The sequence below is a fragment of the Capsicum annuum genome, chromosome 6 (genome assembly GCF_002878395.1).
Source record: "Capsicum annuum cultivar UCD-10X-F1 chromosome 6, UCD10Xv1.1, whole genome shotgun sequence".
Classification (NCBI taxonomy): Eukaryota; Viridiplantae; Streptophyta; class Magnoliopsida; order Solanales; family Solanaceae; genus Capsicum; species Capsicum annuum.
Genome location: NC_061116.1, coordinates 125,658,425 through 125,730,513, shown reverse-complemented (window position 1 = coordinate 125,730,513; position 72,089 = coordinate 125,658,425). Strand labels below are relative to the sequence as shown.

General features: G+C 37.3%; 1 protein-coding gene across 1 annotated transcript; it reads left to right on the top strand.

Annotated features, from left to right (window-relative positions):
• Nucleotides 1–45,174: 45,174 nt before the first annotated feature.
• Nucleotides 45,175–45,668, top strand: LOC124899522 (uncharacterized mitochondrial protein AtMg00860-like). The gene is made up of 2 exons (XM_047414424.1): nucleotides 45,175–45,444; nucleotides 45,552–45,668. The coding sequence occupies exons 1-2, from the start codon at nucleotides 45,175–45,177 to the stop codon at nucleotides 45,666–45,668; spliced, it is 387 nt and encodes a 128-aa protein (XP_047270380.1).
• The last annotated feature ends 26,421 nt before the right edge of the window (nucleotides 45,669–72,089 follow it).

Sequence of the window (72,089 nt, the reverse complement as noted above, 5' to 3'; positions counted from 1 at the left end):
TAGTACACTCCTACTAGGTTGTCAATTAGTCCTTTTTAATTCCCTTGTTCGTGTCCACGTTTAGTTGGGTGCTTTTATTCATTTGAATACGTTGTAACTTCTTAACTCCAGTTTTTCGAGAATTCTTTGAGTTTCAAATAAGAATCCACTCCGGACAAGAGCTTTACTCATATCTTAAGGATTCACGGTTACTAGACAATCTACAACATTTGTGGAGCTCAAGTGTGAGTGAACCGAGAGAGTGTGAGTGAGGGGAGGTTTAACGCTAACTTGTTTGCTGATTGTATAGGTAACACCTTGACATGGAAGGAAGCACATCCCAAAGTGGGGGTACTACTGAACAAGACACTATAAAGGCCACACTTGAGGCCATTACCAGAAGTTTAGAGAGGTTGAACACGAAAGTTGGGGCAATGAGGGGAGATTTGACTATGATAAGTAGGAGATTGGAGCAAGTGGAGAGTCAAAGGAACTCTTGTCCATCCACTCCTCATCATATTCCTTCAAGTGGGCATGAAAGAACTTCATCCACAACTATCTCACCAGAAACATTGCACCAAATAATGAATCCACCTCTAGCCCCACTAAATGCCACAAATCATGCCACTACTTTCCCTCCAAACCAAGAAGTGAATAGACCACGCCATTCCCAAACTCCTCCAATTCCACAAGAAGTATTTAGCCGTCCACCTCCAAAAAATCTGAACGTACCTTACCAACATCCACCAAATCAAAGACCACCACCTCTACAAATCCCAATGCCTCCAAATCAGATTCCAAATTACCAAAACCGTCCAGCTCACTTTGAGGAACATGGTAGCGAGGAGTATGATGGATATAGAGCCTTTGATGATGCTTACATGAGAGAGGATGAGCTAAGAAAGGGACGTATTGATCCAAGGAGGTACCGAGGGTATGGAGAAAGGGGAAATCAACACCAAGAAAGAGACGTAGGCATCAATACCATCAAATTGAGCTTACCTATCTTTAAGGGTGAAAGTGACCCCGAGGCCGACTTAGCTTGGGAATCAGCTTGTGATAAAGTTTTACAAGTTAATGATATCTTGGAAGAAAAGAAAAGTTGTTATGACATAGCTTATTTTGAGGGTTATGCGACCACTTAGTGGGAGTACGTCAAGCGTTTTGGTGATGAATTAGTTGATGGGCAGCCACCACCTTGGTTTCGGTTAAGGTACTTGATAAGGCAACGGTACCTTCCCGAGAGTTATCGCCATGAATTGCTTGCTAGATTGTACAACTTGAGTTAAGGCAATAAAAGTGTGATGGCCTATTATGATGAGTTTCAACAACTCATGTTGAAGCTTGATCATCGTGGGGAACAAATCAGTCATGACATCATCCGGTTCAAGTGTGGGTTGAACAAAGAGATCTTCACTCATTTTACACTTCACAAATTTGATACCGTTGAAAGTATTTTCCAAGCGGCTCTTGAGATTGAAAGGGAGCTTAAAGAGAGGTCGTCGCTCAAGGCAAGGGGACAATCCATCTCGGGTTGGCCTAGAAGTAAGGAAGTGGTTCAATCCTCTTCGGGTTGGCCCAAAAACAAGGACCAACCAGCTACTACAAGGCTGACCGAGCCCAAAACAGTCCATAAAATTCCTCTAAAATAAGAAGTTCACAAGTATCCAAACCTAAAAGGATTCCAATGTTTCAAGTGCCAAGGTTGGGGACATAAATCCAATGAATGTCCAAATCGACGTAACATGATACTGCAGGAAGGGAGATTTTAGTTACACTTGTGTTGTTTCTTGGCTAGAAACTTGAGATCTTAAGGTTCATGAGTTCCTCTTGGTTTAAGTAAGAACTTGGTACTGAAATCTTTTGGTCTTAGGGTCCTTTCTTCAACTTAGGGTTCATAGATCTTTGTGTCAAGTTACTATCTTTCATTTTGTACTCTTGAAACTTTGCAGTAACTTAGTGAAGCCGTGTGGGGCTGATTTTCGATTCACTATAGTTACTGCCATTTGTTGTTCTTGTTGTTGACATTGTACTCTTTGTAATCTATCATCTTGTTGTAATGCTTCGTACATCCCAAACATAGACCAACTTAGAATAGATGAAAGTATTTAAACAAAAGATAGGTATGTGTTAAGTTAAGTAGAGGGATCAATATTTTGGAAAAATTATGAGAAAATAAGTGAGGTGCTTGCTTGACTTAATTAAGCCAATATCTATTCTATTTAAGGCCCAAATTCCAGCCCAATACCTATTCTATTTAAGGCTCAATATGGTGTGATCCAATTAGAAATAAACAAAGTAGGTGCATCACCTACTTAGACTTTTTGAGCAGCTTAAATATCCAAGTAGGTGCATCACCTACTTGGACTAATTTCGACCAATATGTGGCTGGAAATGAGCAAAAAAGATGCGGTCAAGTGGAAGGATTTATAAGGTCCATTTAGTTCATTTTCTCTTCATTCTTACAAAAAAAATCAGATTATAATTTGCTCCCTCTCTCTTTTCTCTCAAGCCTAAAACAGCCGCCTCTTTTCTCTCCTCGGGTTCTTGAAGAAACCTTCCTTTTTTCCAGCCAAGGTAAGTGAAAATAACTATGGTTTATATTTAATCATATCATGGGAAGTTATGGAAATCAAGTAATTGTTTTGTTTGAAGTATAGGGCAGACCTTTATTTCCAAGCTTGGCAGTCCACTTCTCTTTAATCTCCAAAATATTTCCCAATAGTATTTGGTTCAACTTGAAGGGAAACTTAGCGTCTTGATGGAGTGCACTTTAAGAAAGCACATTACAGAAATAAAGGTAAGGTTACTGCCCCGATTTACCCCTCCTTTTTTATAGGCCTTGATGGAGGATTTTATATATGCTATTGTTAAGAACTCACGGGACAGTGATCGGAAGCCGTGAGTTCAATATCTTATATTGTGTTGAAGGATTTTGGGACTGTTTAGGTGATGTCTATAGGTGTTGTTGTTGGAGGTAGTGGATAACCTTATGGAATGGTGAAGTGGAGTTATATTAAAGTATAGAAGGAGGGTGTGGTGATACACCAAGTGTTTGAGGGGCTGAATAGTCTAACTGCCCGTCAAGTATTTAGCTACTGTTTACAAGGGTTACATTGTGATTAGTTGCTAATATTAGCTCCTTTATGTGCTTATATTGTAGATTAACACCTTAAAGGAAAGAAGTCTAATTCATTGTAATAATCAGGTTACACAACGAGGTATGTAAGGTTATTTTAGTTTATATTCTTTGGCATGGTGTCATATACTCGTGTACCAATAAGGTGAGCTTTGTAGATGATCTTTCATGTTAAAAGATACATTGTGATGGTGTACCAACCCCACTATAGTTAATCGACCTTTTATTTACTGCCCATGGTCTAGAAGTGTGTCAAAGTGTTACATGTTTCTCTTATATGAGTCAATAAGATCCAAGATTATACAAGTTAAAGAGTGTCACATGTTGGATTACAATCTGTCCAAAATTGCTTTAATTGATTGTATACTTCTTTTGGCTACACATGTTCTTTTTTTTTAATATCATTCCCATCGTGTTTGGGCATAAGGTGACCTTATAGAGTCTTTACCTGTTTAGTGTATAGTTTATATGTCCTTATGTGGGATATACATTTGTTCCTAATTAGAATATGCCCACATGCTTCAATAGTACCCATTCTCACGTACCCTTCTATTTGTTATTACCTAATAAGTATTTATTGTACAGTCCAAACCTCTTTAGTCGAGGAGTTACGTATCTCAACTTGCTATGCACGTATTCCCCCATTTGAAACCTCTAAATTTCTACACTTGAATCTGCCCCAATTGCTATATGCTAGGTAAGATCACAAGAATCTGTCACAACCCGTATATGCTATGTAATGTCACTTGCTTACTAGTTATATACCTTACTAGCTTATTTGTTACGGGTCATCATCTCCTCGCTTGTCACATACCTTCTTGGCTTATTTATTAGTGGATATGTTTTATGCCCAGTGAGGCTCATGGTGTCATATAAGTTCCAAAGTATTACCCTTATTTCCTATATCATTGTTCTTGTCTCGATCGCATGTTTTCTTCTATTGGTTCATAGCTCTAAATCTCAATAATATTATGACCACCAAAATAACAATCTAAGAGATTAAAGAAGTGATGTAAAGTAAATATACTTGTGTGTGAGTGGTAGCTCAGGGACGAGAGCCTAGCATGGGTTGATCTCAATTTATTGATTTATGGGTGGTATCCCAGGGATGGAAGAAACACCTAGCATGAGCGTATCCCAGGGGTATAATACCTAGCATGGGTCATCCTCTTTTACCACTGATCAATTGGTCATATGTATCACATGGCTTACAAATATTATAAAGCAAAGAAGAGTAAAGTAAAGAAAAGCATGTAATATACAGTCTTCCACAAGTGTAAGTAAATGTGGTTCGTTCATCCTTATCTATATGTTTATATATATTGACCTCGAGTTTCATTAATTTCTTATTTCACTTATGGTTATCTCATGCCTTACATATTCAGTATATTACTTCGTACTGATGTCCCTCACGGGGACCAGCGTTCTATGTTGCAGGCACAGGTCTTTAGCGAGTAGATTTCCCTAATAGAACACAGGATACTCAGTGGCTTTTGGTGAGCTCCAAGTTGATTCGGGGCCTTACCGAGTCTTTTTCATATATGTTTTGATGGTTTTATAGTCATGGATTCCATTAGAGGCTTTGTAGACATTGTAAAGTAGTCATATGTATTCATAGGTTCACATGTCATCTGTATCGATTTGGCTAATTAGTTGGTATTATATCTATAGCTTTTTATCAGTGATTCCATTTGTTTAGTGATTCATTTTCTCATCTAGTTTGTTTTTATAGTATGTGTTCCTATAGTTGTTGTCCACCTCATCTAGTATGAGGTGTGACAAAAGTGGTATTAGAGCAGTTCATCCTAGGAGTCTACAAAGCCGTGTCTAGTAGAGCCTTACTTATAAATGTGTTGCGCGCTATATTTATAATTAGGGGGCTACTTGGACATTCAGGAAATGTCACTTTGTTTCATAATCCAGATGGTGCGATAGAGCAATGTTAAGAAGTCCATTCCTGCTCGTATTATAATTTCTTATATTCATACTATACCTACTATAGCTAAGGTCGATGGTGCCAAAAAACTCCAGCACCACTAATGTCCAAGAGGCAACGTACAATGAAGGGTCTTAAGATATCAAAATTCAGATTAAGGTGAACCAATTTAGTTCGACCCTCACAGCCCATAATAGAGAACATCATAAAGGTTTTTGTGTTACTTGCACATAAGGCTGTATTTTTACTATTTGTATTACCTTGGTTTACTTGAGCAAGATATAATAAGGCTATTAATATTTTTGTATGATAAATGGTTAACTAGTCATAAAGATGGGTTGAAAATATTTCTTAGTGCACTTCTTAAGAGGACGTGAATGGTTCTTAGGTTTGAGATTTCCTTTATATGACTCCTTCAATATATGGGAATTAATACCGCGGAGGACATTTAGTACTTCGTTAGTAAGTATATAGGGTTTTAGAGTTACACATATTTCTAAAATAGAATCTGCTAAACTAGTTTTGTATTAGTTGAAAGAGGCTAGTAGCATGGTCTGAAGGGTGAACCTTTCAATATAATAGCACATATACCCTAGTTAGAAGATAAGGACCAAACACCTACTAGATATCATTCTCTATTTTATTAATTAGAAAACTCTAGGATGAGTATTTCCAATTGTTCTATATAAGAGTATATGTAAACTTGATTCCTATGGTGAACGATGTTTTGGCTATAGAAGTAGTAGATATACCTGTGTGCCTTCGCCTCTGGTACCGCTTAGTACACCTTTTGAGGAAGAAATAGGTGTATGTGCTCACGATATGGATTATGTAGAAGCTCAGGAAAATTACGGTATAGAAGAAAAAAATGAAGTAGATGCGGTTAATTTAGAGAAGATAATGAAAATATTGCTGAGACACCCACAGTAGGAGATGCTAACGTTATATCTGAATCAGTTAATCTCCCTTCACATCCTCCCAGTGCCCCAAAACCTCGTAAAATAACTAGTATTGCATGGCAATTTTTTGAACGTATATCAGATATTGAGGTGCAATGCAATATTTGTCAACAAATATATAAGAATAGAAGTGGAGGCAAGCAAGGGGGTATGGGTACGTTAATGAGACATGTAGCTGAAGATCACAAAAGCGAGTTAAATATTGCAAAAGGTGGTGGGGATGTTGGTGGGTCAACGCAAACTAGAATGGACCCAGCAACCGGTCACGTAGCGAAGAAGTATAATAAATTGAGGGACAGGGAAGAAATAGCTAAAATGGTAGCTGTGGGTTGTTTGCCTTTTAGTTTTCCTTGTTCTGATGCTTTTATTCGTTATATACAAGCAATTTATAATCCTATGTTTGATGGTATTCCTAGAACTACTTGTCGGTCTGATATTTTTAGACTCCATTCACAATATTATTTTTATTTATCAACATTGTTAAAAAATATTCAATGTAGAATGTCCCTAACTTCTGATCTTGGTCGTGCTGTAAATAAAAATGATTATTTAACCGTTACTTGTCATTGGATGGATAGTAATTTCGTGATGCAAAAACGTATTCTTGCTTTTTTATATGATGAAGATCGTAAACATACTGGACAATTTATTACTGATTCTATTGTTAAAATTGTCGGATATTATGGTATCGAAAATAAAATTTTATGTATTGCTTTTGATAATGCTTCTAACAACAAGACTGCTATAACAAAAATAAAATCTACGCTATCTCCGCCCTTGCCTGAAATTTTTCATATTAAGTGTGCATGTCATATATATAATTTAATTGTAAAAGATGGTCTTGAGTTTTTTGAGCTTTATATTGAAAAAATTCGTCTTATCGTTGGTTTTATTTAAGGAAATAATCGTAGATCGAGAATTAGAGAATTTAAAGTTAAATGTCAAGAAAATGGACTTACACCGATTTTGATGCCTGAGGAAATTGATACTAGATGGAATTCTACATATGAATTTTTAAAAACTTGTTATAAAGATAGAATTCCTATTACACTAGCTTTTAACCAACATTGCGGTTCATTTGCTGATTCTGCTGATTGCATGCTACATAATTCTAATTGTGTTGTAATTAATGATCTTGCTAAGTTTTTAAAAAAATTTTATGTAGCTACGGTTGAATTTTCTGGTGCTTATTATCTACTGTTTGTAATATTTTGGCATATATAGCCGATATTTCTGATTTGCTCAAAGAATATAAAAATAAAGAAGGTTATAAAGAAGCTGTTGGCGCCATGTTTACGAAATTTAAAAAATATTTTTTCCCGATTCTCCCTATTTACTTGGTTGGTGCCATGCTAAATTCGTGCATGAAATATAATCATACGTGTCATTTTAGTACTCTTATTTATACTAACTTAGAAATAAATACTAACCATGATTCTGAACAAGTACAACCTCATTTGTGGACAGCTACGGCTAATGCAAAGGATTACATAGAAAAATTATATAATCACTATGCTGATTTATTTGATTTAGCCGTACCTACAAATATCACTCCAACTGTCGCTCCTCATCCTCCCGAGGAGCCATCATCTTCTAAAAGGCCGGTACATAGTGGTTTTTTTGATTCGTTTTATGATTTAAATTGTTGGAATAGTGTTGATGAGAGAACTTACACATCAACTTATCGGAAAGAGCTGAAATATTATCTTCGGACGGCACTAGAGGATCGCAGACGACGGATTAACACGTTGGATTGGTGGAGGAGTAATGAAACACAATATCCTGTGCTTTCAAGATTAGCTAGAGATATCTTGAATGTTCCAATGTCAACAGTTGCATCAGAGAGCACCTTTAGTCAGGGACGACAGCAGCTTGGAGACAACCGACACTCATTGGGAAGCAATGCAATGAATGTTCTAGTTTGCCTCAGAGATTGGATTAGAGCGGAAAGAAGAAAACAAGGAATGGAACCGGAGCCGAGCGACGAGCTGAAACTTGAAAAAATTATGACTTCACGGGAGAACTCAGCAGAATCAAGTCCAATGCATGGTTTTGCCCCCGTTGACTTCGACTATCCTATGCAAGTTCCCATTAATATTAACATGAATGAGTTGGAAAAAATGATGCATAATTTATAGATTTTTCATTCATGTAAATTATAAATTTTGGATAATTTTGCAATCAATAAAATTCCCCAAATTCATTCACTCCTTAGTCCTTGTTTTTTTATATTTAACGATTTAAAATTTTAAATTGAATTTCTAGTTTTCTACTTTAAATTAAAAACTTACTTCTAATATATTATTAATTTACTACCAAATATTATTAATTTATTATATTAAGTAGCATATGTTTTGTATATTTGTGCATATATCTTCTATAGAAGTGTATATTTAACGTATGCATGTGTATATGTTTTATAAATTAGTATATAAGTATATCTATATACATTGTAATGTATATATAATGTAGTATATTTTATAAGTAGTAGTATATATACATTGAATGGTGCGTATACACGTGTATATATCTTCTATAGAAGTGTATATTTAATGTATACATGTGTATATGTTTTATAAATTAGTATATAAGTATATCTATATATATTGTAATGTATATATAATGTAGTATATTTTATAAGTAGTAGTATATATACATTGAATGGTGCGTATACATAGAATAGAGTGTATATATATGAATAGATCTTCTATAGACATGTATATTTAACGTATACATGTGTATATGTTCTATAAATTAGTATATAACTATACAAATATATTTGTAATGTATATACATTATAGTATATTTCATTTAAAGTATTACATATACATAGAATAGAGTGTATATATGTGAATGGATCTTCTATAGACGTGTATATTTAACGTATACATGTGTATATATTTTATAAATTAGTATATAACTATACAAATATATATTGTAATGTATATATATTGTAGTATATCTCATTTAAAGTATTACATATACATAGAATAGAGTGTATATATGTGAATAGATCTTCTATAGACGTGTATATTTAACGTATACATGTGTATATACTTTATAAATTAGTATATAACTCTACAAATATATATTGTAATGTATATATATTATAGTATATTTGATTTAATGTATTACATATACATAGAATAGAGTGTATATATGTGAATAGATCTTCTATAGACGTATATATTTAACGTATACATTACTTTATGTTTTATAAATTGGTATATATATTGTAGTATATACTTTTTTTAAAGTAGTACATATATATTGAATGGTGCATATATATGTGTATATATCTTCTATAGACGTATATCTTTAAAGTATACAAGTGTATATGTTTTATAAATTAGTATGTAACTATATATATATACATATTGTTGTATATATATATATATGTATATTGTAGTATATATTTTATTTAAAGTAGTACACATATATTTAATGGTGCATATATATATGTGTATATATCTTCTAAAGTAGTATATATTTAACGTATACATGTGTATATGTTTTATAAATTAGTATATATATATATATATATATATATATATATATATATTGTAGTGTGTATATATATATTGTACTATTATAGCATATGTTTTATTTAAAGTAGTACGTATAGTCATATATAATTATATATTGAATGGTACGTATATATGTGTAATTGTTTATATATTTTTTTAAAAATATATATTGTATATTGGAGTGTATATAGTGTATATTGGATTTTTTAAACGGGTTTGACCGGTTTTTAACCGGGTTTGACCGGGTTTTGGTGGGTTTGATCGGGTTGGGTTAAGTGGGCCGGGTTAGGGTGGGTTTTAATTTTTTTACTGTTTGGCACGGCTTGGCCCGGCCCGGTTAATGTCAAAACCGGCCCTCAACCCGGTTAAAATGGAAGGGCCGGTTCCGAGTTGGCCCGGCCCGACCCGTTTGACACCTTTACTAGCCAATCTACAACACTTGTTTAAAGTGTGAGGTGATCCAAAGAGAGTGTAAGTGAGGAGAGGACTTTTTTCACTAACTTGTTTAATGATTTTGTAGGTAATACCTTGACAATGGAAGGGACTACGTCCCAAATTATGGATACTAATGCTCTTGACTCTATGAGGGCCACTCTTGAGGCTGTTACCCGAACACTTGAAAGGTTGAATACGGAAGTTGGAGCTGTGAGAAGGGATTTGACAATAATAAAGGGAGATGAGTCGGCTATTAGTGGGAGATTAGAACAAGTGGAGAGTCAAAGGAACTCTCCCTTCTACTCCTCTACATGTTTATTCAAGTGGGCATGATAGAACTTCATCATCAACCATCACTCCCGAAATAGTGCACCAAATGCTAAATCCACCCCAAACTCTACTAAATGCCGCAAGCCAAACCACTCATTTCCCTCCAAACATGACCCCACTAGACCAATGCATTTCCAAACTCCTCAAGTTCCACAAGAGGGACTTGGATGTCAAGTACCTCCACTAAATTTGAACCCTCCCTTCAAAGATCCATTAAACCAAAGACCACCATCTCTACAAAATCCAATTCCTCCAAATCAAGTTCAAAATATCCAAAACTGTCAAGCCCACTTTGAGGAATATAGTAGAGAGGGATATGAAGGATAATGGAGCCTTTGAGGATGCTTACATGAGGGAGGAGGAGATGAGAGGGGGTCATGGAGATCAAAGGAGATATCGAGGGTATGGAGAAAGGGGAACCGACACCAAGAGAGAGACGTAGGCATCAACACTATCAAGTAGAGTCTACCAATCTTTAAAGGTTAAAGTGACCCCGAGGTCTACTTAGCTTGTGAAATTGTCTTGTGAAAAAGTTTTTCAGGTTAATGATATCTTAGAAGAAAAGAAAAGTTATTATGCCATAGCTCATTTTGAAGGTTATGCTAACAATTGGTGGAAGTACGTCAAGCGGTTTGGTAATGAATTAGTTGAAGAGAATACACCACCTTGGTTTTGATTGAGGTATTGATGAGACAACGGTACCTTTCCGAGAGTTATCACCATGAGTTGCTTGCTAGATTGTACAACTTGCGTCAAGGTAACAAAAGTGTGATGGCGTATTATGATGAGTTTCAACAACTCATGTTGAAGCATGATCATCGTATGGTACAAATCATTCATGACATCATCCGGTTGAAGTGTGGGTCGAACAAAGAGATCTCCACTCATTTAACACTTCACAAGTTTGATACCGTTGAAGGTATTTTTCAAGCGGCTCTTGAGATTGAAAGGGAACTTAAAGAGAGATCGTCGTTCAAGGCAAGGGGACAATCCACCTTGGGTTCGCATAGAAGTAAGAAGATGGCTCAATCCTCTTCGGGTTGGCCCAAAAACAAGGACCAAACCACCACTACAAGGCTGTTCGAGCCCAAAACAGTCCACAAAATTCCCCCAAAGTAAGAAGTTCATAAGTATCCTAACCCAAAGGGATTCTAATGTTTCAAGTGCCAAGGTTGGGGGACATAAAGCCAATGAATGTCCAAATCGACACAACGTGATTCTATGGGAAGTGAGATTGTATTACCTTAGTGAAGATGTGGGTCTTGAAAAGGGGGAGGATGAGGTCGATCCTCAAGATGGAGAGAAACCCGAGAATGGAACACATAATGATGATGATGATGATGATGTTGGTGAAGATTTTTATCCGCAAGAAGGGCAGTGTGTGGTTCCAAACTTTTTAGTTAGGCGCGTCATGATTAGTAAGGCAATAGATAACCCAAGTCAAAGGGAAAATCTATTCCATACTAAATGTTTTGTAAAGAAGAGTGTGTGCACTTTGGTGATCGATAGTAGTAGTTGTGCAAATGTTGTTAGTGTTGCTATGGTAAATTTTTTGAAGTTGCCAACTACACCGCACACTAGTCCTTACAAGTTGCAATAGTTGAACGAATGTGGTGAATTAAAGGTCACAAGGCAATGTGTGATATGGTTTAAGGTAGGAAACTACCACTATGAAGTACTTTGTGACGTGATACCAATGCAAGCGTGTCACTTGTTATTAGGTAGACCTTGGCAATATGATAGGTCTACCAAACACGATGGAGGTCCAATCGATATACACAAGATAAGGATGGCCGAAAGGTCACACTTCATCCTCTTTTGCCTTCCTAAGTAAATTAGTGGCATCAAAAGATGAGAGAATTGAAGAAAAAGGGAAAAAAATCTAAAAAAAAAAAAAAAAGGACCTGTAGGTAGGGAAGTAGGGGTATCTGAGGCTGCCTCAACATCAAAGGGGAAGGAAAAGATGGTGATGTTGGTTAGAAAGAAGAAACTCTTCGTAGATCATGATGAGGACACACCTATGTTACTTTTGGTTCATTGTTTTAGCACTAAACCTCCTAATTCTTCCATTTCTTCTTTGATTTCTTATGTGTTGCAGGATTATGAAGATGTATTTCTCAATGAACTTCCGCAAGGATTGCCCTCACTTCGGAGAATTGAGCACCAAATTGACTTTGTGCTGGGTTCACAATTGCCAAACAAGCCGGCTTATAGAAGCAACCCTACGGACACCAAGTGATAGCCTAAAGGAATACCAAACACGAAATGGACACTAAAGGAACAAAAATCAGCAAGTTCACAAAGAGAAAACAACACACTAGAAGGAGATGAAGAAGAAGAATTGCATGAAATTAAAGATAGATAGAGAGACCCTCACTTCCACCAATGAATAGCACTATAAGGTGTATCAAACCTTCAAACACACATCACCAATGTAAGATCAAACCACTCTCTTAGGTGACCCAAAGGAAACACTCTTCCTCAAGCAAACCTTTCTTGCCAAATTTCCCAATTCAAGTGAAACTGATGCAAGTGCTAAGTCCTCAAGACCTTTTACACGTAGCCAAGCCAAGGAATTGCAACAACTTCAATCATTGTTCATACAATTGAAGACGTGTGAAGGTGTGATGCATCCGACCAAAGGAGGTTACTTGCTTGTTTTTGAAGAAGTGCATTGAAAGAACTACTCTTCTACACCTCATGGGCGTCTATTGGGAGGGGTTTGGTGGACTTTTCACACTTGAATTCCACAATCAAGAGGCGCCTCTTTTAGGGCCTCATTAAGGGCATTTGAGTCTTTATTCATGTAATAGTATAAATAGGCATTTTACTTCTTTTTTTGTTAGACTTTTGATGACATTTTCTATATTGTAGTTTTAGCTTTGTAGAGAGAGTACAATCTGAAAATTGGTCCTTGAACACTTGAAAGTTAAGGTTTTCATTTGTCTTGGATAATTGGCAAGAAAGGTGTGCTTGGGGAAGAGTGTTTTCTTTGGGTCACCTAAGAGAGTGGTTTGAACTTGCATAGTGATGTGTATTTGAAGGTTTGATACACCTTCTAGTTCTATTCACTTGTGGAAGTAAGGGTCACTTTACTATCTTTTCATCTTATGCAATCTTTACCTTCTCCCCCTTTCTTTGTGTGTTGTTTTCTTTAGTTGTGTTTGTTGGAAATTGTTTGTTGAACCCCAAATTTTGTGATTTCTTAGTGTTAGGCTATCATTTGGTATCAGAGCCTTGTTTGAACATCCCTAAATCTTGGTTTTAGTGTTCTTATATAGAAAATCTCATAAAAAAAGAGTCAAAAATCAGAAAATACAAAAAAAAATGGTGTCTTGTGTTGTAGTGTGTTAGATTCGAATTTAGTGTCTTAGATATACAAATTTTTACTTTGTTTTGAAGGTTTCTTGTGTTAGATTCTTGTTCTCTAACACCCAGGGAGTCTAGATCTACTTTTAGATTGAAGTTTGGTTGAGTTTGAGCTTAGATCCACCATGGCTATGGAGTTTTGAAGCTTTTTGTGCTATACACGTTTTTGTCTTGGTGTTTAGGCTTGATTTGTGGTTGGTTTAAGTTGTTTTGACATAAGGAACCTAGGGCTACAAAAACAATCAGATTTGGAGCTAATTTGCTAGGTGGTCAAACTTGGTCAACACTTGAATATTCATCTTGTTCATCCATGATCTTCATAACTTAGTGAAGAAGAGTATTCAACTTTCTTGTTTGATCCATAAAAGGGAAGAAAGAGTGTGAAAAAGTTGTGTGTCCAAAAGCATATTCAAAGAATATTTCATTCTTCCAAAAAGAGGAGGGGACAAGAGGACAAGCAAAGTATAAGTGCATTTATTAGGGGGGACCAATTCATTTCTCATCCATTTTGAAACTTGAAAGGGCTTCAAACTTGATACGGGAAAGAGAAGAGAAGGCTCAAAAACTACTCAAAACAATCCACAAATCAACTAGAACCCAAGGACCCCTTTGAGAACAACTTTCGGCCAACAATAACAACACAAGGATTACAAGATACAAGGTGTATTTTAACACCAAAACAGTCACAAAACGTGAAGAACAATATGACAACAAGAATATAAATTTTTGGATTCAGAAAGGACCCAAAAATAGTCCACTACACAAAATAACAACAAGAAAAGTAAAGGATAGATAGTGAGGCCAATATTATGACAATAATAAGAAACCAAGTGTATATCATACACTAAACCCCTAATAAATGTAATAATAAAAACCACACTCTTACGGTGACCACCAAGGGAATGAACTCACCTCAAGATCTACCATTTCCAAGTAAAGATCAATATTGGCTTTTCCAAGCCCTATGCTAAGGATGGCTTTTCCAAGCCCTACAACTATGGGTGTTACACTCTCAAAAGAGAGAAAATATGTCTTTCAATTCTTCATCATTCAAAATCTACCAAGGAATGAGCTAAAATGACCTATTTATAGTGTATTACAAAAGAAGACAAAAAGACCACTTTGCCCTTAATGATAGGTACGGCCATGGTGTGTAAATACACCATGTGTAATGTCCAAATTGCCCTTAATTAAGGTCTAAAACTATGAGTCCTCAATCTTAAATGCTCCAAGCAATCTTCCACACGCGAGATTGCTTTAAGTTATGCTCAAAATGGGTCCTCCATGCATGTTCTTATATTCTCGAGGTAACCAAGTTTTGAGCCTCTATATGTTGGCCTCCAAAGATGTCATCAAAAGATAAGATGGCCATTTATCCCGTATCATCCTTCCCTTTTTTAAAAGGATTCGACCTCGAATCCAAACCTTGCAAAACCGAAGAGAGGACAAACAAATACAAACTCCTCATGGCATGAGGTTTAGGATTAGCATAACAAATCATCTCAACATGGTTGCACATATTTGCAATATAACCAAGAATCCTTTGAAAGAAATATTAAAAACTCAATAAAAGATGTACAAAGGATTTGGTTATAGGATACATCAAGAGTGACACTTTGCTTGTCATATAGACCAAGCAACAAGTTTGGTGCACCAACGTCACCATTTCTAAATTTGGCACCGGGGTCAAATGGGAAAAGTGGCCATAAACACGGGTCTCGACAAGACTTCCCTTTCCCGTGGTCTAAACCCAAACTTTGACAACTTTGACATACTCTCTACAATAACATACATATCATCCAAAGCAAATAGAGAGTAGAGAAAGGTATCACTCAAATCAACTTCTAATAAGGTGCTCTCATGTGCGTACTCACTACTAGTTTCCCAATAATCACCATGAGAACTCTCAACAATGAAATCACACAAAGTAGAAGAAGAAGTAGCTTCCGCAACTATACATTCCTTACCCTTAAGAGTACTCTCATCTTCCAAGAAGAGATTTCCCTCTCTAAGAGAAATGTTGTCACACCATAGTGGGTTAGCATATAGGCTATAGCTTCCAAGGCAAGCTATACCATCATTTTCACCAGTAGGTTTATTAGGAGTGTTTAAATCATCTTCAAAATAGACATTATACCTAAAAAGAGTGTGATCTATCTCATGGACAGATTTGGAACAAGCAAGTTCCTCACTCTCTAAATGATCAATATCAAGTTTCGAGGATGCTTCAAACACAATATTACCCCAAGAAGAGCTCTCGGGTTCATTCTTACTTTGTTGACCACCATTTTCAAACACTTACTTGAGTCCTATTAAGCACATCACACATATACTCAAGTGGTGAACAATTTTCACAAACAAGTTGATCAACACCCATTACACAAGACGATGTACTTCCATTCAACATATAGGCTTCAACACTAGGTGGACATAAATTGAGCTCACTAGAGGAGTCAATTTCATCATCAATAGGATCAACTAGTGTATCCACACTCATAATATGTACATCATCAACAAGAGGCAAGGAATCATTAGACTCATAAATAAGTAAGCTACTACTCATACTCAATGGATTACTAGCCATACAATTATCATTCACATGCATTAAAGTGTAAGAGTTAGCTATTTTACCTTGAAGATCTTGAGTAGACTCTTTCTTCCCGTGAGGTGAAGGTCCTCCATAAGCTTGGACAACAACTTCTTTTTGACATTGGTCACCTTCATTTGCCGTGTTGGTACCTAAACAAATGTCCATAGAAATAGAAGGACAATCAAAGTTAGCACGGTATGGTGGTAATCCCCTCACTTCGTTCAACACAACCTCTCATTTTTCCATTCTCGGATTACCACCTTTCACTCCATTACTCCTCTCAATCTTTTGTCTCTCATAATAATTAGAATTAGAGTAGGTAGGAATTTCTTTTTATGGCTCGGGCAGAATGTACGTCTCGAGGCAATTTTCCCATCGGTCTCTTATAATATTAGACCAATTTTGCATATTTCAAACTTTATGTTGTGTAAACCAATCGGCGCCCGAGCTCACATGACCATAGGTTATGGGAAAAACATCACACCACACCTCCTCATGGTAATTAAATTGGGAGAAGATAACTTTTACCCTCTCGGAAACCTTAAACCCGTCCAAGAAGTATGGAACAAGTAAAGGATCACGAAACAACCCCAAGAAGTCAACCATGGATGGAACGATGTAGTTACTATAGTACCTATTATTTAATACAATGAGGCAGCCCGGTATCCCACAAATGGTCACCTTTCCAGAGTGTACACTCCTTCTTGGATCAACATTATAAAGCTCACGAGTACCCCTCGGTTTTGGAGATGCATACCCTCTTCTTCTCGTTGGACAACCTCCACTAGAGCTAGTATAACCATTCACACTATATCAATCTTGATAAAGAGTACTACAAGGTGGAGAATATGAATCTTCGCACTCCTCACGTGTACTCTCATCATAGCTCTCATAAGCTTTGCAAACGAAAGGGTTATACCTAACACCAAATCTAGGTTCGGAGTGAGAATTGAAGACTTCTCACATGCCCCAACGTCATCAGAAGATCCATCACAAGGTCCTATATCATCTCCAAAGTTACCATAAGCACTAGGTACTTTATTCACCTCATTTTTTCCCTCAAAGTAGTAGCTTTCAAATCTGCTAAAGTTTTGATCATGGCTATTTTCATAGCCTCCGTAATCTCCCTCAACTTCATAGCCATAAAACCCCTCACTATAATCATAGTCTCCCATGTTGTAGTCACAATAATCCCCGACTATCGAAGACATGTTCCCCTTATATTACCTTTTAAACCAACAAAATGAACAAACAAGATTAGTAGTAAAAGATCCTCACCAATACTCGTATTCACTCACTTTTGTGATCCTCACAATTTGGAGCGGTGAATATTGAAATTTGCTTATACTCCGGTAGTCAATAAGATGTCAATTCTACTTGGCGGCTGGAATAGATTCTTGTTTGATTGACTCAAGACACAAAACAAAATCTACTTACGAACTTGAAATAAAGAAGTTCAACGAGTTAAAAAAAGAAAAGAAAAGCACATAAATAACGAAGACACGAAAGAAACGGACTCAACAACTAATCTACAATTAAGTAGGTGCTTACTAGTTGCTAATTAGTATAAAAAACAATAATGAAACTAAGGGACAATAAAAATAAAACTAAGAATCTAAAATTTTGAGCTCAAAAATATAGCGTGAACAGTAGAAGTGGTGACGTGGAAGCCACTTATTGGTTCAGTTTTATCAAGTGGTTATTCTCAAATGCTCAAGTCTTGGTCAAAAATTAATTTGGATTGATGGAATTTGTTTTAGGAGGGAAAATAAGTCTTGAGGCCTTTTTCAATTTTCAAGACTTGACTTTTTCTTGTACTTCTCCTTAAAACTTGGGTCCTTAAATCATGAAAAAGTGGTTGAGAAGTGATATAAAGCCTTTTGGTGGTTGAGGGTCTTTCAACACTAACAAGCACATACACCTTTTTTCTTCACCTTTTAGGATCTAACATTCACTTTATGTTCTAACAATATATGAAGGAAGGTGAAGAACTTCAAGAACAACAACAACCACACCAAGAACAATAACAACAATCTTCAAGAACAACAACAATTCATCGGCCAACTCCAATCCACAATAACAATATCTCCAACACTTGACCAAGACAACTACAACTTCAACAAAATAGTTCTCAAGCCACCAAGTAACAACAATATCACGTGGTCAAGTTTAGAACATCAAGGAGAAACCACACGGCCAAAAAAGTCCACCACAACAATGGTCAACAACAATGGGCCACACTTATGTTCACAACAACAACTTTCAACAAGTTCAAGCTCAAGTTTAAATCTAGACTCAAAGTGTAAGTGGGCAAGAAAACTAACACTAGAAACAACAAAACAAATCAGAATACTACTAGATCTAGACATACAACAAACAAATCTCGGCCAAGACACAATAAGAACACAATTTTGGCCAAGAACACAAACATGGACAGATTGCTATTTTTCTAGAATTTTCAGTTTTTAACACTTTTTTTTTTAAATTTTCTAACAAGCAAGCCCCAGATTGATCTTGTAGGAACAATATCAAGTCATGCTTTGATACCAAATAATACGGGAAAGACAAGAGAAGGCTCAAAAACTACTCAAAATAGTCCACAAATCAACTAGAATATGAGGACCCCTTTGAGAGCAAATTTTGGCCAACAATAACAGTACAAGGATTACAAGATACAAGGTTTATTTTAACTCAAAAAAATCCACAAAACATGAAGAACAAGATGACAACAACAACATAAATTTTTGGATTCAAAAAGGACCCAAAAACAGTCCACTACACAAGATAACAACAAGAAAAGTAAAGGATAGATAGTGAGGCCAATATTATGACAAGAATCAAAAACCAAGTGTATATCATACACTAAAACCCTAATAAATATAATAATAAAAATCACACTCTTACGGTGACCACCAAGGAATGAACTCACCTCAAGATCTACCATTTCCAAGCAAAGATCAATATTGGCTTTTCCAAGCCCTATGCTAAGGATGGCTTTTCCAAGCCCTACAACTAAGGGTGTTACACTCTCAAAAGAGAAAAAATATGTCTTTCAATTCTTCATCATTCAAAATCTGCCAAGAAATGAGCTAAAATGACCTATTTATAGTGTATTACAAAAGAAGACAAAAAGACCACTATGCCCTTAATGATAGGTACGACCATGGTGTGTAAATACACCATGTGTAATGTCCAAAATGCCCTTAATTAAGGTCCAAAACCATGAGTCCTCAATCTTAAATGCTCCAAGCAATCTTCCACACGCGAGATTGCTTTAAGTTATGCTCAAAACGGGTCCTCCATGCATGTTCTTGTATTCTCGAGGTGACCAAGTCTTGAGCCTCTATATGTCGGCTTCCAAAGATGTCATCAAAAGATAAGATGTCCATATGTCCCGTATCAAAACTTGAATATTTTCCCTCTCAAAACTGAATTCTCTTCTTTTCTAAGGATGTTTAGCCGAAAATAATTTTTGAAAAAAAATCAAAATTCCAAAGGGTGACCACCAACCACGTAGTGCCACATCATCACTTGTGCTCAACCAAAGTTCGACCCTAAAATTAGATTTTTTTCAAGTTTCTAGTTTTTTTTATTCTAGTTTCTTATAAGTCAATTCTGTCCCTAATTAGTAAGCTAGTAATTACCTACTAGTTTGGTAATTAGATTAGAGTCCGTTGTTTCGCGTCCTCAATTTTTGTGTGCTTTTCTCGTTTTCAAGTCGTAGTATTTTTGTTGGTTCAAGTTTGTGCATCACTTATTTTGAGTCATTTCAAATGAAGATCCATTCCGAGTATTGCCGGTTCTCCAACACTTATGAAGCCAAGTGTGAGGTGAGGTTGAGTGTGAGTGAGGAGAGGCTTTTGAACTAAATCGTTTGTTCATTTTTTAGGTTATTTTGCTTGTTGTTTTTGCACTTCGTAGGTACATTTTCCATGGAAGCCAAAGGTACTACTTCCCAACCTTTGGGAAATGATGTTATGGGAGCTTTGATGGCCCAAATAGAGGCTTTGATTCTAGAAATAAAGATTGGATATGATGCTATAAGGAGTGAATTGGATACAATGAGGGGTGAGATTTCCACTTTTAGTGGAAGGCTTGATTATGTTGAAAGTAGGAGGAACTCACGACCTTCTACTCCTAATCCCTACCATGCGTCCTCTAGTGTCCAAGCCAATAACTCTTCCATGACTATTACCCCCGAAACTCTCCACCAAATGCTTAATCCTCCAAGAGCTTCACAAAACCAGCCACTAAACCTACCCCAAACCTCTCCTAACTGAACCCTACAAAGACCACTACATTCCCAAATGAACCAAGTCCAACAAGAGGGACTTGGAACCCAAACTACACCACTAAATACGAACCAAATACCTCCCCCAAACACCACCTACCAAATGCCAAATCCCATGGACCAAAGACCTTACCATCCACCACCTCCAATACTACAAGTTCAAGCTCCAAATAACCAAAGACCAAATCCAGCCCCCCAAACACCCCAAATCTGAAACCCACACCTTCACATTGAGGATTATAGTTGAGGGGAGTATGAAGGTTATGAAGTTCCTCATGGTGATTATTAGTTTGATGAAGAAGAGAGAGGAAGATTTGAGCAAAGGGGACCTTATGGTAGATTCCGAGGGCAAGATGCAAAGCATGGGTATGGTGATCAACCAAGAATCTGAGACATTGGCATTAATTCAATCAAGGTTGGCATTTCGATCTTTAAGGGAGAAAGTGATCCCGAGGTGTACTTAGCTTAGGAATCGTCTTGTGAAAAGTTATTCCAAGTGAATGACTTAACCGAAGAGAAGATGTTGTTATGCCATTGCATATTTTGAGGGTTATGCCAATACTTGGTGGGATTACACTAAAAGGTTTGGGAATGTCTTGATTGGTGGCCAACCACCCCCTTGGGAAGTCTTGAAAAGAGTAATGAGAGAGCGGTATGTACCGGAACAATATAGGAATGATCTTCTTGCCAAGCTTTACAATCTAAGGCAAGGAAGCAAGAGTGTCATGGCGTATTATGACGAATTTCAGCAACTCATCTTGAAGCTTGATCATAGGGGTGAACATGTGCAACATGATGTTATTCGCTTCAAGGTTGGGTTGAACAAAGACATATCCTCCCGTTTGACTCTTCACAAGTTTGAAACTGTGGTTGAAGTATTCCAAGCAGCCATGGATATTGAGAAAGAGAACAAAGAGAGGTCGACTTACAAGTTCAAATTCCAACAAGGTTCGGGTTTGGCTAACAACAAAGAGGTAAGTCCTTTGACTTCAGGTTGGAACAAGAACAAATCTACTTCATCTTCTTCTTCTTCTCAAGTTCTAAAAAAGCAAGTGTCAAACAAACCTTCGAGGATGGAGGTAAAGCCAAATACCCTCCCTCCCTCTTCTAAGGGTTTTCAATGTTTTAAGTGTCATGGTTGGGGACATAGAGCAATTGAATGTCCGAATCGAAGAAATGTGATTCTAAGAGAGGGAAAGATGTACTACTTAGGAGAAGAGTTGAGGGATGAATCTAAAAATGGAGGTGAGGTTGAACCTCAAGATGGAGAGCCTTGTGATAGGAAACCGGAGGTCCTATGTGATGATTGTGAGGAAGAAGACACTTGGACACAAGATGGAGAGTGTCAAGTTCCTAATTATGTAGTGAGGAGGACTATGGTGAGTAAGGCACTTGAAGATCTGAGCCAAAGACAGAATTTGTTTCACACTAAATGCTTGATTAAGGAAGGGGTGTGTACTATGGTGATTGATAGTGGGAGTTGCACAAATGTAGCAAGTTCTGCAATGGTGGACTTCTTGAAAATTCCCACCACTCCTCATGCTAATCCCTTCAAACTACAATGGCTAAATGAATGTGGTGAGTTAAAAGTGACACGACAATGCATGATCAAGTTCAAAGTAGGAAACTACCAAGATGAAGTTTGTTGTGATGTCATTCCAATGCAAGCGTGCCATTTGCTACTTGGTAGACCATGGTAATATGACAAATCTACCAAGCATGATGGAAGGTTGAACACTTACTCTCTTGTGCATGGTGGAAAGAAGTTCACATTACACCCACTTTCACCTTATCAAGTGAATGAGTTGCATCAAAAGTTAAGAGAGTTGAAAGAAAAGGGAAGCAAAAGACTAGAACCCGAAAAGAGGCAAAAAGAGGTAGTTTCGGGTTCTCTACCTCTTCCAAGGGAGAAGTTGCTGATCCTAAGGCTCAAAAGGGTCAAGTACCCCTGGATATGTTGGCTAGGAGAAAGGATTTGTTCAAGGAACAAGACATGAATACTCCTATGCTACTCCTAGCTCATGCTCTTAATACTAACTTCTCTTCTTCTTCTTCTTCTTCTTCTTCTTCTTCTTTTTTTTTTCTTCTTCTTCTACTTTTTCTTCTACTTTTTCTTCTTCTCTTTCCTCTTTTATTTCACTTGTTTTTCAAGAGTTTGATGATGTATTCCCATAAGAATTACCATAAGGATTGCCCCTGATTCGGGGAATTGAGCACCAAATTGATTTGGTGTCGAGTTCACAACTTCCGAAAAATTGGCTTATAGAAGCAATCCCACGGACACTAAGGAGGTTGAAAGACAAGTTGAGGAGCTTCTCAACAAAGGCTACATTAAAGAAAGTTTGAGTGCGTGTGCTGTCTCGGTGTTTTTGGTGCCAAAGAAAGACGGAACTTGGCATATGTGCGTCGATTGTAGAGCTATCAACAAAATCACTATAAGGTATCGTCATACTATACCTAGGCTAGATGATATGTTAGATGATCTCCACGATGCTTGTGTCTTTTTAAAGTCGATCTTAGGAGTGGCTACCACCAGATTCGCATGCAACCCGGTGATGAGTGAAAGACCGCATTCAAGACTAAATTCGGTCTATATGAGTGGCTGGTCATTCCCTTTGGCCTTACCAATGCTCCTAGCACCTTTATGAGGCTAATGAATCATGTAATGAAGCCTTATATTATAAAGTTTGAGGTGGTTTACTTTGATGACGTGTTGGTATATAGTAAATCTATTGATGATCGTGTGATGCATTTGAGGTGTGTGTTTGATGTGCTCCGAAAGGAGAAGTTGTATGCCAACATAGAGAAGTGTTCTTTTGGTGTTGATAAAGTGGTTTTATTGGGTTTTGTTGTGAGCTCAAGGGGTGTGGAAGTGGATGAATCCAAGATAGACTCTATATGAAGTTGGCCGACCCCTAAGACTATTGGAGAAATCCAAAGTTTTCATAGGTTGGCGAGCTTTTATTGGAGATTTTTCAAGGTTTTTATCTCCATAGCAGCCCCCTTTACCAAGGTTATTAGAAAGGACCAACCCTTTAAGTGGGGTGATGAGCAAGCTAAGGCTTTTGAAGCCTTGAAAGCTACGTTCATCTCGGCACCTTTGTTGCAATTGCCCAATTTTGATAAGATGTTTGAAGTTGAGTGTGATGCTAGTAAGGTTGGTATTGGGGCTATTTTGATGCAAGAAGGCAAGCCCATTGCTTATTTTAGTGAAAAGCTCAAAGGGGTAAGTCTTAATTATTCAACTTATGATTTGGAGTTGTACGCCCTTGTTAGAGCTTTGGGCAATTGGCAACATTATTTGTGGCCTAAGGAGTTTGTGATACGAAGGGGAAGGAAAATATTATTGTCGATGCATTATCTAGTAAGCATGTGCTTGTTGCTACCTTGTCTTCGAAGTTGATGGGATTTGAGAGTGTGCGGATGTTGTATCCCGAGGATCCTACCTTTGCTCCTATTTTTAGGTAATGTGAAGAGTGGGGAAGAGATTGATGGCTTAAAGAGAATGGCCGAATCTTCTATTCTCGGTTTAATGGTTATTTGTTCAAAGGGAGGAGGTTGTGTGTTCCTTCTAGTTAATGGAGAGAAGCACATGATGGTGGCCTTATGGGGCATTTTGGGGTTCACAAGACCCTCGGTATCTTAGAGGAGCAATTCTATTGGCCAAAAATGTGCAAGGATGTTGCTAAAGTTTGTGGCCAATGTATGGATTGTCGGAGTGCAGAATCTCGCCTCCTACCTCAAGGATTGTACACCCCACTTCCCACTCCCCTTAGGCCTTGGTTAGATATATCCATGGACTTTGTTTTGGGGATGCCAAGGGCTAGAAAGGGTCAAGATAGTATTTTTGTTGTTGTTGATAGATTTTCTAAAATGGCTCATTTCATTCCATGTGCCAAAACCGAAGATGCTCCTAGTGTAGCTTCATTATTTGTTGAACATGTTGTAAAGCGTCACGGGATCCCAAAGACTATTGTGAGTGATAGGGACTCAAAGTTCCTAAGTCTCTTTTGGAAGTTTATGTGGGGTAGGCTTGGAATGAAGTTGCTTTTCTCCATGTCTTACCACCCACAAACTGATGGCCAAATAGAGGTAGTGAATAGAACCTTAGGGTGTATGCTACGTTCTATGGTTAAAGGTAAAATGACTTCATGGGAAGATCACCTACCCTTGGTGGAATTTGCATACAATCGGTTAATAGATTCAAGTACGGGAATGACTCCCTTTGAGTGTGTTTATGGCATGAATCCCCTTACCCCTTTGGATCTCACTCCTTTTGTCTAGTGATCTTATGACAAGTTTAGATGGATGCAAAAGATCCGAGGAAATGAAGAAAATGCATGAGGAGAAAAACCAAGAGGTTGCAAAAAGGGTGAACAAAGGCAGAAGAAAGCTAAGCTTATGCCCCAGGGAGATGGACCCTTCCAAGTGCTTAAAAGGATCAATGACAATGCTTACCAAATAGATCTACCTTTGGATTATCAAATACATTTCACTTTTAATATTTGTGATTTCACCAGTGGACATTCTTGATGTTGATGAAGCCACAAGTTTGAGGACAAACTCTATTCAAGATGGAGAGGATGATGCAAGTGCTAAGTCCTCAAGACCTTTTACACGTATCCAAGCCAAGGAATTGCAACAACCTCAATCATTGTTCATACAATTGAAGGCGTGTGAAGGTGTAATGCATTCGACCAAAGGAGGTTACTTGCTGATTTTTGAAGAAGTGCATTGAAAGAACTACTCTTCTACACCTCATGGGCATCTATTAGGAGGGGTTTGGTGGACTTTTCAAACTTAAAGTCCACACTCAAGAGGCGCCTCTTTTAGGTCCTCATTAAGGGCATTTGAGTCTTTATTCATGTAATAGTATAAATAAGCATTTTACTTCTCTTTTCATTAGACTTTTGATGACATTGAACCTACTTCTATATTGTAGTTTTAGCTTTGTAGAGAGAAAGAGAGTAGAATCTGAAAATTGGTCCTTGAACACTTGAAAGTTAGGGTTTTCATTTGTCTTGGATAATTGGCAAGAAAAGTGTGCTTGGGGAAGAGTGTTTCCTTTGGGTCACCTAAGAGAGTGGTTTGAACTTACATGGTGATGTGTGTTTGAAGGTTTGATACACCTTCTAGTGCTATTCACTTGTGGAAGTAAGGGTCACTTTACTATCTTTTCATCTTATGCAATCTTCACCTTCTCCCCCTTTCTTTGTGTGTTGTTTTCTTTAGTTGTGTTTGCTGGAAATTGTTTGTTGAACCCCAAATTTCGTGATTTCTTAGTGTTAGGCTATCAGAAACCCAAACTTCAAATGTATTCAAGGAACCACTTTCGGGTTTGAGAGCTAAAACTACAAGACTAAAGCTACAATCTAAGAATAATATCCAATTTCATCAAAGTCTAATGAAAAATAAGCCTAAGGAGTCTATTTATACTTATTACATTAAAGACCAAAATACCCTTAATGAAAAGGGGCTCCTATGGAGTGTAAAGAAAAAGCATAAAAAGACTATTACACCCTTAATGAATGGGTGATCATGTAGTGTTTTGATATGGTATTATTCACACTTCAACATATGACTTTCTAGGAGTCTTTTTGGTCTTCACAATTATTCTTCCATACTTGGACCTCTCGGGTATCTCATCAAGGCAAGCTTCCAAGTAACCTTCCATACACAGGATTGTTCTATTGTAGGCTTAAAATGGGTCCCCCATGCGTGCTCCCATGCCCTCAATGTGACCATAATTGGGTTCTTCTTGTGTTGGCCTCGCAGGACGTCTTCAAAAATTAAGGTGGCCATTTGAGTTGTATCATCCTCCCCTTATTGAAAAGAATTCAACCTCGAATCCAAACCTAGCAAAACCAAAAAGAGAACAAACAAATACAAACTCCTCATGGCATGAGGGTTAGGGTTAGCACAACAAATCATTTCAACATACCAAGGTTTCACATATTTGCAATATAACCAAGAATCCTTTAAATTAATTATTAAAAGTTCAATGAAAAATGCACAAAGGATTTGGTTATGGAATTCGCCAAAACTGATACTTTGCTTGTCATGTAGACCAAGCAACAAATTGGGCGCATCAACATCATCAATTCTATATTTGGTGTCAGGGTCAAACGGGAAGAATGGCCATAGACACGGGTCTAGACAACACTCCCATTTCCCATAGGCTTCACTCAAACTACACGACATACTCTCTACAATGGTATACATGTAATCAAAATCAAGTAGAGAGTAAAGAAAGGTATCACTCAAGTCAACTTATACTAAGGTATCTTCATGTGTGTACTCACCACTAGTTTCAACATCATCGCCATAAGTACTCTCAACAATAAGATCACACGTAGTAGAAAAAGAAGTAATTTCAAAGAAATGGACACCTTCCCTTTCTATAGAAGTACCCTCAAGTATACATATACCACAACCAAAGTCAAAGAAACTATTACATAAGTCTTCACAAGAAACAAGTAAGTCATTGTCATAATCATCAAATGTGGGTGGGGTGTCATACAAAGGATCACAACCATAATCAATTTTCAAGGAACAATCACTTATTGGGTTTCTTAAGAATTCAAGCAAGTCAAAATTATCATCACCCGATTGATAATTCCTTTCCAAGACCTCACATTCCTTTTCCTTAAGAGTACTTTCATCTTCCAAGAAGAGATTTCGATCTTTAGGAGAAATGTTGTAACACCATAGTGGGTTGTCATATAGGCTATAGCTTTCAAGACAAGCTATACCTTCAACTTCATTCTCACCACTAGATTCATTAGGAGTGAACTCATCATTTTCAAATATGATATTATCCTTAAAGAGAGAAGCATCTATCCATGAAGAGGATATAGAATATGCAAATCCATTCTCTAAAAGATCGTTATCAAGCATCAAACATATTTCAAGCACATGGTTATCCCTATGAGCAAAACCGAGAGTAGAACATTCACTAGAGGTTATGCTAAAGGGGTTACTCCTATTTATTTGATCAACATTTTCAACAGCATCACTCACTTGAGATTTATTAAACATATCACATATATCCTCAAGTGGTGGACAAATTTCACATATAAGTTGATCAACACAATTCCCATAAGATGATGTACTATCATTCAACACATTAGCTTCAACACTAGGTGGATATTAATTGATCTTACAAGAAGAGTCAATTCAGTCATCAATAGGATCAACTAGTGTATCCACAGTCACAATATGTACATCATCATCAAGGGGGAAAGAATCAATAGATGATGTATTATCATTCAACACAATAGCTTCAACACTTAGTGGACTTAAATTGATCTTACAAGAAGAGTCAATTCGGTCATCAATAGGATCAACTAGTTTATCCACACTCATACCAAGTACATCATCAACAAGAGGCAAAGAATCAATAGACTTACAAATAGATAAGCTACCACTCATGCTCAATGGTACTAGCCACACAATCATGTCCACATATACAAAAGTGTATGAGTTTGCTATTTTACCTTTATGTTCTTGAGTACATTCTTCTTTGCCTTGGTTCGGATCATGGCAGCCCACTTTTTCCTTTGAGAATCTCACATCACAAGGGGGTTTGTCAAGTCTTCTCCCTTGTTTCACCTCTTCATCTCTTTTTCCCAAATTGGGATTTAGTGTACTAAGCATTTGGCGCATATCTTCAACAAAGCTATGAATATTTTCATTGATGCAATCAAACATGGCATCAAAACTATAGGCAGCCATGGAACCTCTACCATAATCCTCAATTTGGATGGGTGAGTTTTTGATTTGAGGTCTTTGGGGAGGTGGGTTTGGCCTTTGGTTATTTAGTACTTGAACTTGTGGTATTGGAGGTGGTTGATGGTACGGTCTTTGGTCCATGGGATTTGGCATTTGGTAAGTGGTATGTTGCGGGGATATTAGGTTTAGATTTGGTGCTGGAGTTTGAGTTCCAAGTCCCTCTTGTTGGACTTGGTTCATTTGGTGATGTAATGGTCTTTGTAGGGTCCTGTTAGGGGATGTTTGGGGGTAGGTTTAGTGACTGGTTTTGTGAAGTATAGGATCTTTGGACTTGAGGTGTTTGGAATTGTGGAGATTTTGGTGGACATAGTCTATCAACCCGCCCTCTAATTCTAATTATGTCACCCCTCATTGAATCCATATCACTCCTTATAGCATCATTTCCGCTCTTCATTTCCCAACTCAAGGCCTCTATTTGGGCCATCAAAGCTCCCATAACATCATTTCCCAAAGGTTGGGAAGTAGTACCTTTGGTTTCCATGGAAAATGTACCTACAAAGTCCAAAAGATAGCAAGAAAAATAACCTAAAAAACGAGCAAACGAGTTAGTTCAAAAGCCTCACTTCACTCACACTCAACCTCACCTCACACTTGGCTCACAAGTGTTAGAGAACCGACAATACTTGGCAAGTTACTTGAGAGGTGAGAAGCTTTAAATCTGAATGGATCTTCATTTGAAATGACTAAAAATAAGTGATACACGAACTTGAACCAACAAAAATACTAGACTTTAAAATGAGAAAAGCACACAAAAATCGAAGACGGCGAAACAAAGGACTCTAATCTAATTTATCAAACTAGTAGGTAATTACTAGCTTACTAATTAGGGATAAAATTGACTTATAAGAAACTAGAATAAAAAAAGTAGAAACTAGAAAAATCTAATTTTAGGGTCAAACTTTGGTTGAGCACAAGTGATGATGTCGCATTACGTGGTTGGTTGTCACCCTTCGGAATTTCAATTTTTCCAAAAATTATTTTTGGCCAAACATCCTTAGGAAAGAAGAGAATTCAGTTTTGGGAGGGAAAATGTTCATGTTTGAAGCCCTTTCAAGCTTCAAAATGGATGAGAAATGAATTGGTCCCCCCTAATAAATGCACTTGTACTTTGTTTGTCCTCTTGTCCCCTCCTCTTTTTGAAAGAATGGAATATTCTTTGAATATGTTTTGGACAAACAACTTTTTCACACTCTTTCTTCCCTTTTTTGGATCAAACAAGAACCTTGAATACTCTTCTTTACTAAGTTATGAAGATCATGGATGAACAAGATGAATATTCAAGCGTTGACCAAGTTTGACCGCTTAGCAAATGAGCTCCAAATCTGATTTTTTTGTAGCCCTAGGTTCCTTATGTCAAAACAACTTAAACCAACCAAAAATCAGCCACAAATCAAGATTAAATCACCAATACAAAAACTTGTATAGCACAAAAAGCTTCAAAACTCCATAGCCATGGTGGATCTAAGCTCAAACTCAACCAAACTTCAATCTAAAAGTAGATCTAGACTCCCTAAGTGTTAGAGAACTAGAATTTAACACAAGAAACCTTCAAAACAAGGTAAAAAATTTTAGATCTAAGACTCTAAATTCGGATCTAACACAAGACAACACAAGACACCATTTTTTTTGTATTTTCTGATTTTTGACTCTTTTTTATGAGATTTTCTATATAAGAACACTAAAACCAAGATTTAGGGATGTTCGAACAACCCTAAACAAGGATCTGATACCAAATGATAGCCTAAAGGACTATCAAACACGAAATGGACACTAAAGGAACAAAAATCAGCAAGTTCACAAAGAGAAAACAACACACTAGAAGGAGATAAAGAAGAAGAATTGCATGAAATTAAAGATAGATAGAGAGACCCTCACTTCCACCAATGAATAGCACTAGAAGGTGTATCAAACCTTCAAACACACATCACCAATGTAAGATCAAACCACTCTCTTAGGTGACCCAAAGGAAACACTCTTTCTCAAGCACACCTTTCTTGCCAAATTTCCCAATACAAGTGAAACCCTAACTTCAAATGTATTCAAGGAACCACTTTCGGGTTTCAGAGCTAAAACTACAAGACTAAAGCTACAATCTAAGAATAATATCCAATTTCATTAAAGTCTAATGAAAAATAAGCCTAAGGAGTCTATTTATACTTATTACATTAAAGACCAAAATACCCTTAATGAAAAGGGGCTCCTATGGAGTGTAAAGAAAAAGCATAAAAAGACTTTTACACCCTTAATGAATGGGTGATCATGTAGTTTTTTTATGTGGTCTTCTTCTGATACGAGAATAATGGCCACCTTAGCTTTTGCTGAAATCATTCAAAGTTACTATGTGAAGAATCAAGCTTTGGTCACATGGAGGGCATGGGATTATACTTGGAGGGGATATTTTGAGCCTAACATTGATCAAACCCGAGTGTGGAAGATTGTTTGGAGAATTGAAGACTTAAGGACTCTCGGTTTGGACCACCTTTGTTGGTTCACGGTTTTGGTTCCCTTTATTAAGGGCATTTTGGTCACTTATCTTTGTCCAAGTGACACTCCATGACCATCCCTCCTCATTAAGGGCATTGGAGTAATTTTGTGTTCATTTTGTAATAGATATATAGGCTCCTTTAGTCTTATTTTCATTAGTTTTTGAAGGATGAAAGATTGAAACATTGAAAGTCCTCTCTTTGAGATTAGAACACCTTATTATAGTTCTTTGCTTGGAAAAGCTATTATAGTTTAGGGCTTGGAAAAGCCAATATTGTTCTTTGCTTGGAAATGGTGGGTCTTGAGGTGAGTCGATTACCTTGGCGGTCACCGTAAGAGTGTGGTTTTGATTGTTACATTCGTTAGGGGTTAGTGTTGAAACACACTTGATTCTTAATCTTGTAATAATCTTGGTCTCATTATCTATCTTTATTTTCTATGCAACTTTTCTTGTGTTTGTGTTGAATCCGTGTCTTGTTTCATCTTGTGTCATTGTTATCATCTTTATCTCCTCTCTTTTGTTATGATTTCGTGTTTCTCTTGTCTTTATCGTATCATTTGGTATCAAATTCATCGTTGATTTTATTCTAACAAGATCAATCTTGGGCTTGAGACTTGAAAACTACAAAAAAAAAAACTGAAAACTGAAATTTTCAGAAAATAGCAATCTGTCCGTTTTGTGTTCTTGACCGAAAATTGTGTTCTTGTGGTGTTCTTGGCCGAGATTTGCTCTTGAGTCTAGGTCTAGGAGTCTTTTATTTGTCTTGTGTCTTTGTGGTGTTAGTTTTGTTCTTCACTAACACTTTGAGTCGATCTAGAATTGAGCTTTAAAGATTGATGTTATTGTGAACAAGTAAGGCCGTGTGGTAGACATTGTTGTTGAGAAACTTGACTTGGACATGTGTGTGGTTTTTGTTGTTGAAAAGAGTATTTTTGTTGTTCTTGAAGTTCTTCACAACCTTCATCTCTTGTTAAAAAAAAAATTGAAATGCAACACTAAAGAGACTTGGCCGTTGTTGGTGGTTTTGTAGTCTTGGCCGTGTGAAAACATGTTGTCTTGGAGTTGGCCGTGGGGTTGTATTGTGGATCTTAGTAATTATTTTTGATTGTTCTTGGTGATTGTTAAAGTGTTTTTGATGTTCTTCCCAACCTCCATACCTTGTTAAAAGAAAGTGAATGCTAGATCTATAAAGGTGAAGGGAAAAGGTAAAGAATTGTTAGTCTTGAAAGACCCCAACCACCAAAAGACTTTACATCACATCTCAACTACTTTCCAAGAAACAAGGGTCCATGTTTTAAGGAGAAGTACAAGAAAAAGTCAAGTCTTGAAAATTGAAAAAGGCTTCAAGACTTATTTTTCCTCCTAAAACAAATTCAACCAATCCAAATTAATTTTTTTACCAAGACTTAAACATTTGAGAATAACCACTTGATAAAACCGAACCAATACATGGCTTCCACATCATCACTGCTACTGTTGATACAAGAAAGCAAGAGGAGCACAAAACAACCACTAAACAGTCCAATACACCCTCCAAAATAGTCCACTAATCTTAAGGATTTGAGGACCAAGATGGAGACCACTCTCGGATTCACTACAACAACAACAATACGAGATAACAATGGTGTATTTGACACCCAAAAATAGCCACAAAATATGAAGAAAAAGATGACAGCAAGAACATAAATTTTTGGATTCAAAAGAGACCCACAAGTAGTCCACTACACAAGATAACAACAAGAAAAGTAAAGGATAGATAGTGAGGCCAATATTATGACAAGAATCAGAAACCAAGTGTATATCATATACTAAAACCCCTAATAAATGTAATAATAAAATCCACACTCTTACGGTGACCACCAAGGGAATGAACTCACCTCAAGATCTACCATTTTCAAGCAAAGATCAATATTGGCTTTTCCAAGCCCTATGCTAAGGATGGATTTTCCAAGCCCTACAACTAAGGGTGTTAAACTCTCAAAAGAGAGAAAATATGTCTTTCAATTCTTCATCATTCAAAATCTGCCAAGAAATGAGCTAAAATGACCTATTTATAGTGTAATACAAAAGAAGACAAAAAGACCACTTCGCCCTTAATGATAGGTGCGGCCATGGTGTGTAAATACACCATGTGTAATGTCCAAAATGCCCTTAATTAAGGTCCAAAACTGTGAGTCCTCAATCTTAAATGCTCCAAGCAATCTTCCACGCGTGAGATTGCTTTAAGTTATGCTCAAAACGGGTCCTCCATGCATGTTCTTGTATTCTCAAGGTGACCAAGTCTTGAGCCTCTATGTGTTGGCCTACAAAGATGTCATCAAAAGATAAGATGGCCATTTGGCCCGTATCAACCTTAAGAGTGAACCGCTAATGTAATACCTCGGGAAATTTTTCATTGGAATTTTGTGCGTAAATGTGTTGGGTTCTATCTTCTAGAATAAATTATAAATTTTTCCATATGGAATGTCTTAGATTATGACCCACCATTGCGTAGAGTATCGAGTAATCTTTCCAACGATATGTGGATCATCTAAAACGGACACCCGAGCGACGAGTTATGAACATTCCGATTGAACTGTGAATATTAGTGAACAGTAAAACGTGCAGAAAAAGTACTGAGGCCTGGCGTATTTTTGCTCCAACTTTAAATGATCATAACTCCTTGTACATAATGATCTGGGTGATCTACTATATATCAACAAAAAGCTCTGTGAGTCCTCTTTCTAATGAAATTAGTTTCATCCAATTTGTCTATCGGAGAAAAATGTTATGGTCAGTCAGTCTACTTCAGCCTACCAAAAGTGAATTTTTGGATCAACTTCAAATGATCATAACTCCTCGTACACAATGATATGGGTAAGATACTATATATCAACGAAAAGATATGAGAGTTCTCTTTCTAATGAAAGTGGTTTTATCCAATTTGGATATCGAAGTAAAACGTTATGGTTGATCTACTTCAGACTATCCAAACAGTCCACCAAAGGACAGATTCGAGAACTATTTGATTTTTAGGGGCGTTTTGGTCATTCCCCCCACCCAAAATCTGTCCAAACCCTATATTAAAGCCTATTAGAAGCATTATATGTTATAATTCATCAAATTCCCTTAAATGCTTACCTTTACGGAGTAAACACTTCTTATAGGGTCAATATTGTAGAGTTTAAGACAACCTATGGGTACATGAGTACCCCTCGGCCTTGAAGATGTATTCTCTCTTCTTCTCATGGGGTAACCTACACTATAGCTAGTATACCCATTCACACCACTTTGACCTTGATAAGATGTACTACAAGGTGAAGAATATGAATCTTCATGCTCCATATGTGCACTTTCACCAAGGCTCTCATACGCTTTGCGAAGGAAATGGTTATACCTTACACAAATTCTAGGTTCAGAATGGGAAGTGTAAGACTTCGCACATGCCCCAACTTCATCATAAGAACCATCACAAGGCCCTACATCATCTCCATATTCACCATAAGCACTAGGAACTTCATTCACCGCATTTTCTCCCTCAAAACCATAACTCTCAATTCTGCCTATGTCTTGATCATGGCTATATTCATAGCCCCGATAATCTCCAACATCATCGTAGCCATAAAATCCCTCACTACAATCATAGTCTCCCATGTTGTAGTCACAATAGTTCGAGGCTACCAAGATATGTTCCCCTTACATCACCTTGTACCTACCAAATGAACAAATAAGATTAGTAGTAAAAGCTCCTCACCAACACTCGTATATACTCTCACCTTTGTGATCCTCGCAATTAGAGCAGCGAATATTGAAAGTTGCTTATACTCCGGTAGTCAATAAGGTGTCAATCACTACTTAGTGGCCGGAATAGATTCTTGTTTGATCGACTCAAAACACAATACAAAATCTACTTATGAACTTGAAACAAAGAAGTTCAACGAGTCAAAATGAGAAAAGCACACAAAGAACGCAAACACAAAGAAAACGGACTCAAACAACTAATTCACAACTAAGTAGATGATTACTAGTTGTTAATTAGTTCTAGAATCAAGAAATGAAACTAAAGAAACAAGGAAATGAAACTTCAAATCTGAAATTTGAGCTTAAGCTTTTTGGGTGAAGTGATGATGTTGCAGCCCTTGGTGATGACGTGGCAGACTTTGGTTGGTTGATGTTTTGAAAAAAAATTCTTGTATTCAACTTGTATTCAATCAATCTTCAACTTAGGAGGAAGGTAGGATCAGTTTTGATGAAGAAAACACCAAGAATGGACCTTTTTTTCTAGCTCAAAAGAGTTTGAATTTGTGATGGTCCCCCCTTGTACTTTCCCTTGTACTTGCCCTTGTCCTTTTCTTTGAGAATATTCCTTTTGATGCCTTTTGAATTGTTTTCTTCCGTTGGAAGACTTGGAATATGCTTGGAATATATTCTTTGAGACAAACAAGTAGTACACTCTCTTTCTCCTCCTTTTTAGATCAAACAACACTTTTTGAATATTCTTGTTCAACAATATATGAAGAACATGAAAAGAACACCAAGAACATTCAAAGTTTGACCCAAAGTTGACCCTTAACAAATGAACTCGGAATTTGATTTTTCTTGAAGATCCAAGCTCACGTTGACAATCCAACCACAAATATCATGTTTTCATCTCCAAAAACGTCAACAACAACCTTCCACAATGAGATCTCACTTTCAAGTTTCTTCAAACTTAAGATCAACAATGGTGGATGGCTCAAATCACCTTCAATTTAGCTCAAATTCAAACCCTAGACTCCTATAGTGTTAGAAAACACAAATCTAACACTAAAAATACAAAAAAATAAAAATCAAAAATCAAAAACTCAAACTTTGACCTAGGTTCAAAAATGGGTTTAGTATTTTTTTTTTGGGGGATTTTTGATTTTGACACTTTTTTTTTGTTGGGATTTTCAATTTCTAGACTCTAATAGTGTTAGGGAACAAGGATCTAACACTAGAAACACATAAGACAAACAAAAATCAAGTCTCAAAAATTGAAAAAACCCCAAAAACGTGAACAGTAACTTTTTACTTTTTTTTCTTCTTTTTCACTTTTTTTTAATTTTCAAGATAAAAATCCCAAGATTGATTTTGTTGGAACAAAATCAAACTTTGCTCATGATAACAAATGATAGAAGAATGACCTAAAGAGATGAAGACTAAGAGAAACAAGAGAACAAACAAATGCAATAAAGTAAGATAGATAGCTTGACATATGAGATTACGAGAAATAGGAACCAAACCGTGTATTAAATGATAAGACCCTTAAGACCCGCAATTACAACATCAAACTCTTACGGTGACCACTAAGGGAATCAACTCCGCCTTAAAACCACCGTTTCTAAGCAAAGATCAATAATGACTTTTCCAAGCCCTACTCTACTTGGCTTTTCAAAGCCCTACACTACACTCTCAAAGAGAGAAGAAGAAGTCTTTCAAATATCAATAATCAACTAATGAGAAAATAAGCCTAAAGAGTCTATTTATAGCTTATTACATAAAATACCAAAATACCCTTAATGAGAAAGGGCTCCTATGGAGTGGAAAAAAATGGCACAAAAAGACTAAAACACCCTTAATGAGTGTTTACACTCCAAGGCCACCCCCACTAATGCTTTGTGGGTCCTTCCTTCTTCAAGCTTCAAAATGTGAAACCTCTTGGAACCCTTTGGTAGGCATCAACACAAGTCCCAAGCAATCTTACAAACTTGGTTTTGCTCTATTGTAATCTCAAAATGAGTCCTCTTGTATCCTCAATATGACCAAATCTTGAATCTTCATGTATGGGCCTCAAATAATGTCATCAAAAGCTATGATGGCCCTTTGGCTCGTATCATATACAAACCAACCAATTAGCCAAACCGATATAGATGACATGTGAATCTATGAATACATATCGCTTTATAGTGTCTACAAGCCTCTAATGGAATCCATGAATTTAAAAACATCAATATATATATATGGTAAAAACTCAGCAAGGCCCTGGATTGATACAAGCATGAAGAGCTCAAAAGGATACAAGGCATGGTCAAAGGCTCAAGCTTTGGAATTAGCAAGTGTTTGGAGCCTTTTAAAATCTTGTCAAGTTGAAGGAGGAGAAGGGAATCCATACACTCAAGAGGTGCCTTACTTGAAGGGAAAAGTAAAATTTTTGCCTTATATTTCAACACCAAAGAGGCGCCCAAAGTTAGGGTTATTGTTGTCTTTTAAGACTTCCTTCTTACACTCCAAAGGATCACCCTTCATTAAGGGTATTTTTGTCCTTGTTTGTAATAAGTATAAATAGGCACCTTATCTCTTATTTTTCCTTGGTGTTGAGTTAATGAATTGAGTGAATTTTAGATTGTAATCTTAGTGTTAGTTTGTAGTCTTTCTCTTCTCTTTAAGAGAGGGAATCCGAAACTTGAAGCCTAATACATTTGGAATTGGCTTTTCACTTGTATTGGATTATTTGACAAGAAAAGTGTGCTTGAGGAAGTGTGAGTCCTTTGGGTCACCTAAGAGGAAGGTTTGAGCCTACATTGGTGATATGTGTTTGATGGTTTGATACACCTTCTAGTGCTATTCATTGGTGAAAGTAAGGGTCTTTCTATCTATCTTTAATTTCATGCAGTTCTTCTTCATCATCTCCTTCTATTGTGTTGTTTTCTCTTTGTTTGGTTGCTGGAATTTGTCATTTTAGTAGCCATTTTCGTGTGAGATAGTCAATTAAGCTATCATTTGGTATCAAAGCCTTGGTTAGGGTTGTTCCAACATCCCTAAATCTTGGTTTTAGTGTTATTATTTAGAAAATCTCAACAAAAAAGAGTCAAAAAATCAGAAAATACAAAAAAAAAAAAGTGTTGTCTTTTGTGTTTGTTGTAGATCCGAATTTTTCAAGTTAAATCTACAATTTTTTATTGTGTTTTAAAGGTTTCTAGTTCTAGATCCTTCCTCTCTAGCACATAGGGAGTCTATATCTACTTTTAGATTGAGGTTTGGTTGAGTTTGAGCTAAGAACCTCCATGAACGTGGTGTTTTTGAAGCTTTTGAGCTAAAATCCGAAATTGACCTTTCTATTTACACGAGTTTTGTGGCTGATTTTTAGTGGGTTGGGTTTTTCTTGGCCTAAGGAACCTAGATCTTCCAAAAAATTCAGATTTGGAGTTCATTTGCTAGGTGGTCAAACTTGTTCAACACTTGAATATTCATATTGTTCATCTATGATCTTCATATCCAATAGCCTTAAGGACTATCAAACACAAAATGGACACTAAAGGAACAAAAATCAGCAAGTTCACAAAGAGAACAACACACGAGAAGGAGATGAAGAAGAATTGCATAAAATTAAGGATACATAGAAAGGCCCTCATTTCCACCAATGAATAGCGCTAGAAGGTGTATCCGACCTTCAAACACACATCACCAATGTAAGATCAAACCACTCTCTTAGGTGACCCAAAGGAAACACTCTTTCTCAAGCACACCTTTCTTGCCAAATTTCCCAATTCAAGTGAAACCCTAACTTCAAATGTATTCAACGAACCAATTTCAGGTTTGAGAGCTAAAACTACAAGACTAAAGCTACAATCTAAGAATAATATCCAATTTCATCAAAGTCTAAGGAAAATACAAGCTAAAGGGTCTATTTATACTTATTACAACCTAATGACTAAAATACCCTTAATGAAGGGTGCTCTTTTGGAGTGTAGAAAAGGAGTCTCAAAAGACCATAATGTCCCTAAGTTGAGGCGCCTTTGGAATATATTCAAGTCTACCTTGGAGTGTATTAAAAGCTCTTCTTCACATGGCTAAGCTCTTATTTGCATGAACAAGGCTTGAAAGGCTCCAAAAGGGTCTTTAATCCGCAAATTGAACCTTTGACAATACCTCGTACTCTTTTTTCTCTTCATGCTTGTATCATTCATCTTGAAAGGAATTTGTCCTCAAATCACACCTTGCAAAACCAAAGAAGGAAGAAAACAAGCACACAATCCTCTTGATAGGAGGGTTAGCATTAGTACCACAATTATATCATCACTCCAAGGTGGTTCACACTTAACATAGGTTCACACCAAAAACTCAAAATTTAACCTAGGTTCAAAAACGGGTTTAGTATTTTTGGGGGGGATTTTTTATTTTGACACTTCTTTTTGTTGGGATTTTCAATTTCTAGACTCTAATAGCACCGCTCCGTGGGCTTCTTTCTCACAATCTATACTTTTTTGCTGTCTTAAGTGAAATGTATTAGGGAACAAGGATCTAACACTAGAAACACACAAAACAAACAAAAATCAAGTCTCAAAAAAATGAAAACGTGAACAGTAACTTTTTTCTTTTTTTTTTTCTTTTTCACTTTTTTTTCAAGATAACAATCCCAAGATTGATTTTGTTGGAATAAAATTAAACCTTGCTCTGATACCAAATGATAGAAGAATGACCTAAAGAGATGAACACTAAGAGAAACAAGAGAACAAACAAATGCAATAAAGTAAGATAGATATCTTGACATACGAGATTACGAGAAATAGGAACCAAACCTGATAGCCCAAAGGCTATGAATACACGAAATTGGCTACTAAGATGTAAATTCCAGCAACCAAATAAAGAGAAAACAACACATAGAATGGAGATGAAGAAGAAGAATGCCTAAAATTAAAGGATAGATAGAAAGAACCTTATTCCTATTCAATGATTAGCACTAGAACATGTTTCAAAATCTCACACCTCACAAATAAGAGTTCAAACCTTCCTCTTAGGTGACCCAAAGGAAACACACTTCCTCAAGCACACCTTTCTTGCCAAATCATCCAAGACAAGTGAAAACCCTAACTTTCAAATGTTCATTGACCAAGTTTCGGTTCTAAGAGCTACAACTAAAGACTAAATCTACAAACTATGAGTAATACTTAATTTTAATTCATCAAAGTCTAATGAAAATACAAGATAAAGGGTCTATTTATACTATTCCATGCCAAAGGACAAAAATACCCTTAATGAGGACTTAAAAGGAGGCGCCTATAGAGTGTATAAATTTCCCTCCTTCCTTCACTTGACCAAGGTTTCAAAATACTCCAAAAAGTCTTTAATTGCTTGCCGATTCTGAAGCCTTGACCCTTAGACAATATCTTGTGCTCTTGAGGCTCATTGTGCTTGTATCATCCTCTCCATCTTGAAGGAATTTGTCCTCAAATTCAGATCTTGCAAAAAACAAAGAGAGAGAAAAACAAACACAAAATCCTCTTGGTAGGAGGGTTAGTATTAGCACCACACTTATATCATCAACCCATGGTTGCTCACACTTGACATATATCCACATATCCTTGGTTTTTGACATAAAAAGCTTAGCATAAAGTATAAAAAAGACATGAATAGCATCAATATAAAAAATAAGTGAGCACGGCCAGCAACTATATCCTTCATATCTCAAGAGTATTTCGGGGTCAAATGGGAGCAAATGATGAAGGTTTAAGTCGAGTTGTCCCACTCCTTTCACTAGGTTATCAAGTTCACAATCATTCAAGGCATTACCTACCACTAGGACAAACACAAGGTCATTATGAACAAGATTAACATAAGGGCTTTCATTACACACGTTCAAAGGACCATATACTTTATCAAGATCAACAATACAATTATGCCAAGGGGGTACACTTTTGGAATACACCCAACTATCCTTTGTTACAATCATGAAATACTTACTATAAGTATCACAAAGGACAACAGAGATATCAAGGAAAAAGAAATGTAATCCAAAACACATCCTTCCCCACCCTAATAGTATACCAGGATCAAATGGATGAAATAGACAAAAATCTAAGCCGAGGTTAGCCATTCCTTTTACTAGAAAATCAAACTCACAATCATCTTCATTCAAGAAAGGAAAACAGCCACCAAGCTTACTACCTCTACATAATATCAATTCAAAATTAACATGGTTATCATCATAGGCAAAGAGGTAGTATAGGAAGAAATCAAGTGTGAAGACATCAACCAAGGTACTAGCATCTACAAGAGGGTCATGTAGTTTGTGAATACTCTTGTCACATGATAATGGAACCTTATTCAAGTTATAAGTGCTAGCACTAGATGGACACAAATCATTCTTACGAAAAGAATTGATTTTGACATCTAAAGGATCAACTAGTGCTTGCATACTCGTAACAAGAGTTTGGTCCTTATACAACCTGAGAGGACCAAACTGAGAGGATAAATCACTTACTAGAAGAATACCTCAGGCATTATATGATAGCAAGCCAGCGGAATTGGGAAGATTTGTTGGACACTACTTAGTTTTTTCACAATCTGCATAGGTCATCGGCAACACAAAAGAGCTCGTTTAAAATTATTTTAGGCATGCAGCCCATGACACCATTGGAAGTGATGATCCTGAAGAAGATCACCATTGCCCTGCTGCTTATCGATTTGCAAAAGACAAGCATGAGATGCTTGTTGAGGTGCAAGATAGCTTAAGGAAGGCCCATAAATTTATGAAGAAGTATACGGATCAGCATCGACGTGCAGTAGAGTTCAGTGTTGGAGACAAAGTGCTCTTGAAGCTCACTCCTCAAATCTGGAAATAGATTATGAGCAAAACAAGACATAGGAGATTAATCCCAAGGTATAATGGCTCGTTTGATGTTATTGAGAAGGTTAGAGAAGTTGCTTACAAGTTAGACTTGCCGGGAAGGTTAAAAATTCACCCTACCTTTTATGTTAGTTTTTTGAAATGGTACAATGAAGATGTTGAAGACCCAGGGAGGAACAAAAACAAAAGGGCTCTTTCTTTGATCGTGAAAGAGTATAAATCCAAAATGGAGAAGATACTTGATCACCGGATTGTGGGGAACAACAAGAAGAGTACCAATATGGAATTCTTAATTTAGTGAAAAGGTTCAAACAAAGAAGATGCTATATGGGAGAAGGCTCAGAAACTGTTTCAGTTCGACAAGCAAATAGAGGACTACCTCAAAATAACCTCGACGAGGGCATTGAGTTCATCAGGTGGGGGTGCTTTATTAGACCCTCAGTCTAAGGCTTGATGGCTCATAGGCCATGTCAAGGTGCATATTTTCCTTGACATGTGCCAAAGACAAGTAATGTGTTAGACCACTGTATGCTAGAGTGATGGCAAGGCTGCTTTGGCCACTTGAGGCAACGACAGGCGCATGGCACCTGAGAGACCATATGTGCAGTAGTGACAAAAACATGGCATAGAACTGGCATGGCATAGACACTGGCGAGGCACAGGTGATGGCATGGCATAAGCATGACACAGACATGGATGTTGGCATGTCGAGACAGAGTCGCAGTATGGGCATTGGCGTGGCCTAAGCTCTGACATGGCTAAAATAACTTTATGATGCAAGAAATGGCATGGCGTTGGCACAGGCGCAGACATGACATTGGCATGGCATGAAGATGGTAAGACGAGGCATGGCTAGGAAGCATGACAAGATGATCAAGTGTTAGAGAAGCTGGAAAATGACTAAGTGTTTAGCATTGGCAAAATTGGCTAAGTATTCAAGACTACTCATGTGCTAGTCACATGAGGTAGTTGCTAAGTTTGAATTTTAAATGTTGTAAAGATAGTATTTTCAGATTGTATTTTAATTACTAGATCAGGAATTTATATGTCCTGTGATAGCATATGGCCTTATCCAATGGCAGGCTGCCAGGTGTCCTATGTTGTAACTGCTGAAACTGCCTTGTGCAGTATTTATTTTGTGTTGCTGGAAAATTATAAATGCATCCAAAAATAGTGTGTTGAGTGTATGCCTTTCACAATTTCGTGTGACATTTCCTTTGTAATTCTGAGAGAAATATAAAGATTGGGGACGCGGTTCCTGTAAACAATTAAGTGCTTTACATTTCTGCATTTGTGTCTAATTATTTAGATTGCACATTATGTGTGTTATGGCTGAAGTTGTGCTGTGTGTGCGTGACTGCCAAGCAGTGGTGTTGCGAAAAATAAAACACCCCTATCTCAACTAGTATCAGAGCTGCGTTGCAGTACAAAGATGTTGACTGTCGCTCAATTAAATGAAGATGTTACACGAGTTCGAAACTTCATTGGCATAACAGATGAACTCGTGCAAACTGAAGGCGTGATTGATTTGGTGACACAAATCAAATCAAGTTACGTGCCCAATATGATAAAAGTGTTGTAGAATTTCTGAGTTTATGCAATGCTTTGATGTCACTGGTACAAGATCAAGGCAAGGTGATGGAAGATTTGCAGACGGAGTTGATGGTTCTGCGACGTACGGTGGTTGCATCTGGACAAACCTATGAAAGCAGTTCTAAAGTAAAAATTCATGAACCCAAGCCTTTTGGTGGTGCTAGAAGTGCCAAGGAATTGGAGAATTTTCTATGGGATATAGAGAAATACTTCACTGCTGCACAAGTTGCTGAGACGGACAAATTGAACATTACCACGATGTACTTGACTGGTGATGCAAAATTGTGCTGGCGTACTCGGAAGCGGATGATGAAAGTGCTGGACTTCCTAAAATTGATACTTGGGATAAGTTGAAAAAAGAAAATGACGGATCAATTCCTTCCTAGCAATGCCTCATGGATTGCTAGAGACAAGTTGAAAAGGCTACGGCAAACGGGAACAATTTGTGACTATATCAAAGAATTTACTTCTTTGATGTTGGACATCTAAAATATGTCTGATGAGGATAAGTTGTATAACTTTATCTCAGGGATGCAAGCATGGGCACAAAATGAATTACGTAGGCAGAATATGAAGAACTTGCCAAGTGTAATTACTTCCGCTGACTCGTTGGTGGATTTTTGCTCAACTTGTTCTGATTCTAACATTCCTAGTTCTTCAAAGTTAAAGAAAAAGACTGAGAAGAAATAGGAAGGGAAGAAACATGGACATAAAGACAAGGGTGACAAAGAAAAGGCCCCAACAAATGCTGGAAATGCCAAGAACAAAGGGAAAGATGGCAATTCGAAGGGCTATTGGACTTGTGGTAGACCACATTTGGCCAAGAGTTGTCCAAATTGTGAAAGAGTGAATGCGATGCTTGCTGGAAATGTGAATCAAAATGGGGGTAACGAAGTTGTTGCTGCGTTAGCAAATCCTTTGGGATTATCACTTAACCAAATCAGCTTGCTGAATGTTGTGGGTGAATCCTCAAAGTAGTTCAACAACCCTCATGCTGCATTAATTTACATTGAGATAAAAGTTGATGGCAATTGTGTGATGGCAATGGTAGATACTAGAGCCACTCACACTTTTGTGGATGCCAAAGTTGCTACAAAATATGGACTTAAGTTGAAGAAAAGTCCATCCTTTGTCCAGATTGTGAGTTCCAAGGCACAAGCCATTGTAGGCATGGCTTACGATATACAGATGGTGATTGGAAGTTGGATGGAAAAACATAACTTGATGGCTATTTCTCACTTAGATGGAGTGATGATCGGAGACGAAATCAATCCAAGTTTCATCAAGGCTTCTCATCCTTATAGAGAAGTAAAGAAAGGGAAAAACAAGGGCCCTATCATTTCTGCTATTTCAGTTGAGAAAGGACTGAAGAGAGGTGCTGAGACTTTTCTTGCTGCCATGATTGAAGTAAAATCAGATGTGAAGGTAGAAGTGCCAGATTGTGTTGCTAATTTACTGAGGCAATACGCTGATGTGATACCCCCTGAATTGCCTAAAGAGTTGCCGTCTAGGAGGGATATTGATCACAAGATTGAGTTACTACCAGGTTCAGTTGCTCCTGCACAAGCTTCTTATCGAATGGCTCTGAAAGAGTTGACTGAATTACGAAAACAACTAAATAAGTTGTTGGACGCTGGTTTGATTCAACCATCGAAGGCTCCTTACGGTGCTCCTGTTTTATTCTAAAATAAACAGGATGGTTCAATGAGAATGTGCGTGGACTATCAAGCATTTAATAAAGTGACTATGAAAAACAAATATCCTATCCCGTTGGTGCAAGATCTCATGGATAGGTTAATGAAGGCATGCTGGTTTACTAAACTTGATCTAAGATCAGGGTATTGGCAGGTTTAAATAGCAGAAGGTGATGAATCAAAGACCATGCATGTGACAAGGTATGGCTCTTACGAGTTTCTAGTTATCCATTTGAATTGACGAATGCCCTAGCAACTTTCTGCAACTTGATGAATGATGTATTGTTTGATTACCTAGACGACTTTGTTGTTGTATATGTAGACGACATAGTCATTTGTAGTTGTTCCCTTGATGAGCATTTGGAACATTTGAAGTTAGTATTGTCTCGATTATGGGAGTACAAACTTTATGTCAAGATGGAAAAATGCGAATTTGCCAAATAGGAAGTGAAGTTCCTTGGGCATTTGGTTAGTCAAAACCAAGTGAGAATGGATCCAAAGAAGGTACAAGCAATCGCGGATTGGCAGGCACCTAGCGGGATCAAAGAATTGAGATCATTCTTAGGGCTATCTAATTATTATCGCAAATTCATTGCTGGTTACTCTAAGAAGGCTGCGGCATTGACTGATTTGCCAAAGAAAGATGTCAAGTGGGTGTGGTCTGAGAAGTGCACAGCATTTCACACGTTGAAAGATGCTATTGATTCAGAACCCATTTTGAGGCTGCCAAACTTTGAGTTACCAATTGTGGAGATTTTGGTGGGCATAGTCTATCAACCCTCGCTCTAATTCTAATCATGTCACCCTTTATTGAATCCATATCACTCCTTATAGCATCATTTCTGCTCTTTATTTCTCGACTCAAGGCCTCCATTTGGGCCATCAAAGCTCCTATAATATCATTTCCCAAAGGTTGGGAAGTAGTACCTTCGGTTTCCCTGGAAAATGTACCTACGAAGTGCAAAAAACAGCAAGCACATTAACCTACAAAATGAGCAAATGAGTTAGTTCAAAAGCCTCACTTCATTCACACTCAACCTCACCTCATACTTTGCTTCACAAGTGTTGGAGAAGCGGCAATACTTGGCAAGTTTCTTGAGAGGTGAGAAGCTTTGAATCGGAATGGATTTTCATTTGAAACAACTCAAAATAAGTGATGCATGAACTTGAACCAACAAAAATACTACAACTTGAAAACGAAAAAAACACACAAAAATCGAAGACGCGAAACAACGGACTCTAATCTAATTACCAAACTAGTAGGTAATTACTAGCTTACTAATTAGTAATAGAATCAACACAAAAGCAACTAGAAACAACAAATAGAAACTAGGAAATCTGATTTTGGAACTCAATTTGGCTTATTAGCTAGTGATGATGTGGCAGCTTGTGATTGGGCATTGAGTTTTCAAATTTTTTCAACCCTAATTCTTAAGTCTTGGCCTAGAACCCCTTTGGTGAAGAATAATTTCATTAGGAGGGAAAAATGAAGGTTTGAAAGCCTTTTTGGAGCTTCAAATTTCAAAAACAAATGGTCCCCCCCCTTTGTACTTGGAATGTACTTGATATTGTACTTTGATTATTCCTTTGTCTCTTCTTTCTTTGGATGACAATGAATATGCCAAGGAATATTCTTTCACAAACACAAAGTACACTCTCTTTATTCCCTTTTTTGGATCAAACACACTCTTTGAATATTCTTCCTTAGCAAGACTTGATGAACATGGAAGAACAAGATGAATATTTAAGAGTTGACCAAAGTTTGACCCCTAACCAAATAAACTCCAAATCTGATTTTTTTTGTAGATCTAGCTTTTTTAGGCCAATGTGATCTCAAATAACAATAAATCACAACCAACCAACGTTCACAACTCAAGAACCACACGGATCTAGCTTCTTGAAGCTTCAAAACGCCATAACCATGGTAGATCTAGCTCAAAATCAACCAAACTTAACTCTAAAAGTAGATCTAAACTTCCTAGGTGATAGGAAACAAGAATCTAGCACTTGAAACCATCAAAACAACACAAAAACATGTAGATCTAAGATCTAAAATTCTGTCAAAACACAAAAACGTGAAACATCTATTTTTTTTATTTTGTTGACTTTTGACTCTTTATTGATGAAATTTTCTGTATAAGAACACTAAAACCAAGATTTAGGGATGTTGGAACAACCCTAAACAAGGCTTTGATACCAAATGATAGCCCAAAGGCTAAACACACAAAATTGGCTACTAAGATGTAAATTCCAGCAACCAAATAAAGAGAAAACAACACATAGAATGGAGATGAAGAAGAAGAATGCTTGAAATTAAAGGATAGATAGAAAGACCCTTACTCTATTCAATGATTAGCACTAGAAGACATTTCAAAATCTTCAACACACCTCATAAATAAGAGTTCAAACCTTCTCTTAGGTGACCCAAAAGGAAACACACTTCCTCAAGCACACCTTTCTTGCCAAATCATCCAAGACAAGTGAAAACCCTAACTTTCAAATGTTCATGGACCAAGTTTCGGTTCTAAGAGCTACAGCTACAAGACTAAACCTACAAACTATGAGTAAATTTTAATTCATCAAAGTCGAATGAAAATACAAGCTAAAGGGTCTATTTATACTATTACATGCCAAAGGACAGAAAAGTCCTCAATGAAGGAAAGACAAAAGACGCCTATAGAGTGTAGTCCAAGTGTAGTGTATGGACGGTTTTTGGTGCATAATTAAGTCCTCTTTGTCTCTTCAATTGCACACACCAAGTCTCGGGTTCAACACGTACTCTCATAAGCCTATATCTGTGATTATTCCTATATCATCCTCTCCATCTTTAGAGTAATTTGCCCACAAATTTACGGCTTCACTTCATGCAATTGGCCACTTTAAGGAAATCACTTAAAATAGTCCACAAAACATGAAGATGGCATAAAATAGTTCGCAAAATACATGAGGAAGTCGAGAGATCAATAACACAAGGCTCGGCCAACATCTTCATTTTGAACCTCATCTTCCTCTCCATCTTGAGCCTTGTCTCCAATCTCATCCAAAGCACATCCCAACTTCTTTCTTGGTGGCGGGTTCCTTGTGGTTCCCTACGTCTTCCCTTCAACTTCCCTTCTATCATATAAGCATCATTGTAGGCTCTATGTCCCTCATGTTTCTTTCTACCATACTCCTTTATATGGACATATCGGTGTTGGGGAAGTAGAGTTTTAGTTGAGAGGATTGTTTTGGTAATGTGGAGCTTCAGTTCTAGAGATTGGATGGGAGGAAATTAGCCTCCAAGTCCCTCTTGTTGGACTTGATCAAATTGAGAGGGAAGTGACCTATTTAGGTCTCGGGTTGGTGGGCATTTGGTGGCTTGGCTTATGTCTATGTCACTTACTGGTGGTCTTGGAGGATTGATCGTTTGAGGTAAGGTTTCAGGAGTAGAAACATGAGAGTTTCTTCGACTCTCCACTCGTTCCATCATCTCAAGTATAGTAGACATATCCAAGCTAACTTTTTCAAGGCCCGCACTCACCTTAGCCATGTCTCAGGAAATAGCATCAAGGTGGGCAAAAATGGCTTCCATTATGGCTAAGAAGTTACCTACAAACTAGAAAATAAGTTAGTTGTACAAAGGGGTGATGTGGCAGCCTTGGATTGGTTATGGATAGTGATGTGGCAGCCTTGGAATGATTTTGGAATATTGTGGAAATCTAATTTTTTTTCTAGTCTTTAATTTGGATTTGTCAATTCACTTTGGAAGAGAGGAGTTTCAGTTTTGCGAGGAAAACAAGATTTGGAGCCTTTTCAAACTCAAAAGGGCTTTGACTTTCCTTGCACCCTTTTGGCAAAACACCTTTTTGAAAACTTTTTGGCTCTTTCCTCTTTTGTTAGTCTTGGAAAGTGCCCTTTCTCCCTTTTGGTAACAAGACTTTTTGAAAGTCTTTTGGCCCCTTTCCTTTCTTGTAAGAGTCTTGGAATAAGTTTCAAGACTAACAAGACCACACTCTCTTTCTTCACTCACTTAGGTCAAACAAACAACTCTGAAGACTTTTTCTTTAATAAAACATGAAGATGGTGAAGAACACCAAGAACACACTTTTGACTCTTGGAGTCCTAAGGTTCAAGTTGGACCTACCAAACAACAACAGCACCTTTTCAAGCTTAACACCACAGAACAATATCCACAATACACGTTCAAACCTTGAACCAACAACACATCACACTTCCAAGAACAATAAGAACTTCAACAACTCTTGTCGGCCACAACCTTCAACAACAATCTTGTCAAGAGCTCAAATCTTGGACTTTGACTCAACAAGTGTTAGTGAACAAGAAACTAACACAAGAAACTAATAAGACAAACAAAAAACACACCGAAATCTAGACACAAATCTCAGCCCAAAACAACAACAAGACACAATTTTGGCCAAGACAATAAGAATGGACAGATTTGCTTCTTTTTGGAATTTTCAGTTTTTCAACATTTATTTTTTTGATTTTTTGACTTAGAGAGCCCAAGATTGGTAGTGTAGGAACACAACCAGCCTTAGCTCTGATACCAAATGATAATAGAATCAACCCACAACACGGAAATAAGACACAAAACACAAGACAAACCGAGGACCAAAAGAGGAACAAGTCTCGGCCAACAATAATACCACAAGAACGAGATGATACAAGGTGTTATTTACACCAAAAACAGCCAACAACAAGATGAACACGAGATGATAAGACAACAACAACAAGATAACAACAATACACGGCTTTACTAGAAGAAGATCACAAACACGATTACAAGAAGTGTAAGGATAGAAAGTGAGACATCAACTCTCACAAGAACTAAGAACCTAAGTGTATATCACACACTAATACCCTTAATACTTGTAATAACAAACACCAAAACTCTTACAATGACACAAGAGGGAGTGAACCACTCAAGTGCCAAGGTTTCTAACAATGTTTGGCAATACTAGTGATTCCACCCTAGCATCACCCTCATTTTGCATTTGGTGGCTTTTTCAAGCCCTAACTAAGGTGGTACACTCCTCACACTAGAGAGAGTTTGGTTCAAGTGTTACAACTTTCAATATCAATAAACAACTAAAGAAATAAAGACCTAATACTAGCCTATTTATAGACTTATTACAACATAAGTGAAATGTCCAAAAAGCCTTAATGAAGGGAAGACAAAAGACGCCTATGGAGTGTAGTCCAAGTGTAGTGTATGGATTGTTTTTGGTGCATAATTAAGTCCTTTTTGTCTCTTCAATTGCACACACCAAGTCTTGGGTCCAACGCGTACTCTCATAAGCCCATATCCGTGATTATTCCTATATCAAAATCGTGTATCAAATGATAAGACCCTTAAGACCCGCAATTACAACACTAAACTATTACGGTGACCACTAAGGGAATCAACTCTACCTTACAACCACCATTTCTAAGCAAAGATTAATAATGGCTTTTCCAAGCCCTACTTTACTTGGCTTTTCAAAGCCCTACACTACACTCTCAAAGAGAGAAGAAGAAGTCTTTCAAATATCAATAGTCAACTAATGAGAAAATAAGCCTAAAGAGTCTATTTATAGCGTATTACATAAAATACCAAAATACCCTTAATGAAAAAGGGCTCCTATGGAGTGTAAAGAAATGTCACAAAAAGACTAAAACACCCTTAATGAGTGTTTACACTCCAAGGCCGTCCCGCTAATGCTTCGTGGGTCTCTTCTTCTTCAAGCTTCAAAATGTGAAACCTCTTGGAACCCTTTGGTAGGCATTAACACAAGTCCCAATCAATCTTCCAAACATGGTTTTGCTCTATTGTAATTTCAAAATAAGTCCTCCATGCATGTCCTTGTACCCTTGATATAACCAAATCTTGAATCTTCATATATGGGCCTCGAATGATGTCATCAAAAGCTATGATGACCCTTTGGCTCGTATCAAAGAGCAATGCCAAAGTGAAGTTGCTACCCAAGCTTATAGAGGACCTTCACAACACGGCAAAGGAGAGTCGACTCAAGAACTTCAAGGTAAAATAGTTAACTCTTACACTTTTGTCATGTGAATGATAATTGTGTGGCTAGTGGCCCATTGAGTGTGAGTAGTAGCTTACTTACTTGTGAGTCTAATGATTCTTTGCCATTTGTTAATGATGTACATGTTGTGAGTGTGGATACACTAGTTGATCCTATCGATGGCCAAATTGATTCTTCTTATAAGATCGATTTATGTCCACCTAGTGTTTAAGCCTATATGTTGAACAGAAGTACATCATCTTATGTAATTGGTGTTGATCAACCTATTTGTGAAAATTGTCCACCACTTGAGTAAGTGTGTGATGTGATTAATCGAAATTAAGTGAGTGAAGTATTTGAAAAAGTTGGTCAACAAAAGTGGAGTGAACCCGAGAGCTATTCTTGGGATAATCTTGTACTTAAAATATCTTTAAAATGTGATATTGAGCTTTTAGAGAGAGCTGAATATGTTTGTTCTGAGTCTGCCCGTGAAATAGATCATGCTCTCTTTAGGTATAATGTCTTGTTTGAAGATGATATAAATACTTCTAATGAACCTAGTGGTGAAAATAATGGTATAGCTTGTTTTGGAAGCTATACCTATATGCCAACCCACTATGGTGTGACACCATTCCTCCTAAAGATGGAAATCTCTTTTTGAAAGATGAGAGTACTCTTAAGGGCAAGGAATTATAGTCCTTGAAAACCCGATGGCAAAGGTGTCATTGACTCCTTGGGGTAACGTTCCTAAATGTCCATCCTTGTTTGAAACACTTGTGCCTAAATTACATGAATTCCAACTTGTGGATGCCAAGTTGTCTAGTTGTTTGAGGGAAAGAATGTGTATGTGTTTAAATGCTTATTCTTCACTTGTGAATTCCTTTGCACATGATTCTTTCCTATACTACCTCTTTGCCTATAATGATATCCATGCTAGTTTTGGATTTGTTTTATATCGAGGTAGGAATTTTGTTGGTCTGTCCATGTGTGTGTGTGATAATGCTATATGGATTTTATGGACTTTAGAAACAATCGAAACACCCCCCTTGGTGTTGTCTTTTGACAAGGTAAAGAAGTAATGGTGTCTTATGGCTCATAAGATGAAGGAAGTTCTACCTTGTGGATTATTTGATGCTATTGGGAACTATGTAACTTTTTTATCTCTTGGTAATTACCATAATCAAATCCTTTGTGCACCTTTTATTAGGCTTTTAATATTTAATTCAAAGGATCCTTGGTTATATTACAAATATGTGCAATCTTGGCATGTTGAGATGATTTATTATTTTAACGCTAACCCTCATGCCATGAGGAGTTTGTATTTGTTTTCCCTCTCTTCATTTTTACAAGGTTTGGATTCGAGATCGAATCCTTTTCAAGAAGGGGAGGATGATACGAGAATAATGGCCACTTTAGCTTTCACCGACATCATTTAAAGTTACTATGTGATGAATCAAGGTTTGGTCGTATGGAGGGCATGGGATTATACTTGGAGGGGACATTTTGAGCCTACCATTGATCAAACCCGAGTGTGGAAGATTGCTTGGAGAATTGAAGACTTACGGACTCTTGGGTTTGGACCACCTTTGTTGGTTCACGGTTTTGGTTCTCTTTATTAAGGGCATTTTGGTCACTTATCTTTGTCCAAGTTACACTCCATGACCATCCCTCTTCATTAAGGGCATTGGAGTCATTTTGTGTTCATTTTGTAATAGATTATAAATAGGCTCCTTTAGTCTTATTTTCATTAGTTTTTGAAGGATGAAAGATTGAAACATTGAAAGTCCTCTCTTTGAGAGTAGAACACCTTAGTATAGTCTTAGTTAGGGCTTGGAAAAGCTATTGTAGTTTAGGGATTGGAAAAGCCAATATTGTTCTTTGCTTGGAAACAGTGGGTCTTGAGGTGAGTCTATTACCTTAGCGGTCACCGTAAGAGTGTGGTTTTGATTATTACATTCGTTAGGGGTTAGTGTTGAAATACACTTCGTTCTTAATCTTGTAATAATCTTGGTCTCACTATCTATCTTTATTTTCTATGCAATTTTCCTTGTGTTTGTGTTGAATCCTTGTCTTGTTTCATCTTGTGTCATTGTTATAATCTTCATCTCCTCTCTTTAGTTATGATTTCATGTTTCTCTTGTCTTTTATCGTATCATCTTCACACTTCAACATATGACTTTCCTAGAGTCTTTTTGGTCTTCACAATTATTCTTCAACACTTGGACCTCTCGGGCATCTCATCAAGGTAAGCTTCCAAGTAACCTTCCATACACGGGATTTTTCTATTATGGGCTTAAAATGGGTCCCCCATGCATGCTCCTGTGCCCTCAATATGAACACAATTGGGTTCTTCTTGTGTTGGCCTCACAGGATGTCTTCAAAAACTAAGGTGACCATTTGACTTGTATCACCAAGGAATTGCAACGTCAAGTTGAGGAACTCCTCAAAAAAGAGTATATCAAGGAGAGCATGAGTCTATGCACGGTTCTAGTGCTACCAGTGCCTAAGAAAGACAGAACGTGGCGTATGTGTGTGGACTGTCGAGCATCAATAAGATTATGGTAAAATATCATCACCCTATCCCTAGGTTAGATGATATGCTTGATGAATTGAATGGTGTTTATTTTCCAAGATTGTTTTAAGGAGTGCCTATCACCAAATAAGAATGCAACCCAGTGATGAATGAAAAACCGCCTTCAAAACCAAGTTTAATCTCTATGAATGGATGGTTATGCCATTCGGACTAACAAATTCTCCAAGTACTTTTATGAGGCTAATGAATCATGTGATGAAGCCATTTATTGGAAAATTTATTGTTGTCTATTTTGATGATGTCTTGGTTTATAGAAAGTCTTTAGATGAGCATGTGATGATGCATTAACAATGTGTGTTTAATGTCCTTAGAAAGGAAAAACTGTACGCAAATCTGGAAAAATGCTCCTTTAGTGTTAATAAAGTTGTTTTCTTGGGTTTTGTTGTTAGTTCAAAAGGGGTAGAAGTGGATGAATCCAAGATAAATGCTATCAAAATATGGCCAATCCCGAAAGCCATTGGAGAAGTAAGAAGCTTCCATGGGTTGGCTTGTTTGTATAGAAGGTTTGTCAAAAGATTTAGCACCATAGTCGCCCCCTTGACCGAGGTCATTCGGAAAGATCAACCCTTCAAGTGGGGCGACGAGCAAGCTAAGGCTTTTGAAGCTTTGAAAGCTATGCTTATCTCTGCTCCTTTGTTACAATTGCCCAACTTTGATAAGACATTCGAAGTTGAGTGCGATGCGAGTGAAGTAGGCATAGGGGCTATTTGGATGCAAGATTTAAAACCCATTGCTTACTCAACTCAAAACTACTCCACGTATGATTTAGAGTTGTATGCCTTGATTAGAGCCACTGCCACTTGGCAACACTATTTATGGCCTAAGGAGTTCGTGATCCGAATGGACCATGAATCCTTAAAGCATCTTTGGGCACAAGACAAGCTTAACAAACGGCATGCCAAATGGATTGAGTTTCTTGAAACCTTCCCTTATGTTATCCAATACAAGAAGGGTAAGGAGAATGTAGTAACCGATGCTTCGTCTAGAAAACATGTTCTTGTGTCCACTTTGTCATCAAAATTGATGGGTTTCAAGAGCTTAAGAGGATTGTATCTCGAGGACCCTCACTTTGCTCTTATCTTTAGGGAATATGAAGAATTAGGTAGGGACAAATGGGATTCGTCTAGGGGTTCAAATCTTTTTGCCAAGTTTGATAGTTACTTATTTAAAGATAGACGATTGTGTGTACCCTCTAGCTCTTGGAGAGAGTTGTTTGTGAGAGAAGCACATGATGGAGGTCTAATAGGTCATTTTAGGGTCAAAAAGACCCTCAGAATATTGGAGGAGCAATTCTACTGGAAAAGAATGCACAAGGATGTGGTTAGGATTTGCGGCCAATGTGTAGAATGCAAAGGAGCCAAATCTCGGCTCCTATCTCATGGGTTGTACACCCCGATGCCCACCCCTCTATGTCTTTGGCTTGATATATCTATGGATTTTATGTTGGGGCTGCCAAGGTCTAGATGAGGCCGGGATAGTATCTTTGTTGTAGTCGATCGATTTTCTAAGATGGCATACTTTATTCCTAACTCTAAATGTGAAGACGCACCTAGCGTGGCCTCTTTGTTTGTTGATAAAGTTGTCAAATTGCATGGGGTTCCGAGGACCATTGTGAGTGATAGGGACTCTAAGTTCCTAAGTCACTTTTAGAAGTCCATGTGGGGTAGGCTTGGTACCAAGTTGTTGTTCTCTACATCTTGCCACCCACAAATCGATGGCCAAACGAAAGTAGTAAATTGGACTTTAGGTGCTACGCTACATTCCATGGTTAAGGGAAAAATAACTTCTTGGGAGGAGCACTTACCATCGATTGAGTTTGCTTATAACCGTGTCGTACACTCAAGTACGGGAATGACTCCCTTTGAGTATGTATATGGTCTCAACACCCTTATCCCTTTGGATTTAATGCCTTTGCCAAGTGATCTCATGATTAGCTTAGATGGAAGCAATCGGGCAGATTCTACGAAGAAGTTACATGAGAAGGTGCGGCTTCGACTTGAGAAGAAAAACCAAGAAATTTTAAGGAGGGGCAGCAAGGGGAGAAAGAAACTCATTCTTGAATTGGGAGATTGGGTGTGGGTGCATCTTCGAAAGGATTGGTTTCCATCTCAGAGAAAGTCCAAATTGATGCCAAGGGGTGATGGTCCATTCCAAGTACTTAAGAAAATCAATGTCAACGCCTACAAGATTGACCTTCCACCAGAATATCTAGTGCACAGCACTTTCAGCATGTGTGATCTTTCTCTCGTGGATACGGTTGAAGATGACCAAATGCCGAATTTGAGGTCAAATTCCTCTCAAGATGGAGAGGATGATATGGGTGTAGCAAGATGTCCAACAAGTTCATGACCATTCACACGTAGCCAAGCTCGGGAGTTACAAAAACTCCAAGCCTTGTTTATGCAAATGGCCGTTTGTGAGTTGGTGATTGATCCACCTAATGGTCTAAATGTTTTTAAGTGTGAAGAGGGGCCTTGAAGTGTAATAAACTTACACTCCAAGTTCACCCCATGGAAAGGGCAATCTGGTCATTTTCTCCTTCATTTATGGTGTAATATAAATAGAAAATATTAGGGTTATTTGGCAGCTGGTTCTTTCATAATATTTTGAGACATAAACACTTGTAATATTGAGGAACTTCTCACTCTTCCATTGGAAAAGCCCCAAATCTGAAAACTCACAAGTAGAGTGATACTTGTGTTGTATCTTGGCTAAAAACAAGGATCTTGAGGTCATAGAGTTCCTCTTGGTCCAAGTAAGAACTTGGTGTTAATATTCTTTAGTATTAGGGTCCTCTCTTGTTGTTAGGGCCATGTTGGGCTCTTGTAATCATCTTCTTATTCTAAAAACGTGATTCTTAAAGCCTAGTGAAGCTGTGTGTGACCTATTTTGATTCACTAGCACTTGTTGTTCAACTTGTTGTTTTTGGTGTTAGTTTGTTCATCTTGTTGTTCTTGCTGGATTCTTGCATTGTGGACTTGATATTGTATCATATGTGATCATGCTCATATCACCTATATTGTAGGAGGAGTAGGTCTCCTTTTGGGTGGTTTGAGGTTGGTGAGACTAGGTTGTTTGGCCCTGACTTGGTTCATCAGACCATGTACAAGGTGAAGGTGATTTAATACAAGAATAATGGCCGCCTTAGCTTTTGACGACATCATTCAAAGTCACTATATGAATAATCAAGCTTTGGTCGCATGGAGGGCATGGGATCATACTTGGAGGGGACGTTTATAGCCTACCATTGATCAAACCCAAGTGTGGAAGATTGCTTGAAGCCTTGAAGACTTAAGGACTCTTGGATTTGGACCACCTTTGTTGGTTCACGGTTTTGGTTCCTTTACTAAGGGCATTTTGGTCACTTAGCTTTAAGGGTATTTTGGATAATTCATATTGTCTTCCAACACACCAAGGCCACCCTTGGTCATTAAGGGTAGTGTGGTCTTTTTGTCTACTTTTGTAATATACTATAAGTAGTGCATTTTAGGTCTTTTCTCTGGAGTTTATGAAAGATGAAATATTGAAACACTTAAAATCCTCTCTCTTGAGATTAGACCAACTTAGTGTAGTTCTAGTATAGGGCTTAGAAAAGCTAACATTGTTCTTTGCTTGGAAACGGTGGATCTTGAGGTGAGTTGATTTCCTTGGCGGTCATCGTAAGAGTGTGGTTTTGATAATTATATTCATTCAGGATTTTTGAGTTTAATACACTCTTTAGTTCTTAATCTTGTAATAATCTTGGTCTCACTATCTATCCTTTATTTTTGTTGTTGTTATCTTGTGTAGTGGACTATTTTGGGTCATTTATTGAATCGAAAACTTGTATTATTATTGTTGATATTGTTCATCACATTTTATAGCTGTTTTGGTATTGAAATACACCCTTGTATCTTGTATTCTTGTTGTTGGTAGCGAATCCGAGTGTGGTCTCCATCTTGGTCCTCGAATCCTTAAGATTAGTGGACTAAATTGGAGTGTGATTTCATGTTTCCGTTGTCATTCCCGTATCATTTGGTATAAAATCATGGATTGATATTGTTCCCACAAGATCAATCTTGAGCTTGTTAGTTGAAAAATTAAAAAAAATTGTTAAAAAAAAGTTGAAATCTGAAAATTCCAGAAAAATAGCAATCTGTCCATTTTGTGTTCTTGGCTGAAATTGTGTTCTTATTGTGTATTGGTCAATATTTTTACTTTTTTTTGTTGTCTCTAAGTGTTAGTTTTGTTCCTCACTAACACGTTGAGTCTATATCTTAGATTTGAGCTTGAAATGTTGATGTTGTTAATGTGAACAAAGTGTGACCGATTGTTGTTGCGGGTTTGAGACTTGAACGTGTGATGTGTTGTTGGTTCAAGTTTTGAACGTGTATTGTAGAGATTGTGTTATGAAATTTTAAGCTTGGGAAGTTGTTCTTTTTATTTGGGAGGTCAACTTGAACCATAGAACTTCAAGACTCAAAGTTTATGTTCTTGGTGTTCTTCACCATCTCCATATATTGTTGAAAAAAAGTGGTTGTTGATCTCAATATGGAGAGTATAATATGTGTGTAGCAAGCTGTCCAACAAGTTCATGACCACTCACACGTAGCCAAGCTCGGGAGTTATAAAAACTCAAAGCTAGGGTACTTCCAGAAGGCACAGAAGTGTATGGAGTGTATTGTGATGCTTCAAGAATTGGCTTAGGGTTTGTATTGATGCAGCATGGTAAAGTCATAGCATATGCCTCAAGACAATTGCGGCCATATGAGAAAAATTATCCAATGCAGGATCTGGAACTAGCAGTGGTTATATTTTCCTTAAAGAAATGACGTCACCACTTGTATGGGATTCATGTTGACATATATACTGACCACAAGAGTTTTCAGTATATCTTTAATCAGAAGGACCTAAATTTGAGGCAGCGGAGATGGCTTGAGTTATTAAAAGACTATGATGTTGATATCTTGTATCATCCGGGAAAAGCAAAAATGGTAGCTGATGCATTAAGTCGTAAGTCTATGGTGGTCACTTTGGTTAGTCAAGGGATGACTAAGGATCTACACCAACTAGCCAATTTGGGGGTTCGTGATACGGGTACGACCATAAAGGTGGGTGAGTGCGAGAGTGAATTGACCCGAGACTTGGAGTGTACACGTGAAGTGCAAAGGAAGGCCTGAATAGGCTCCAAAATCAGCCCATACAATGCATTCCAAGGGAGCCCACTTGAAGACTTTGACTAAGGGATCATTTTGGACATTTCACACTATTCTTATTATACACTATAAATACAACCTTCTAGGGTTTTATTCATTAGACTTGGCTGAATATTGATGTTGTATCACACTTATAAATATTTCTCTCTTATGAGAAATGCTCCCATAGCCGAAATCCATGTAACTAGGATTTTCAACTTGAGGGTGGAATCTCTTTTGTTGGATTCATGCTTGGAAATGTTGGGCACATTGAAAGATTAAGGTCCCTCTTATTCCTACGTAGGAGATAGTTAGTGTTGTGTGTAGTATTAAAGGTCCAAGAGTGTAACAATTCTTGGGTTGTTAATATTATTGCCTCATTTGGTCTATCTATCTATCTTTACATTTCAGATTTGTAGTGGACTGTTTTGTGTCTTTGTTGAATCTAAATTTTGTAATCATTGTGTTCATCTTGTTCATAGTGTATTGTGGCTCTTTTGGTGTTGAAAACACACCTCTTTATCTTGTTATTGTGTGGTTGTAGAGAATCTGAGAGTGGTCTCCATCTTAGTCCTTAAATCCTTCAGATTAATGGACTGTTTTGGAGTTGTTTCATGTTTCTCTTGTTTTTCCTGCACCAGTTCGCCATCTTGAAACTCCAGATGAGGGGCTTATTATGCATAATGTTACAGAATCTTCACTAGTAGCTAAAGTAAAAGAGAAGCAATATGCATATCCCATTCTATTATAGCTTATGAACAATGTGCAATGTGGTATGACCAAGGCATTTGAGCTTACATAAGAGAGAGTACTTCGATGCCCAAACAAATTGTGTGTGCGTAATGTAGACGGGCTAAGAAAGAGGATTATGATAGAAGCACATCATTCAAGGTATTTCATCCATCCAGGGTCACCAAAAATGTACCATGATTTGAAAAGGATGTATTGGTGGGGTGACATAAAGAAGAACATTGCAGAGTTTGTAGCCGAATGTCCAAATTGTCAAAGAGTTAAAGTAGAGCACCAAAAGCCTGGGAGTTATATGATCTTCCAATCTGGAAGTGGGACATGATCCATATGGATTTCATCACTGGTTTGCCTAGTACATCTCGAAGGTTTGATTCCATATGGGTGATAGTTGATAGGCTTACCAAATCAGCACACTTTCTATCGGTTAGGACCACTTACACAGTTGAAGAATATGCCAAATTATATATTAAAGAGATAGTTTGACTGTATGGAGTTCCAATTTCTATTATATCAGATCGAGGAGCTTAATTTACTGCAAATTTTTGAAAGCCCTTCCAGAGAAATTTGGGAACACAAGTGAATCTAAGTACAACTTTTCACCTTCAAACAGATGGACAAGCAGAATATTGGTATTCAAACACTTGAAGATATGTTACGAGCTTGTGCATTGGACTTTAAAGGTTGTTGGGATGATCATTTACCTCTCATCGAGTTCGCCTACAACAATAGCTATCATTCGAGTATCAAAATGGCACCTTATGAAGCTTTGTATGGAAGAAAGTGTAGATCACCAATTGGATGGTTTGAAGCGGGTGAAACTACCTTATTTGGACCAGATCTTGTTCATCAAGCTATGGAAAAGTTAAAGTGATCCAACAGCAGCTAGAAACAGCCCAAAGTTGACACAAGTCATATACCTATTAGAAGAAGGGGGCTAGAGCTTGCTATAGGTGATTGAGTATTCTTGAGGGTGTCACCAATGAAGGGGGTTATGATATTTGGTAAGAAAGGAAAGCTAAGTCCACATTATATAGGCCCATACAAGATTACTCGGAGGTTTGGCCAAGTCGCTTATGAATTAGAGCTACCCCAAGAGCTCTCAACAGTTCATCTAGTATTTCACATCTCAATGCTTCAAAAGTTCATAGGAGATCTATCTCATATCACTCCTACTGAAGATGTACAAGTTATGGAAGATCTTACCTATGAAAAAATACCTATTGCTATCCTAGATCGACAAGTTAAGAAGTTAAGGAATAAAGAAATAGCTTCTGTAAAAGTGCTTTGGAGGAACCAGCAAGTAGAAGAGATAACATGGGAAGCTGAAGAAGCGATGAAATCTAAGTACCCCCATTTGTTCAAATATGGAGAGAAAGTCCAAGATGCTGAATTAGAGCAATAACAAGTAAGTGTAATACATAAGTACTATGTGATAATAGGGATATTAAACTTAGGCTTGAACTTATTTTGGTTGGATAGTTATTCTAACATTCGAGGATGAATGTTTCTAAGGGGGGAAGGATGTAAAATCCCATATTTTGCTTGTACTTGTTCTAATTATATGGAACCTGGTATAGCCTTGTGGTATAGGTAACGGATGAGATTTTTTATGCAAGTATTAATGGTGTAGATGGAATTATAGATGCTGCCCCTACAGTTTAATGTGATGCAACCAAGTTAACATCATTACGACTATGTAAACTTAGGATCGTAAGCTAGTATTTGAATCTAGAGATTAAAGCGACCAAGTGTGTATAAGTTGAAGGTTAGATTAAAGGGATTAAGAGCTGGAAATGGAATAAAATATTGAGGTGCTAGCTTGACTTAATTAAGCTAGTAGGTGAGTCACCTACTTAAGCTATTTGGACCGAATTAATGGACCCGTGGCTATGGACCAGATTTGGGCCTATACTAATGTACTTATTTGGGCTCAAATTGAATAAAAGAGGAAGAAAATGGATAAATGGTCCAACACACAAATCTGCCAAAGGCCCAAATTAATTAAGCCCAAAATAAGAATTTATGTAGGTGCATTACCTACTTTGATAATTTGAGCAGCTTGAACCCTTAAGTAGTTGCATCACGTACTTGGACCAATTTGACCAATTTTAAGGTCCAAAATGCAGTTAAGAAGGTGGAAAAAATAGGGCCTTTATAAGGCCAAGTTGCTGGCCATTTGACTTCATTTCTATGTCACAAAAAAGAGTATATTTCACAAAATCTCTCTACTCTCTCTAAAATAACAAGGTTTTAGCCCTAAAATTCCTTCTATGGTTCTTGAAGAAACCCTCACCTTTACAGCCCAAGGTAAGCGAAAACACTTATGGTTTAGCTTAATTATCTCATGGAAGATTAGGAAAACATGCTATAGGTGCCTAATTATTAATACATGATAGAATATAGAATAAGCAACTTGCTCACTTTTTCTTTGTTATTAAGAGATCGCTTTTCTTCTTTGGTTTAAAATGTGAAGGAAAGTGAAAGTTGAAGTTTTGAAGAGTTCAAGTTAAAAGAATAAGTTGCAGAATTGAGGTAAGGTGACTTCTCCATTTTATTCTCCTTGTATGTGAATTCGATAGAGAATTATGGATGTGTTGTTATTGAGAACTCAAGAGATGATGAGTTCAATAATTGATTGCTATAATAAAAGGGATTTGAGGTTGTTTTGTAGACTGTTTTGTATGTATATGTTATGGGCTGATAGGTTGATGTTGGAGAAAGGTATGATTAGTTTGTAATGAAATATAGAAGAAAGGTGAGACGGAACACCACCAAACCAATTATTGCATTTGTTTATTGCCCAATCTGTTTTGAGTATTGTTTGGAATGTGTAATGAAGCCGAGGTGGTTTCGATAAATCTTATAAGAACCTATCTGGTATGTGGGTGTAATTGGAGAAGAAAAGGGTTAAAATAACACCCTTAATCGATATATTAATGGCTTACTGCCTGATTACTTTTTTGGGTGAGTTAAGTAGCCTAAATGTGTTAGTTGGTTGCTGATACTAGTTTACCATATATTGTATTGTAGATAAGTAATCTAAAAGGTGGGAAGTCAAGTCGGGTTAGTTTTGGAGTTATATAACCAGGTATGTAAGGCATACTCTATTTTGCACTATTTGGCATGAAATCATACATTTGTTCCATGAAGCCAATGACTTTGTTCCCACTCTTTAACATGTTAAAACACCTCAACATATGCTTATTATTAAACCTGCACATCTTCACTAGAAAATTTTAGGAGTTCTCCGCTTGTTCAAATAAGACCCATATGTTATTTTCAGATTCTAAACACTTTATTTGTGTACCAACAGCTCCCTACCTCATTGTTGTTGCATTAAGTGTCCATTTATATGTCTCTTATTAGAAGATTATTGGTTCAAGGTACCATAATGTTATGACCACCAAAGTAACAATCTCAAAGGCTAAATAAACTAAGTAATGAAAACTGTAAAATGAGTGGCAGCTCAGGGGCATAATCCTAGCATGGGCCGATCTCGATACCTTTATGTGGGTGGCAGCTCCGGGGCATAAGCCTAGAATGAGCCGATCCCAATCTTTATATGTAGATGGCAGCTCAGGGGCTTAAGCTTAGCATGGGCCGATCCTAATTTATTTATTTACCACTGATCAGCTGATCATTTGCATTATATATGACTTACAAAGATTATGAAGTAAGAAAGGTAAAAATAAAGAAAGGACCGTAATGTATGTTGTCCCACAAGTATATATAAAGGTGGTCTATTAGTAGTACTTATACACTTGTATCTGATTTCAGTTAAGCTCTTATATCATGTGTTGTTACCTTCAGCCTTACATATTTAGTACATATTTTCATACTGAAGTCCCTCACGATGGGGGGGGGGGGGGACCTGTATTTCATGCTGCAGGCACAGGTACTTCAGCTCATACACCTCACTAGTAGGGGCACAAGCTATACAGTGACTATTGGTGAGCTCCAGGTCAGCTCATACACCTAAGAATGCCACAGATTTTAACCAAAACTCACATTTGGAAAACCTTGCATATAGCTTACGATCACGAAGAATCGGTAACACCTGTCGTAAGTGACTGGCATGGTCCTTATTTGATCTCGAATAAACTAGTATATCATCTATAAAAACTATCACAAACACATCCAAGAATGGCTTGAACACCCTATTCATCAAATCCATAAAAGCTATAGGTGCATTAGTTAGCCCACAGGACATAACTAGAAACTTGTAATGACCATACCGTGTTCAAAAAGTTGTCTTGGGTATTTCCTCCTCTTTGACCCTCATTTGGTGGTAACCAGACCTCAAATCAATCTTTGAAAACCACTTGGCACCTTGCAACTGATGAAATAAGTCATCAATTCTCGGAAGGGGATATTTGTTCTTAATAGTCACCTTGTTCAATTGTTGATAGTCAATACACATTCTCAATGAGCCATCCTTCTTACGGATAAATAACACTGGTGCTCCCCAAGGGGACACACTAGGCCTTATGAATCCTTTTTCTAACAAGTCTTTCAATTGCACTTTCAACTCCCGTAACTCTGCCTGGGCCATTCTATATAGAGGAATTGAAATTGTTTAAGTACCTAAAATCACATCAATACCAAACTCTACTTCTCGTTCTGGAGGTAAACCTGGCAGATTTTTAGGAAATTCATTTACTACTGGAATAGTTTGAAGAGTTGGTGGCTCAGCACTGTATCCTTCACCCTAACTAGATGACATATGTAACCCTTCAAAATCATCCTTTTTGCCTTAAAATAAGAAATAAATTTACCTTTTGGTGCACCAATATTACCCCTCTATTCAAGGATTACCTCTTTTGGAAAATGGAAATACACCTTCTTATTTCAGGAGTCTACTATGGCATAACAAGAAGCCAACCAATCCATACCCATTATAGTATAAAAATCTACCATTTCTAACTCAACCAGGTCAGCCATTGTATCACAATCATGAATAGTTATTATACAATTCCGATACACTCTCTTGGTTAGCTATAACAGATTCACCAATCAGCGTAGATACTTCAAATGGCTTAACTAGCAATTCTGGTGTTCTTTTGAACTTTCTAGCAACCAATGGAGTGACATATGATAATGTAGAACCCGGATCAAATAATGCATACATCATGTGAAAAGATGGACAATGTACCTGTAACCACATCTGGATAAGCCTCTGAATTTTGTCAATCCGCTAAAGCATATGTACGATTCTGAACTCCACTAGAGCTAGCTCCTCCTTTAGCATCTCTACCACGACCCATAAGCTATCTTTGTTCAAACCAGCAATAGTACAATCTTTAACCAAATATGGATCCAATCAATCCATATATCGATGAACTCTATCATCCATAGTAGCTACAACATTAGGAGCATACCTAGATAAGGAGTTAAACCGGAGGTTGTACTCCCTCACGCTCATATTCCCCTGGCAAAGATTCAAGAACTGATCTGCATGAGCCTCTCGAATCTCAAATGGAAGGTAATGATCAAGAAATTCCTCTTTGAACTCTTTCCAAGTAGCTGAAAGTGCATCGACACCCCTAGATCATTTCCAATCTTCATACCAAAATATAGCCTCCCCTTTGAAGCTATATGCTGCTAGCTGAACAGCCTCCCCTTTGAATCTATATGCTGCTAGCTGAACTGTCTCTTTACCTGACACATGCATGACTTGTAGAGCCCTTTGGATTTGATCAATAAAGTCCTGTGGGTCTTCATTAAGATCTAATCCGGTGAATGTGGGAGGATCCAATTTAAGAAAATCCTGCGTTTATAGGCTAGCTGCCCTATTTGTACCACTAGAACCTGTGCTTGGAATAGCTTGTCCTTGAGCTTGTCCAGTAACTATACGAGCCAATAATTGTACCGCATTCCTTAGATCTTGGTCAGTAGCATTAATAGGTGGTTTCTGAGGATAAGGTTCTTCTTCTTCTTAGATCTTCTGGAGATGGAGAAATAGAAGAAGTTTGAGATACAAACTCAGCTTGAGCCTCGATTTGATTAGCCCGTCTAGGTGGTGATTTGTTGGTCCCCACTCCGGCAGCCACATCTATTCGCTTACCTGTATTCTTACTCCTTCTTGTAACCGGCATTTTTACTATAATAAGAGAAAAAAATAGGTTCCATGGTTAGATATGGCTTTACCTGCAACATGGGCTCTATTGCACGATCTAAGATATGAAGAAAATAGACAATCCCTAAATGTCCCATAGCCTCTTGTTTATAGATGTGGTGCACAACACACCCATAAACAAGACTCTATATAGACACAACTTTGTAGAAACCCTAAGACTACCCGCTCTGATACCACTTTTGTCACGCCTCAACTCCTATTGGGGCGGATAGGCACCCGTACCCGTAAAGGCTCGAGAGAACCAATTCATAACCTTGTAATTCTCATGCATGTAACTATGACAACCAAAGGTTAACCAATATGATATTATGTATCGATAAGAATAATTACATAGGCAAGCACAAACTTATATATACAACACTTGGCCTTTGAGGCCACCATGTCTAAAGACAAACACTACCATAACTTTATGAAGTTCACTACCTATGGTTTCCCCTTCCTTTTCCCTTCTTTCTTCACACTCTTCTTGTACCTCACCATTCATTTTCTCTCCATCTTGAGACTTGTCCTCACTCTCTTTGGTTTTTAAATCTTGGAGAGGAGTCAGTGGGTTTTGTGAAGTATAGGATCTTTGGACTTGTGAAGGTAGCCTTTGGTCAAGTGAGTTTGGAACTTGGTGGTTTGAATTTTGAGGAGATTTTGGTGGATCTAGTCTATCAACCCCCACTTTAATTCTAATCATGTATCTCCTAGCATCCCTATTATTCTTCATATCTCTAATAAAAGCATCATTATTTTCCACCACTTTTTGGGCAAGGGAATCACTAGAACTCTTCATTTCTCGGCCCAAGGCATCAATCCGAGCCATCAAAGCTCCAATAACATCATTTCCCAAAGGTGGGGAAGTAGTTCCTTCAGATTCCATGGCAAATGTACCTAAAAGAACAAAAAAATAGCAAGAAAACAACCTACAAAATGAGCAAACAAGTTAGTTCAAAAGCCTCACTTCACTCTCACTCAGCCTCACCTCACACTTGGCGTTACAAGTATTGAAAACTTCGCAATACTCGACAAGTGAATGAATGGTGAATAAACTTTGGCCCGAAATCAATTTTTGTTTGATATGACTCAAATAAAAATAATGTACGGACTCGAACCAACAAACTACTATGAATTTGAAAATGAGAAAAGCACATAAAAATTAAAGACACGAAATGAATGGACTCTAATCTAATTATCAACCTAGTAGGTAATTACTAGTTTGGTAATTAGTGGTAGAATCAACACAAACGCAACAAGAAACAACAAATAGAAAATTAGAAATCTAATTTAGAACTCAATTTGGTCATTTGTATAAGTGATGATGTGGCAGCTTGTGATTGGACGTCACTTTTAAAAATTTTCAAATCCCAATTCACTTGTTTCGGCCAAACACACTTAGGAGAAGAAGAAATTTCACTTGGGAGGGAAAAATTGAAGGTTTGGATCCCTTTTGGAGCTTCAAATGAATTCAAAATGGATTGGTCCCTCCTTGTACTTTCAATTGTACTTGATTATTCTCTTTGTCCTTCTTTCTTTTAGATGACAATGAATATGCCAAGGAATATTCTTTCATAAACACCAAGTACACTCTCTTTATTCTCTTTTTTATTGGATCAAACACACTCTTTGAATATTCTTACTTAGTAAGACTTGATGAAGATGGAAGAACAAGATGAACATTTAAGAGTTGACCAAAGTTTGACCCCTAATCAAATGAACCCCAAATCTGGTTTTTCTTGTGGATCTAGGTTCCTTAAACCAAGGTGAGCTCAAATAAAGATAAATCACAACCAACCAACATCCACAACATAAAAACCACATGGATCTAGCTTCTTGAAGCTTCAAAATGCCATAACCATGGTGGATCTAGCTCAAAATTGACCAAATCTTATTCCAAATACAGATCTAGACTCCTTAGGTGCTAGGGAGAAAGGATCTAGCACTTGAAACCAACAAAACACACAAAAACAAAGTAGATCTAAGATCTAAAAATCTGTCAAAACACAAAAGCGAGTTAACAAATTTTTTGTGAGATTTTCGATTTTCTACACTCTTTTTTGTTGATTTTTTTTCAAGATAATCAATAATCCAAGACTTAGGGTTGTAGGAACAACCCTAAAACATGGCTCTGATACCAAATGATACAAGAAAACACTAGGTAAAATGAAATTGACACTAAGAATGCAAAAACCAGCAAACACAAAGTGAAAAACAACACCAAGAAAAGGGATGAAGAAGAAGAATGCTTGAAATTAAAGGATAGATAGAAAGACCCTTACTTCTACCAAGTGATTAACAAAATATGGTGTATCAAACCATCAATCACACCTCACCAATAGAAGCTCAAACCTTCCTCTGAGGTGGACCAAGTGAATTCACACTCCTCAAAACCCACCTTTCTTGCCAAATGCTCAAGATAAGTGAAGAATCCACCTCACTTGCATAGAACCTTCAAGTTTTGGTTTCTCTCTTAAGGAGAAGGAGAATACTACAAGCTAACACTACAATTACAATCTGAAAATTCACTCAATTCATTATGTCAAAAACTAAGGAAAATAAGAGCTTAGGTGCCTATTTATACTATTACAAAACAAAGACTAAAATACCCTTAATGAAGGGTGCTCCTTTGGAGTGTAAAAATAAAGTCTTAAATGACCCATAATAGCCCTAACTTAGGGTGCCTCTTGAGTGTTATTTTGGAGTGCAAAATGTCTTCAATTCCCTCCACTTGAGGTGCCTATTGAGTGTATAAGTTCTCCTCCTTTTATTCTCTTGAACAAGGCTTCAAGATACTCCAAAAAAAAAACTTTAATTGCTTGCCAATTCAAAAGCTTGATCCTTGGACAATATCTTATGCTCTTGGTACTCCTCATGCTTGTATCAGTGACTGTATCTGACAGTTTTGAATCTGTAGAGCTGATTGAGTTCAATTCTAAGACTGAATCTAAAACTGAAATTGTAGGAGGTAATCATCTACCGACATGCCCCTTTTTTAAAAGATTGGGCTCCAATTTAAAACCCTAGTTGGAAAGGGTATCAGTACTATACCATGGGTAAAGATACTATAAATGTACTCGCATTTCGTAGGTACTCTAATGAGAATGGTGGTACCCTCATCTAACAGGTTAAAATACCTCATCGACCCTCATTTGGCAGGTTTGATGTCTCAACCTACACTGGCTATATAGTTATGGAATGCAAGGATTACTTCTAAGGATCACACTCTCTGCTGACAGGTGAGTCCCCATCCTTAGGTTCACTTACTGCTGAATCCTACTCCCATTTAAATAGACACTGAACTGATTTCCTAGTTCGTACTAGGATTGATTGAACTATTACTATTTATACTTTTTGACCGAACTGAACTGTGTTCATTGAGTTCCATTGACTGAAGGAAATACTACTGAATTATGTTAACTAACTGAATACTATAGAGGTTTGAATTGAATATTGAATATAGCTGAGGTCTGAATTGAATACTGAATACTATTAAGGTCTGAACTGAATACTGAATACGACTAAGGTTTGAACTGAATACTAAATACTACTGAGGTCTGAACTAAATACTTAATACTACTGAGGTCAGAACTGAATAATAAATACTATTGAGGTATGAACTGAATACTGAATACTATTGAGGTCTGAACTGAATACTGAATACTATTGAGGTCTGAACTAAATACTGAACTGGACTGGACTGATACTGAGTTTACTGAGTTTTCCTAAGTTTTGTAAATAATTGAGTTCTATAATTGACTGATAGTACTACTGATCATGACATGACAGATACTATTCTGTAACTAACACTAGCTCTAGGTAAACAGCTAAATTATAGGGTGTTAAATACCCCCTGGACTTGATAGCATGAAAGTAAAGCATGGCATGATCATAATAGCATAACAATAGTCAATTGTCAACAATGCTTTCATTTGGAGATTTTGTCAAACACTTGGAGGTTATAGACTATTACATGGATGAGAACACATGGTAACATTATCATGCCTCAAATCCTATTGGGCAGACAGGCACCCATAGCCGTAAAGGCTCGAGAGAACCAATTTATAACCTTGTACTTCTCATGCATGTAACTATGACAACCAAAGGTCTGACAAATATGATATTATGTATCGATGAGAATAATTACATAGACAAGCACAAACTTATATATACAACACTTAGCTATTGAGGCCACCACGTCTAAAGGCAAGACACTACCATAACTTTACACTACAAAGCCTCTAAAAGATACATAGACTTAGTTAGGGTTGGGAAAAACCCCTACCCTACTCTTGACTTAGTACATAATACCAAAATATATGGAACAAACTCGGAGAGCTCCAAATCAACTTGGAGCTCACCAATAGTCACTGAATAGTCCTACTAGTGAGTTGTATAAGCTGAAGTACCTGTACCTACAGTATAAAATATAAGTGCCCCGTGAGGGACGTCAGTACGAAAATATATACTGAATATGTAAGGCTGAAGGTAACAACACATGATACAAGAGCTCAATAAAAATCCGATACAAGTGTATAAGCAGTACTAGTATACCACCTTTATATATACTTGTGGGACTACATATATTACATTCCTTTCTTCATTTTTACCTTTATTACTTCATAATCTTTGTAAGCCATATATAATGCAAATAACCAACTGATCAGTGGTAAATAGATAAAGTAGGATCGGCCCATGCTAGGCTTACGCCCTTGAGCTGCCACCCACATATAAAGGTATCGAGATCAGCCCATGCTAGGCTTATGCCCCTGAGCTGCCACTCATTTTACAGATTTGGGTTACTTAGTTTATTTAGCCTTTGAGATTGTTACTTTGGTGGTCATAATATTATGGTGCCTTAAACCAATAATCAACTAATAAGAGATATATAAATAGACACTTAATGCAACAACAATGAGGTAGGAAGCTTTTGGCACACCAATGAAGTGTTTAGGAGCTGAAAATACATCAACCGAAAGGGAGATTTTGTTACCTTGATGCAAGTTGTACATCTAGCAAGCAACTCATGGCAATAACTCTCGGGAAGCTACCATTGTCTCATCAAGTACCTCAACTGAAACTAAGGTGGTGGCTGCCCATCAACTAATTCATTACCAAACCGCTTGACGTACTCCCGCCAAGTGTTAGCATAATCCTTAAAATGAGATATGGCATAACAACTTTTCTTTTCTTCTAAGATATCATTAACCTGGAAAACTTTGTCATAAGCCGATTCCCAAGCTAAGTAGACCTCGGGGTCACTTTCACCTTTAAAGATTGGTAGGCTTAACTTGATGGTGTTGATGCCTACATCTCTCTCTTGGTGTAACCCTTTCTCCATACCCTTGATATCTTCTTTGATCTTCACAACCCCCTCTCATCTTCTCCTTTCCCATGTAAGCATCCTCAAAGGCTCCATATCCTTCATATCCCTCTCTACCATATTCCTCAAAGTGGGCTGGACGGTTTTGGATATTTTAAACTTGATTTGGAGGAATTGGATTTTGTGGAGGTGGTGGTCTTTGGTTTAATGGAGCTTGAAAGGGAGGGTTTGGATTTAGCGAAGGTACTTGACGTCCAAGTCCCTCTTGTGGAACTTGAGGAGTTTGGAAATGTATCGGTCTAGTGGGGTCATGGTTTGGAGGGAAAGGAGTGGTTTGGCTTGCGGCATTTAGTGGAGCTTGGGGTAGATTTAGCATTTGGTGCACTGTTTTGGGAGTGATGGTTGCAGATGAAGTTCTATCATGCCCACTTAAAGAAACATGTAGAGGAGTAGAAGGGCGAGAGTTCCTTTGACTCTCCACTTATTCTAATCTCCCACTAATAACCGACACATCTCCCTTTATTGTTGTCAAATCCCCTCTCCCAGCTCTAACTTCCGTATTCAACCTTTTAAGTGTTTGGGTAACGGCCTCAAGAGTGGCCCTCATAGAGTCAAGAGCATTAGTATCCATATTTTGGGACGTAGTCCCTCCATTGTCAAGGTATTACCTACAAAATCGGCAAACAAGTTAGTGAAACAAAATCCTCTCCTCACTTACACTCTTTGGATCACCTCACACTTTAGTTCCACAAGTGTTGTAGATTGGCTAGTAACCCGTGAATCCTTAAGGTATCATGTCAGCTCTTATCCGAAGTGGATTCATTTTTGAAGACTCAAAGAATTCTTATTGGACTAGAACCAAGAAGTAGCAACGTATTCAAAAGATAAAAGCACCCAAGTAATCATTGACACTAACAAACGGATTCAAAGGACTAATTGACAACCTAGTAGGAATGTACTAGTTTGTTAATTAGTTCTAGAACCAAGTAAGGAAACCAAGAATCAACAATTAGAAACTAGAAAATATCCAAATTTGAGCTTATTATTGACGTAGCAGTAAAATGGTGATGTGGCAGCATGTAATTGGTCTTGGTCCCACACAATAATTTTTTTGTCACAAATCTGAAATTTCAATATTCACACAACTTGTAATGGATGACAATTGGTTTTGAAAGGAAAGTAAAAGTCTTGTACTCTTTTTAACTTTTCAAACTCAAAAAGGTGAGATTTGACTATACTAATCCCACAAAACAAGGTACCTTGATTTAAGGAAAAGTGGTTGTCAAGTCTAGGAAGTGATGTGTGCAAGTCTTCTCACCAACAACTTTATAACTTTTGTCTTACAACCTTTTAGATCTATTTTACACCTTTGTTGTCTTAAGTTGTAAGAATAGATGAAGAACAAGATGAAACCACAACAACCTTCAAGAACACAATATCAACT

Bases quoted from the DNA above. Each gene is read 5' to 3' on its own strand.
- LOC124899522 (XM_047414424.1), top strand. From the start codon at position 45,175: ATGGATCCAAAGAAGGTACAAGCAATCGCGGATTGGCAGGCACCTAGC. The intron at 45,445-45,551 runs GTGGGCATAGTC...TCTCGACTCAAG, and splicing joins TACCAATTGTGGAGATTTTG to GCCTCCATTTGGGCCATCAA.